A 69,189-nucleotide genomic window follows, 5' to 3' on the forward strand; every position below is an offset into this window, starting at 1 on the left:
GTATAAATGCTTGCCTACATGTTTGTAAGTGCATCATATGTATCCATGGAGACCAGAAAAGAGCTTCAGATCCCCTGCAACTACAACTACAGACTGTTGCGAGCCACCATGTGGGTGCTGGGAATCGAACCTGGGTCCTCTGCAGTAGCAAGAAGTGCTCTTAACTGCTGGCCCATTTCTCAAGCCCCAAGGAATCACTCTTAAAAGGTAAAACAGAGGCCAGGGGTGGTGGAGTATGCCTTTAATCCCAGCACTCATGAGGGTCTCTCCCTCACCAGCCCCGCCCTGCTCTACAAGAAAACAAACGCCACCCCCAGTCCCCCCAGCCTCCACCCCCCCATCCCACCCCCACCCCCTCCTCATAAGCGTCTCCTCCAGGAGACCACAGCTACTATGATGCAAGGTGGTTAAAGCCATGGCCTTGTAGGTTTCTAGGACCCTCCGGATCCTTCTGTTTCCCCATTCTCCCACATTTCTCTCACCTAGAGTCCCAATAGGAGGTCCCCGAATCTACCCCAATCTCCTGGTAAGTGAAGACTTTCATGGGGCATCCCTGTTGGGCTAGTGTCCAATTATAAGTGAGTATATACCATGTGAGTCTTTCTGGGTCTGGGTTACCTCACTCAGGATGATCATTTCTAGTTCCATCCATTTGTCCACAAATTTCAGCATTTCCTTGTTTTTAATAGCTGAGTAGCATTCCATAGTGTAAATGTACCACGGTTTCTTTATCCATTCTTCAACTGAGGGACACTTAGGTTGTTTCCAGGTTCTGGCTATTATAAATAAGGTGCTATGAACATAGTTGAGCATATGTCCTTGTGTGGTGAAGCATCTTCTGGGTATATTCCTAGGAGTGGAATAGCTGGGTCTTGAGGAAGCCCTATTCCCAGTTTTCTGAGAAAGTTCCCGATTGATTTCCAAAGTGGTTGTACAAGTTTGCACTCCCACCAGCAACGAAGGAGTGTTTCCTTTTCTCCACATCCTCACCAGCATGTGCTGTCACTTGAGTTTTTGATCTTAGCCATTCTGATAGGTGTAAGATGGAATCTCAGAGTCATTTTGATTCTCCTTCAAGTCATTCTGACCTAGGATCTGCTCTTGGCTCTGTCACAGCCTTGGACAAGTAATTTCTCTGCTCTGAGCCTCAGTTTACCAAAAGAGGGAATAAAGTATGTGACCTAAAAATTATCTTCAGTTAAGGAGCTCTTAGTTTTACAGTGACTTACCCTGCACAGCCTTACTGCGGGGTTCTAAGTCCAGTTTTGGAGCATATTTGAACTGTGCCAGAAAGTGTTTGTGTAACAAAGCCAAGGCATGCCCACAGTGACCCAGGAACCCCTAACAGAGTGACTCTGGGACAGAGGCATCCTAATGGTCCAGTAATCCACCAATCGACTAGCCCACTCCCCCTTTCTCTAAGCTGTCCATATTGCTGTTTCCTTTTCCTCCTCGTTTTAAGTGTGTGTGTTGCTGGCGTGGCGGCGCACGCCTTTAACCCCAGCACTCGGGAGGCCTGCCTGGTCTACAAAGTGAGTCCAAGAGAGGCAAGGCTACACAGAGAGACCCTGTCTTGAAAAACCAAAAGACAACAAGTGTGTGTGTGTGTGTGTGTGTGTGTGTGTGTGTGTTACACATGTGAGTACAAGCATCCTCAGAGGTCTGAAGCACCAGGTCCCTGGAGCTGGAGTTACTTGTGAGCCACTTAGCTCAGGTGCTGGGAACTGAACTCAGGTCCTCTGAAAGAAGAGTGCCTGCCCTAAAGCCCTGAGCCGTCTCGCCAGCCCTTGGCATGTCTTCTTGCTGACAATGCTCTGCCACCACAGGACGTCCTGCATAACCTGCCCCGCCCTCTCCTTGTTAGCTTATCTGTTCCCTTCACTGCAGTTCTGCCCTGGCTTGTATTGTCTTATGCATCAGTTCACAGTGCTGGGGGTTTTTTGTTTGTTTTTGGTTTTTGGTTTTTTGGGAGGGGTTTTTTGTTTTGTTTTGGCAGTTTCTTGGGCTTCTGTGACAATTACCACAAACTTAGTGACAAAAACAAAAACAAACAAACAAACAAAACCACCTCAGGTTTATCCTCTTCCAGTTCTGGAGGGATGAGATTAGAGTGTCTGCGGGGCCGCACTGCCTCTGCGGGGCCGCACTGCCTCTGCGGGGGGCCGCACTGCCTCTGCGGGGCTGCACTGCCTCTGCGGGGCCGCACTGCCTCTGCGGGGGGCCGCACTGCCTCTGCGGGGCTGCACTGCCTCTGCGGGGCCGCACTGCCTCTGCGGGGCTGCACTGCCTCTGCGGGGCCGCACTGCCTCTGCGGGGCTGCACTGCCTCTGCGGGGCCGCACTGCCTCTGCGGGGCTGCACTGCCTCTGCGGGGCCGCACTGCCTCTGCGGGGCTGCACTGCCTCTGCGGGGCCGCACTGCCTCTGCGGGGGGCCGCACTGCCTCTGCGGGGCCGCACTGCCTCTGCGGGGCCGCACTGCCTCTGCGGGGGGGGGGGGGCCGCACTGCCTCTGCGGGGGGCCGCACTGCCTCTGCGGGGGGCCGCACTGCCTCTGCGGGGCCGCACTGCCTCTGCGGGGCCGCACTGCCTCTGCGGGGGGCAGCACTTCCTCTGCGGGGCCACACTGCCTCTGTGGGGGGCCGCACTGCCTCTGCGGGGGGCTGCACTGCCTCTGCGGGGGGGCCGCACTGCCTCTGCGGGGCCGCACTGCCTCTGTGGGGGGCCGCACTGCCTCTGCGGGGGGCTGCACTGCCTCTGTGGGGGGCTGCACTTCCTCTGCGGGGCCACACTGCCTCTGCGGGGCCGCACTGTCTCTGCGGAGCCACACTGCCTCTTTGGGGCCACACTGTCTCTGCGGCCCGCACCGCCTCTGCAGGGCCACACTGCCTCTGCTGGTAGCTTTCCCTGCCTCTTCCAGCTCTGGTGCTCCCAGGCAGCCTCACTCCAGCCTGCTTCCATCTTGCCATCTTCTCTCACCCATTCTCAGTCTCTCCGTCTTTTCTGTCTCTCATAAGAGACGCAGGGCCACACTCGGCTCACACCTCAATCCTTAGTTATATACCTGTTTTTCCAGCCCTGTTTCCAAGTGTCCTGGTCAATCTTGACTGTCCACTCCATATGATTTCGAATCGATATGGAAACACATGCCCGGGCACATCTGTGAAGAATCACTTACACTAGGTTAAATGGAGGTGGAAAGAAGATCCCACCCTACATGTGGGCAGAACCAGTCCGTGGGCTACGGTCCTGGACCAAGCGCAAGGAAGGTGCGCTGAGCACTGGAGTTCATCTCTCGGCTTCCTGCAGACAACGGGGCCCAGCAGCCTGGACTCCCATGGCCCCCAGCTTGTCTGTCACAGTGGACTGCATCTCCTTGAACTGTGAGCTGAAATAAATCGTTCCTCCCTTAAGCTGCTTCCTGGGTTATTTTTATCACCGTATTGAGAAAAGTTAACTAAATCATCAACCGTGATCTCATTCAGGACCCTGGGGGTACCATCGACTCACTACAAGTGGGGTACCATCTACCCACTACAAGTGGCAAACTGGACAACAGGACCCGTCCTCTGTAAACTCTGGACACCACCATGGGGTGTTGAAGACGGGTGGATGGACACTCCTATGTCAGGGAGCACAGCTGTCACTTACACAGCCACCCAACACAGCTGGCCTAAGGCTCCCTGTTGGACCCAGACCAAGACTAGCATAGCCAAGCCTGGCTTTCCTCCTTGTTGCTGGCAAGGGTACTCTGCTGAAATGTACACTGTAAATAAAGCCATTTCAACCTGAGGTCTGGTGGCAGGAGAAGAATTGAACGAATAAAGGCGAAAATCTTTACCACCCACAGAACAACACGCAAAACCCAGGACATTCAATACGGACCATCAATAAATAACCCAGACCACAAAAATAATGCATGAGACAGCTTGTGTAATGGTAGCGTGTGAAAGACTGGGGAACTTTCTAGAATTAATTTTCTTCATTTTGGTTTATTAAAATTGCACTCATCTATCTCCCCTGTTAAATATTTTATTTTTTCCGTATTAATGGCTGCAATTTCAGCCTGTGCCTGTTTCTGTCATTAACACTGTACAAACTTAATATCATTAGTAGTTTTTCCCTTAATTATGTGACTAGAAAAGAAAAACATCAAAGTTTCCGTGAAATTGGAATAGTATATCTAAATTGTCTCATGTTTATTTTAACATTAACAGTAAATGAAGCTAATGGGCTTTTATATTATTAAAAGCACTCATTTGTGTCTTGCCTGTTCCAATACATAACAAAGCTTTAAAAGATGTTAAATAATTAGTTATTTAATAGGGACGGCTAGACTAGATCAGACAGAAGGGAAAGTTGAGGGCAGCTAACGCAAGCTGTCTGTCGAAGGGTCTGTCCTTGTCATAGCTGGCAGGCGGGATTCCCTCTCCCCACGCCGGCCAGCCGCTGTTACAATGATAGCTCTAATTTATAATGACCCTGCAGTGTTAAAGCAACACACTCTATCGCCGAGCCCTGAGGAGGACACACATGTGGACTGGGGTGGGGGAGGGGGGGCAATAACATTTGCAGTTATTTTCTGAGCAATATCCATTCATAATTCAATACCTGTGTATGGAGTGTGGCTGCGGCTGCGGCTCAGGTCCTGCTGGGCTGGGATTCCAGAGGCCCCAGGCAGGAGGGGAGGCCTGTGCCCTGCTGGGCTGGCCCACCTCTGCCTACCTCCCACCTCCCTGCCTCCTTGGGGGGTGGGGTGGGGGGTGGGGTCTCCTGGCTTTGGAGGCCCCTTGAGTAGAGAGGCATTTTGTCTTAGGAGCCCAGGGATACCTAAAAAGACTGGCTGGCAAATCCACTGTAGCCGTGCTGCTCATAATGGGGGCTGGGACTGTAGTTCAGTTTGCAGAGCTTTGCCTCGTACGCGTGAAGCCCTTGGTTCCACCCCCACCACCTCATAAAGAAGGATTGGTGGGGCACACCTGTAACCCCAGCTTTCAGAAGGTGGAGGCAGAAGGATCAAGAGTTCAAAGTCATCTGTGGCTACCTAGGGAGTTTGAGGGCAGCCTGGGTTACGTGAGACCATGCCTAAAAACATAAACACAAAGTCTGAACGTCTCCTAAGGAGTCCCTGAGGCCTGCTGTGTCTCCTGATGCTAAAAGCCTCGCCTGCAAGACCCCAGCTCCTGCTCTTCCCACGGAGGTTCACCCCAGGTTTCTTCTCCGCACCAAACACAAGCCCCCACCCTGCCTTCCCTCCTGCTTTCACTCTCCCTTCATCCCTCTCTGTTCTATCTCTCCCAACCTCAGCTCTTCCTGCAAGCCTGTGTGTCCCTCCATGGTGCAGCACGCTCTCTGCACCAAAGTCCCCGAGAAGACTGGACACAGCATCCCAGAGGCGCTGACTGCCAGACCTTCGATGACCAAAGAGCACACGCCTCTGACAAGTTACCGTGCAATGCGGACGCTGCCACTCTTGGTCACATGCTTTGAGAGCCTCTCAGCACACCCCATGAGCCCCTGTCTTTAAATGGCACCATGCCTATACTGGCCTGTCCTCTGCTAGAAGCATGTGGCCAAGACCTGTCTCCTCAAACAGATGGCAAATTCATTGAAGGTTACGTCTCTGTGATCTTCAAAATGCCACCAGCTCGGGGACGGGTGTAGAAGCTGAGAGTTTGCAGGGACCCTAGTGGCTGACACTGCAGCATTTTGGTCGGTCCTTGGAGAGGTGAGGAAGCCAAGGCTTAGGGAGATGAGGCAAACTGTGATGGGAGGTCTTGAAGCTGATGATGGCCCAGGCCACATCTTGGCTAATGCTCCACAGTCTTGGCTAATGCTTCTTCTTCTCCTTCTTCTTCTTCTTCTTCTTCTTCTTCTTCTTCTTCTTCTTCTTCTTCTTCTTCTTCTTTATATGTGTTTGTTTCTGTTTTTTAAAGATTTATTTTTTCTTATGTGTATAAATGCCAAAAGAGGGTGTTAGATCCCCTAGAACTGGAGCAACAGATGGTCGTGAGCCACCATGTGGGTGCTAAGAGTTGAACCTAGGTTCTCTGCAAAAAAAAAAAAAAAAAAAAGCAAATGTTTTTAACTACTGCACCATCAATCCTAGTCACTGTACTGGGTGGTTTTATGTCAACTTGACACAAGCTAAAGTCATCAGAGAGGAGGAGCTGAGAAAAATGCCCCCATAAGCTCCAGGTATAGGACGTTTTCTTAATTAGTGATCAGTGGAGGAGGGCCCAACCCATTGTGGGGGATGCTGTGCCTGGGCTGGTGGTCCTGGGTCCTATAAGAAAGCACTGAGCAAAGTCACGGAGAGCAATCCAGTGAGCAGCACCCCTCCATGGCCTCTGCGTCAGCTCCTGCCTCCCGGTTCCTGCCCTGCATCAGTTCCTGCCCTCACTGCTGCTGCTGCTGGACTGTATGGTGGTTTGAATGAAAACAGCACCCATAGGCACATGAAGAGTGGCATTATTTGAAAGCACTAGGACATGTGACTTTGTTAGAGGAAGTGTGTCACAGGGATAGGCTTCAGAAACGCAAGCCAGAGCCTGTCTGTCTGTCTGTCTGCCTGCCTGCCTGCCTGTCTGTCTGTCTGTCTGTCTCTCTCTCTCTCTCTCTCTCTCTCTCTCTCTCTCTCTCTCTCTCTCTCTCTCTCTCTCCTGCCTGCGGACCCAGATGTAGAACTCTCAGCTACCTCTCCAGCACTGTGTCTGCCTGCATGGCACCATGCTTCCCACCGTGATGGCAGAGGACTAAACCTCTGAGCTATAAGGCAGCCCCAGTTAGATATTTTCCTTCTTAAGAGTTGCTGTGGCTACCAAGAAGAGACTTGATACCCTATGAGCATTTATAGGTGGAGTTACAGACATAGAAGAGAGGAGTAGGGGGAAAGCGGGAGGGAGGGAGGAATGGGAGGATACAAGGGATGGGATAACAATTGAGATGTAATATGAATAAATTAATAAAAAATAAAAAAAAAAGAGTTGCTGTGGTCATGGCGTCTCTTCACAGCAACAGAAACCCTAGCTAAGTCAAACAGATACGTGGAGCTATGAGTGGCACAAACCCTTTCTTCCCTGACTGTTTTTAGTCGTAGTGTCCCATCACAGCAATAGAGACCTTAGCCACGACAGTTACTGAAGACACACCATGACCAAGGCAGCCCTTACAAAAGAGAGCATGTCTGTGCTCCCACTGACTGAAGAGCGAGGGGGCTCCTCCTGCTGTGGTATTGATGATGGCAGATGCACAACTGGGAGGGACAGGGAAGGCTCCTGTGTCAGCCCTTACCCTCAACCTCCCCCGCCTCAACACAAAAAAATAACAAAAACAAAAAAGTAACAGTCTAGACAGGAAGACATCAAAGAGAACTCTTAAAAACAAGTGTTATAGGGCCTGGCATGGTGGCACACACCTTTAGTCCCAACACTCAGGGAGACTGAGGCAGGCGGATCTCTGTGAGCTTGAGACCAGCCTGGTCTACAAAGTGAGTCTAGGACAGCCAAGGCTACACAGAGAAATCCTGTCTCAAAATAAATAAATAAATAAAATGCATTATGGGATGCCAGAGGAGTAGCTCTCCACAGTTGATGGTTTCTGGAGGAGGTGTGGGGTGGAAGGGCAAGCCACTGAGAGTTTGGCCATGCTCCAGTGCACATGTAGAGAACACAAAGTGGACTTGGCTTTTTGTTTTGTTTGTTTTTTCTTTCTTTCTTTTTCTGTTTACTTCTTTTGGGGGGAAGAAGGTCCCAAAGGAGGTTGGACTTGGAAGGGATGGGGTGCATGTAGCAAATATAAACATGTTTTTGTTTTGATCCCAAGTATGGGACAGGGAACAGACTTGTGCGAGAACAGGTGATGTTTATCCAGTTGGAGATCAAACCACCTCCTGTGGGGGCTTGGTTTTTGCCAGGTGAAAAGCATCCTAGTACAGATTCATATATATATATCCCAAAACAGGAGGAGGGGGCTTTTAGGGTTCCAGCAGCAACTTTGGTGGAATTGCTGGTCTACTGAAACCCTGCTGGCTACACCAGGGGAATTGCTCCCAGGAACTGAATCCAACAAGGTCTACTTCCCCTGTTCCCATAAACCTCCTTTTTCTCCTATCTAGGGTAAGTGGGTTGGAAGGGAGGTATAAGTATTTAAAGAAGCACAAATAAAGTAGGTTTGGAAAAGTTGGAGCCTACAGCTCCATGATATGAAATCCCCAGAGTATCGATAAATATGTTATATGGAAAAAAGGAGAGAAAAGAAAGCATTTAACTGGGGTCTTCCTTACAGTTTCAGAAGGTTAGTGCATTATTATCATGGTGGGGAGTATGGTAGCATGCAGGCAGGCATGGCCTTGGAGAAAGAGAGAGAGAGAGAGAGAGAGAGCTCAAAACTAGCTCTCAGTGACACACCTCCTCCAACAAGGCCCCACCTCCTAATCCTTCCAAATAGTTCTTCAAACAGGGACCAAGTATGCAAACACATGAGCCTATGAGGGCCATTCTAATTCAAACCAACACATTCCACTCCCTGGCCCCCAAAAGCCTGTAGCCATATCATAATACAAAATGCATTCAGTACAACTTCAAAATTCCCCATAGTCTATCACAGTCTCAGGACTGTTTAAAAATCCAAAGTCTCAGGGGCTGGAGAGATGGCTCAGCGGTTAAAAACACTGGCTGCTCTTCCAGAGGTCATGAGTTCAATTCCCAGCAACCACATGGTGGCTCATAGCCACCTATAATGTGATCTGATGCCCTCTTCTGGCATGCAGGTGTACATGCAGGTAGAGCACTGCATACATTATAAATCAATCAATAAATAATTTTTTAAAAATTCAAAGTCTCTCCTGAGACTTGTAGCAATCTCTTAGCTGTCACCTCCTGTAAAATCAAAATCAAGGAGCCGACCACATATTTCTGGCATACAATTGCATGGACTCAGCATTACTGTTTCAAAAGGGAGGAAGAACCACAGAGAGGAAATGTTGGGCCAAAGCAAGACTGAAAACCATCAGGGCAAACTCCAAATTCCACGTCTGACGTATAAGTGCTCTTTAGAACTCCAACTCCTTTTAGCCCTGTTGACTGAAACACACTTCTCTCTCTTGAGCTGACTGCACACCCTGTCAGTGGCTCTCCTTGGCAGGTATCCCACGGCCCTGGCATCTTCAACATCTTGGGCTCTCTGGCACAATCCAGGCTTCTCCTTCACACGCTCACGTAATGGCCTCTCCTTTATGCAGAGCTCCTCTTCCATGCACCTGGCCTCAGAAAGTCTCCTTAGCTGTGGGGGCAGATTCTATGACCTCCTTTTATATTGTTGACTCTAAAGTCCAAGCCATGTGGGTGAAGGTGCCAAGCTCTGCTCGCTAGGATTGGAACCTGGCCTTCAATTACAATTGTTGGCATTTACTCTGATACTTAAGCTTCCTTTAAACATATTTTCTGGCGTATAAGATGACCCCCCCCCAATTTTTCCAGTTAAAATATAGCTACATAAGATCCATCACTAATAACCTTACAACACAGTCAGTACTAAACTTTCTTGAAATCTCTTCCGCCAAAGCCATTAACCCAAAACTCTTCAATTTAGTCTCAGGCAGATTTTTATAACAAGTGCAAAAAAGTATATATATATATATATATATATATATATATATATATATATATATATATATATTTTTTTTTTTTTTTTTTTTTTGGCCAAAGTATCACAAGCATGCTGTCCAGGCCACTTACTAATATCCTTCCCTCAGAAACGTATTGTGCTATAACCCCACAGTTCAAATTACCCTCAGCTCCCATGTCCATGTGTTAATCCCACTGGGTGAGAATAAGACCACTACCACAATGTTTGAGCCAAATCTGAAGCAAGCTTTATTAAATACTGGCCAAGACACTGGGAACTGGCCAAGTCCGTACCTGGGATTCTCAGAGTATGGTACTGAATTACATTAGCCAGGGTCTTATAAAGGCAAAACTCACAAGGCGACATACTTCCTCCTTCATCCAATCAGGGACAAGCATACATCCTGACATACTCTCTGCCTACAGATCTCTCACCTACTTTCCTAGTCCAAAGTCCATTGTCCACATTCTGCTAACAAGCAGCATGATCCGGCTGGTCACAGCAATACCCCCAGGGTAATAACTATTGTCTTAGTTACTGTTCTATTGCTATGAAGAGACACCATGACCGAGGCAACACTTACAAGAGAAAGCATTTTATTAGGGGCTTGCTCACCGTTTCAGAAGGTTAGTCCATTATCATCACGCCTGGAGGCATGCAGGAAGGCATGCTGCTAGAGCTGAAAGCCTTACATACTGATCCATTGGCAAGAAAGAGAGACAGAGACAGAGACAGAGAAGACAGACAGAGACAGACAGACAGAAGACAGACAGACAGACAGTCTTAGCTTGGTGTGGGGCTTTGGAAACCTCAAGGCCCACTCCACTCCAGTGGCACACCTCCTCCAACAATGCCACACCTCTTCACCCAACTGGGGACCAATCATGCAAATATATGAGTCTAGGGGGGTCATTCTCATTCAAACCACCGTATCATCTCTCTACCCCCCCACCCCTATTAAGTAGGTTTTATTTATTCTGTTATTTGTTCTTTGACATTTTCATACGTGTAATCAACGTGTCTTGACCACATCCATCTCCAACTTCTACTCTCCTCCAGGAACCCCCAACACACCCCCATACGCACATCATATCCTCTCCTTTTTTAACTGATAAACCACTGCATCCAATCATGGCTGCTGCTGCAATGTTGACTGATCTCTAGGACTTGATTTTGTGCTGCAGTGAGTTCATGGGTTCAAGGCTATGCTTTATCCCCAAAATAGCATTTTACAGCACTCCTCCTCCCCATCCTTTAACTCTTATGTTCTTTGTGCCTCTCCTCCTCAATGTTTCTTGAGGCTTAGGGTGAGGAAGTAGATATAGATGTCCCATTTAGGGCCAAGAACCCAATAGACACTTATTCTCAGCACTTTGACCAGTTATAATATGCGTTAACAACTGATTGCCTCTTTAGGCTGGTAGTTCCTATTGAATGGTTTTAAACATAAAGGCTACAAGGACCAGGCATTCATGATATTACTGTTCTGGTCACTGCTAAGCACCTACCTCAGGTGTCCATGGGAATTCTGTATACGTGGTGGTTTGAAAGAAAATGGCCCCCTATAAGCCCATAGGGAGTAGCACTATTAGAAGCCTTGTTGGAGTGGGCGTGGCCTTTTGGAGGCAATGTGTCACTGTAGGGGCGGGCTTTGAGGTCTCAAATGCTCAAGCTGTGAGCAGTGTGACTCACAGTCTCCTTCTGCAGCTTACAGGTCAAGATGTAAAACTCTCAGTTCCCTCTCCAGCACCATGTCTGTCTTCATGTCGCCATGTTTCCTACCATGATGACTGACAGTGGTGAACTGAGCCTCCAAAACTATGTTTTCCTTTATACCAGTTGCCACGGCCATGGTGTCTCTTCACAGCATTCAAACCTTAACTATGGCGGTCTAGTAAAGGAAGAAATGGAGATGGCCTCTTCTCTGTGTGTTTGGGGATCTTTCATCCCGGGGCAGTACCCACAGCCTGAGTGTGTACCGAAGTGGGTTCCTCCAGAACAAAATATTCAAAATAAGATGAGAGAGGGAGACGCCGCACCCTCTACACCACCCCCACCTCCCCACTCCCCCCCTCCCACCCCCCCACCCCACCCTCCCACCCATCCCACCCCCCCACCCCCCCCACCCCCCCCACCCCCGTCTCCAAGGTCAACCATCACCACTTCCACTTTATTCTGCTCATGAGTAACAAGTCCCCAGAGCAGGTCCCCACCCAGGGAGCAGTTAGGTTGTACTCAATGAAGGGAGGTGTATCAGAGACCTGCAGGGCTCCTCCACATTGTGGAACAGGCTCTGGAACGTCCTGTTGGGATGAGCCGCACAAACACAGCCAGCCCTTCGTTTCCACATTTCCACACCCAGTCATTCAATCAGGAGAAGAATGAAAAAAATTTTACATACATGTACATAAATAAAAACAAAATGAATCTTTAATACAATGTAGTGTCACACACCTGTAACCTCAGTGCCTGAAGGCTGAGGTAGGAGGCTCATGAGTTTGAGGCCAGCCTGGGCTACACAACATGACTCTATACAACAACAACAGCAACCACAAATATCTAAAAGCTATATTCTGGGCTAAAGAGATGGCTCAGCGGTTAAGAGCACTGGCTGCTTTTCTAGAGGGCCAGGGTTCAACTCCCAGCACCTACACGGCAGCTCACACCTGTTTGTAGCTTCAGTTCCAGAGGATCTGACACCCTCGCATAGACATATAGGCAAGCAAAACACCAATGCACATGAAATAAAAATAAATAACAATTTTTTATTTTTTAAAAAAAAGCTATATTCTATCATTTTTCTCTTTTGATAGTTGACCTATAAATTAGAAAACATGTATTCTGGGCTAGTGCGCAGCTGTCAACAAATATCTTTCTTTCTGGACTGTGTAAGAGACCAACAACATTTCAGATCCTATTGCTCCCTGATTCATGTTTGGCCTTTTCTGATTCTAAAGTCTGTCTCTGCTTTTTATCCAACATAACATGACTAGTGTAGCTTAAAGATATTTTCTTAGTCTCCTATACAGCCAGTTGGGTCTTCTCCGTGGGTTCTCTACTCTTGTCCCTCAGCCTGAGGTCAGGCTCTGTTCCCTTTCTTCCAGCAGCTGGTTTTGCCTCTATCGAGGTACTTCTAATAGCAATTTATTCTATAGTTCTATCTAAAATATTTCCTTTTTAAATTCTTGTTTTGTTTTGTTTTTTTTCAAGACAGAGTTTCTCTGTGTAGCCTTGGCAGTCCTGGACTTACTTTGTAGACCAGGCTGGCCTAGAACTCACAGAGATCCACCTGCCTCTGTCTCCCAAGTGCTAGGATTAAAGGTGTACACCACCACACCTGGCAAATATTTCATTTTTTTTAATATTTCATTTTTTTACTACAGCTTTGAAAAATGGCTACAGAGGGGCTAGAGAGATGGCTCAGTGGTTAAGGGCACTCTTAACCACTCTTCCAAAAGACCCAGGTTCAAATCCTAGCACCCACATGGCAGCTCACAACTGTCTGTAACTCCAAGATCTGACACTCTCATATAAACATGCATGCAAGCAAAACACCAATGCACATAAAATAAAGGTAAATAAAAATTTTAAATATTTTTTAAAAATGATTACAGAATTCTCCATTGAAATTTGCTTTTGCCCAATATATGCACAAATATTCTAGTGTGTTCTTTTTTTTAATATTTATTTTTACTTTTAATTATATGCATATATGTTTGTGCAGATATCCTTGAAGGCCACTCAGACACCCACTTGTTGCTGTGCAAACCAGCTGCTAACCTAGCTTTGTTTTCTTCTGAATACACTGTCATCTGCTTTTTAATTTTTTTCCCCCACTCTGGCAATTTTAAAAACCTTCAACTTTAGTTTTGTCCAGTTTCACTCTGATGAACCTACAGATGAATTTCATTTATTTAATCTATGTAAGACTCATTGGCCTTGTCTTAAAACTGGCTCTGTCTCTTTTCAGTTCTAGACATCGTTGGCCATTACGCACTAAACGATTGCTACCACCTCACTCTTCTCCTTCTAGAGTTCTTATTTTGTTTTTGTTGTTTGGTTGTTGGTTTCCTCTGTGTAGCCCTGGCTGTCCTGGACTCCCTTTGTAGACCAGGCTGGCCTCAAAGTCACAGAGATCTGCCTCCCAAGTGCTCGGATTATAGGCGTGTGCCACCACGCCTGGCTCTAGAATTTTTTTTTTCCTTCAAGACAGGGTTTCTCTGCATAGCCTTGGCTGTCCTGGACTCGATTTGTAGACCAGGCTGGCCTCGAACTCACAGTGATCCGCCTGCCTCTGCCTCCCAAGTGCCTGGCTCTAGAACACTAACTTGACGTATATATTTGGTCTTTTCTCTCCCAGATCTCTTAGCTTTTCTTTTGTAGCCCACACCTCCTCTTCTCTGTTTGATATATTCCTTCAGTTCATAGATTCTCTCTTCAATTGTGTCTAATCTGCTGTTTTACACATAAGCTGTGAGTTTTCGCTAATGATCTTTTTTTAGAATCTATCAAGTTCTTGCCGTCAAAACAAACAAACAAACAAACAAACAAATAAATAAAACCAATACCACCACCAAAACCTTTTTCCTGTTCATGGAGTCTCATGTCTTAAATCCGAACTCTCAGGAGGACACAGCAGGTGGATCTCTGTGAGTTTGAGGCCCATGTTCTCCAGGAAGGATGGTCTGGTTTCCCTCTAGTTTGTCCCTTGCTACAATAGCCTTTCGGTTCACGGTTCTCCATCTCAGCTCTGTCTCCTCTGAGATCAGCTTGCCTGGCCTTGGATCTCCAGCTTCGGCTAGATTTCTTGTGCTGTGTACCTTACCCTGAACCCCTGGGATGTTGAAATTCCCACAAGGCTCCCACTTCCCAGCCGTCGAGACAGCCCTTGTCTTTTCTCTTGCCCCAGAAGGCTATAGAGAGTGGGGTGTGTCTCTCCCTAGCACTTGAGGACTAGCTCTTAAGGCATGGCTGAGGTCTACTACTTGCAGATCTCAGCTTTGAGCAGAGTGGCCGTGAGTGTTTGTTGCATACCCTATGTGCAGTCTGGCAGCGGGCACAGAGAGCTCATGTAGACACAGCAGGAGCTATCATTATAAAGGATCAAAAGAGAGGCGGAAAAGGCCAGGTATGGTGGCGCACACCTTTAATCCCAATACTGGGAGGCAGAGGCCCTGTGAGTTCGAGGCCAGCCTGGTCTACAAAGTGAGTCCAGAACAGCCAAGGCTACACAGAAAAACTCTGTCTCGGAAAAGGAAAGAAAGAAAAGGTTGAGTGTCATGGCACAGGCTTGCAATCCAGCTGCTCAGGAGTCAGCACCTGGAGGGTCACAGGTTCAAAGATTGTCTGAGCAATATGGTGGATTCAAATCAGCCTGGGCAAAGAGGTCTTGAATTATATCTTAATGTTATAGTACCTAACGAGCTTAAGGTCTTCAGTCCCCAACACACACACACATACACACACACACACACACACACACACACACGGCAGGGGTAGGTGGGGGGGAGAGGAGAGAGCATATAAGGTAAAAACAATTTTCAAAATAGAAATTTTAATAACAAATTCAAGAGTTGAAAATAGCTGTGAAAAAATAAGATCAATTGAACCTGATAAAATCAATTAAAATGCTAAAACTTGTCAGGCACGGTGGCACACGCCTTTAATCCCAGCCCTTGGGATGCAGAGGCAGGCAGATTTCTGTGAGTTTGAGGCCAGTCCTGCCTACAAAGCAGATTCCAGGACATCCAGAGCTGTTATACAGAGATACCCTGTATCAAAAAAGCCAAATAAAACAAAACAAAAAACAAAACTAGAACTTATTAAATTAAAAGCTAAATTGATGATATTAATATGTGAGAGGGTATTTTTATTTAAATAATTTAATTCAGCTTACATCTCAATTGTTATTTCCTCCCTTGTATCTTCCCATTCCCCCCTCTGTCCCTCTTTCACCCTACTCCCCTCCCCTAGGCCTGTGACAGAAGGAGACTTCCTCCCCCACCATATGATCACAGCCTATCAGGTCTCATCCTGGTAGCCTGCTTACCCTTCCTCTGAGTGCCACCAGGCCTCCCCACCAAGGGGAAGTGGTCAAACAGAGGCACCATAGTTCCTGTCAGAGTCAGTCCCTGCTCTCCACACAACTGTGGTGAATGTGCTGTCCATTGGGTCTAGATTTACTGTATGCATTGTCCTTGGTTGGTACAGTAGCTTGAGCAGACCCCTCTGGGTCCAGATCCGCCAGCCTTGATGGTCTTCTTGTAGGGTTCCAGGACCCTGTGGGTCCTTCCACCTCCCCATTCTCCCATACCTCTCTCACCTGGACTCCCAATATGAAGTTCCAGCATCTGTCCCAATCCCTGCTGAATGAAGACTCTCAGAGGACATCCATATTGGGCTAGTGTCCAGTTATAAGTGAGTATATACCATGTGTATCTTTCTGGGTCTGTGTTAACTCACTCAGGATGATCATTTCTAATTCCACCCATTTGCCTGCAAATTTCAAGATTTCCTTGTTTTTAGTAGCTGAGCAGGACCTTGAACTCAAGACAACTTCCTGAACAGAACACCAACAACCCAGGCTCTAAGGTCAACAATTAATAAATGGGACCTAGGGGCCTGGAGAGATGGCTCAGAGGTTAAGAGCACTGCTTGTCCTTCCAAAGGTCCTGAGTTCAATTCCCAGCAACTACATGGTGGTTCACAACCATCTATAATGAGATCTAGTGCCCTCTTCTGGCCTGTTGGCTCACATTCAGGCAGAGTACTATATAAACAAACAAACAAATCTTTAAGATAAATATATATATATATGTGTGTGTGTGTGTGTGTGTGTGTGTGTGTGTGTGTGTGTGTGACCTCATGAGGCTGAGAAGCTTCTGTAAGGCAGAAGACACTGTCAACAGAACAAAGTGACAGCCTATGGACTGAGAAAAGATCTTCACCAACCCTACATCTGACAAAGGACTAATATCCAAAATATATAAAGATATCAAGAAATTAAACACCACCAAACCAAATAACCCAATAAGAAATGGGACTCAGAACTAAACAGAATTCTCAACAGAGGAATATTGAATGGCTGAGAAACACTTAAAGAAATGTTCAACATTTTTAGTCATCAGAGAAATGCAAATCAAAAGGACTTTGAGATTCCATCTTAGACCCATCAGAATGGCTAAGATCAAAAACTCAAGTGATAGCACATGCTGGCAAGGATGTAGAGAAAGGGGAACACTCCTTCATTGCTAGTAGGAAAGCAAACTTGTACAACCACTTTGAAAATCAATCTGGCACTTTCTCAGAAAACTGGAAATAGGGCTACCTCAAGACCCAGCTATTGTACTCCTTGGAATATACCCAAAAGATGCTCCACCACACAACAAGGACATTTGCTCATAACAGCCTTATTCGTAATAGCCAGAATCTGGAAACAACCTAGATGCCCCTCAGTTGAAGAATGGATAAAGAAACTGTGGTACATTTACACTATGGAATACTACTCAACTATTAAAAACAAGAGGGTATGTTTTAAAGCAACTCAAAGAATTATTCTCAGTTAAAATGTTAAAATGGCCCGGCATGGTGCATGCCTGTAATCCCAGCACTTGAAAGGCAGAGGCAGGCAGATCTCTTTGAATTCAAGATGTACATCGTAAGTTCCAGGCCAGCCAGAGTTACGTAGTGAGACCCTGTCTCAAAACAAACAAACAAACAAACAAACAAAAAACAATAGGGCTGGAGAGATGGCTCAGAGGTTAAGAGCACTGACTGCTCTTCCAGAGGTCCTGAGTTCAATTCCCAGCAACCACATGGTGGCTCACAACCATCTATGATGAGATCTGGTGCCCTCTTCCGGTGTGCAGGTGTACAAGCAGGCAGAAGGCTATATACATAATAAATAAATCTTTAAAGAAATAAACTGTAGGGCCGGGCGTGGTGGCGCACGCCTTTAATCCCAGCACTTGGGAGGCAGAGGCAGGAGGATCGACCTGAGTTCAAGGCCAGCCTAGTCTACAAAGGAGTCCAGGACAGACAAGGCTACACAGAAAAACCTGTCTAAAAAAAAAAACACACAAGAATAAAGAAAGAAACTGTAAAAAAGATAATATGTTTTCTTAAATTAAAATTAAAAACAAGAAGTTTGACTAGAATGGTCCAAACAGGAGTGTGAGATAAGGAGGAGTTAAGTAAATGATGAAGCCAGAAGATGGGCCTGGAGAGATGGTTCAGGGGGCAAGAACACTTGCTGTTGTTGCAGAGGACCCAGATTTCCTCCTAGCTCCCACACTGGCCGCTCACAGCCACCTGTAACTCCAGGAGCTCTGCCGCCCTCTTCTGGCTCCCACAGGTAACTGCACTCATATACATATATGTATACATATACATATTGGGATTTTAAAAGTAAAATAAGTCTTTCTTTATTTTAAAAAATAAATCTTTTACTTTACTTTTAAAAAAGTAAAAAAGTCTTTCATTTTTATTTCAAGACAAAATCAGAATACAAAAAGTGTGCTAAACATGGTGAAGCACCCTTTTAATCCCAGGACTAGGCAGATCTCTGCGAATTCCAGGGCGCCCTGGTCTACATGGTGAGTTCTAGAACAGCTAGGACTATGTAGAGAGACTCTGTCAAAGGAGGAGGAGGAGGAAAAAGAGGAGGAGAAGAAAAAGAGAGGGAGGAGGAAGAGAAGAAAAAGAGGAAGAGGAGAAGAGGAAGGGGAGGAAGAAGAAGGAAAGGAAAGGAAGAAGAACGAAGGAAGGAAAGGAAGGAAGAAGGAAAAAGGAGAGAAGTTGGGCAGACAGGCAGACATGAATCCCAGGATCCCTTTGGTAAATTGAGCACCTGTTCAAGGACACATAGTCTCTTTCCTCTTCAGACCACAGCAACCCAACTGTTTGATTTTATAGACAGGTAATCTGAGGCGGTCATTGAGACATGGAGGACCTAGCCTGGCTAGGATCTGGGCTGCTAAATATTGAGGTTCATCATTCTGCCATGGGGTGAGTGGGAGAGGAACCCCCCACACTGAAGCACCATGAAGGCGCTTTCTGAGGCAGGGGTTACCCTGAGGCCTGCAAAGTGAGGTCCCCACAGTGCTGTAAGAGCAGTGAGGAGGTGGCCTTACCCTATTGCTGGTATGGTCCCTTTGTGCTCTCTGCGTTGTGATGGGACCAATTGGCTCTTCCACAGCAGGACCAAGCCGTCCCTTCAGGGATAAAGCCAAGGAAGAAGCAGGCAAGGGACTGGTCCCTGGCAAAGGGAGGTGGAAATTTCCATGTGGGGAAAGAACCTTGGAGAGAGGACTAGAGCCCTGCCTGTGACAAGTACAAGGAGGCCACCTGAAGAAGAGGAGACACCAGAGAGAACAAAGGAGAGCTGTGAAGACTGAGCAGTATTCACACCGGCCCGTCATTCCTTCAATAAACAGCTCCTGGTGGCCACTCCATGCCAGGCACTTGAAGGGGGAAAAAACAGTCTCCTGTTTCCGGTAAGGGAGCTTACAGTATGGGTAGGGGAGACGCTGAGCCCTTACTCACTCAGTGGCCAGTGTCTGCACGGAAAACCCAGGGGGATGCAAGCATCACTCTGCCCTGACTCTCAGCTCCCGACATGCAAATCAGACACACTGCTGCCCACATCCAGAAGCAAGTAGTGGCCAATGAGATAAGACAAGGTTTAGGCATGGGCAATACCTTGCAAGCTGAGGGCTGAGTGATAAGAATGGATCATAACTTGATTTCTTTTCTTTTCTCTCTCTCTCTCTCTCTCTCTCTCTCTCTCTCTCTCTCTCTTTTGGTTTTTTCGAGACAGGGTTTCTCTGTGTAGCATTGGCTGTCCTGGACTCACTTTGTAGACCAGGCTGGCCTCAGACTCACAGCGATCCACCTGCCTCTGCCTCCTGAGTGCTGGGATTAAAGGCATGCACCACCACTACCCGGCTATAACTTGATTTCTTTAAAAAAAAAAAAACAATAAAATAAAGATATAATAAGGATACTATAAGATGCTATTGGTGCAGTTTCTCCCTTAGTAATAAGGTGTGTGTGTGTGTGTGTGTGTGTGTGTGTGTGTGTGTGTGTGTGTGTCTAGGTATCTGGGTGTGTTGGGTGTGGTGTGTTTGAGGTCCATCTGTGTGTGTCTGTGTGTGTGGTGTGTGTATGAGTGTCTTGGGTGTGGTGTGTGTGTGTGTGTGTGTGTGTGTGTGTGTGTGTGTGTGCTGACAATGGAGATTACCCATCACACCAAACACCCTACACATGGCTGTGAGGAACTATCTGAGACTCAAACTGCACCATCAAGGAAGGGTAAATTGCCTCTAACTTACACCATGAGAAGCTGGGAGCCAGAGAAGTAGCTCTACAGTTAAGATCATGGCATGTAACCCAGCTCCAGAGACCTCAGGCACTGCACACACATGTGCACACTCACACTGATGTACGTGCGCACATATACGTAAAATAACATGAACAGCGGAAGGCAAGGTGTGTCACAGTTCTTTGCATATTGATGACGACCAATCCTAGGCTTGTGTACACCTGGCACTCACACCATTTGCGTGAGGTAAAAACCTATCATTGCTCCCATTTTACAGCTAGGGAGACTGAGGTCATAGGGGCTTGAGACTTAAAGTGGGTCTCACACACTTGCCCTTTCTGTGGGGCCTCTTCTTACTCAGGACACACAGTGGCTTTGGCATTGAGCCTCTGTGAAATCTTCACTGTGGAGCCAGGCCTCTGCCGGCTCAGGTCAGGCTTTCTACTCCGACCCTTCTCCTTTAAGACACAGCCTTTCTCTTGCTTCCATGTGCCACTGGCTTCTTTCTTCATGTCCTGTGCCTCTGGGGTCACAGAGATGCCTTAACCAAGGTTTTGGAAAGGCTGGTGTAAAGATACGGGTCTCCGGAGAACCGTGGCCCCTTTGGCCCATGGCACAGCCCATGTGGCCAGGAGAACCAGGTGTCAAGGTCATCAGGGCTGTGAAAAGGACCGCCTCCTGCAGCTTCTCCTCGGGAGGCCACCCTAACTCAGAAGCTGAGCCACAGCGCCAGGCCCTGCGGGTGTGCTGGGTGCTGAAGTCACTTGGGCTAGCCGCCCAGGGAAGCCTCGCGGCGCAATGTCAGCCGCAGGCTCTTAGCCTATCCATCATCCAGTCCTTAAGACATATTAAAATGGATTTAAAAAGGCATTTCACATTTTCTCTCCTTAACATCCACATTATTACCACACATCGGCTTTTGTTTTAATTAAAATCGGTTTTGAAATCCTCCATGAAACTTCAGTGGGATTGTTAAAGGCGGCAATTTCCTTATCGGCTTCGCCTCCCCACAACATACTGTAATAGTTAGCTCGCAACAAAGCGCAAGTCTTATTAATTTAGCTCAATCAAATCAGCACCACGTTAATTTACAGAGCTGTAAAAATCTGCCAGTGCCGCTCTAGATCAGAGAACTTAGGGGCAGGCGGGACACCAAGTGGGATGTTTATTTTGTACAATGGTCCCTAACTGCATCTGCGTGATTTAAGAGCTTTCCGAGGCGGTGCGGATAATATCACATGCATACAGCATTGTGTGTCTATGCCTCATTACTCCCTACAGAGACCCAAAATCATTTGGCATTCAACTCCTGCCTAAAATATTTCCTTTTACATACAAATATTTTTCCTGCTTTAAATGGCTTCCCCATGTTAATTTTTTCCCTCCCTTTTTGGCTTGGCACTGTGAAAGAAGATTCTTTCCTGTATGGGCTTCTATTTTGGTCCTGCACTGAATCTACTGGTAGTCGTGAAGTGGGTAGTGGGCTTTCCCTTTCCCCCTGCCCGCCTTCTTCTTTTCATCCAAACAGGAAGCTCCTGAAGCTCCCAAGGATAGATTGTGGATTTTCTGCAGCCTGGCTTCCCTTTTGCCAACGTCTCCTCCAGTAACTAGACATATTCACTTCTCTGGTTCTCAGTAACAAAGCCGCAGAAGGTTGTAAAGATTCGCCAGGAGGTGCGGGTTGAGTTGCGCTTGCGCGGATCGAAAGGCACTAATGGGCCTGGCAAGGTGGCTCACGCCTTTAATCCCAGCACTCGGGAGGCACGGGCAGGCGGATCTATGTGAGTTCGAGGCCAGCCTGGTCTACAAAGTGAGTCCAGGACAGCCAAGGCTACACAGAGAAATCCTGTCTCGGAAAAAAAAAAAGAAAGAAAAGAAAAAAGAAAGGCATTGTGGGCAGGGAGCTGCAGCAGGTGACAGGGTCTGAAGTAGACAAATTAATCCATGGCTGAGGATAACTTTGAACTTCTGATCCTCCTGCCTCTGCCTCCAAATGCTGAGGTTACGGGTGTGCACCCCCATGCCTGGTTTCCATAGTGCTGGAGATCAAAGCCAGAGGTGCTTCATGGGTGCTAGGCGAACACTCTACCAACTGGGCTGCATCCCAGCCCAACCCTGATCTTCTGAGCCCTTCAGCTGGTGGAAGCCTTCAAGATTAGCTGTAGTGGGTATGGGAGCCTACCGCAGAAGAGGTTTAGCTCCACAGTGTGGTGTGACAGTGGTGAGTGTGACAGTCCCCTTCCCTTACCCTCCTCCCCCCGCAAGGCCACACCCACATTTTCAACATCTAACTCCAAATGCAGAACTAGACGGTGTTAGAAGACACAAGGAGAGAAACTGTCACCTTGAACCTGGGGGCGGGAGTGCTCTTCTATCTGCAGATGGCTTTCATCTGCTCCAGGACTGTGCACACCTGCTCCGGGGAGACACAAGGACACAGAACCCCTTGCATCATGGGTAGCTGCCAGCCTCATGACAAGCTCCCACAGGAGGAGAGTCTCACCTAGGGTTTTTAGCTTCTGAGGTCAGTGGACTTGCAGCACAGTGGCCGCTTCTGGTAGGTACCCTGGCCTGTCCATAGGAAGCCAGGGTCTGTGCAAAAGGTACACTGTTGATGTGGGGTTATTTGCAGTGTTCTTCCAACTCACTGTGGCTATCCTTGCCTTCCCCCAAGAGGCTCTGCGTCTATTGTAAGTCTGTGCTCTGCAGGGTCCTGTACAGAAGAGTGAGCTTCTGGCTGACCTGACCAGCAGGGGGCTCCTGGTGCCTGGAAGGGAGCTCTGTGTGTCAGTGTGGATGTCTGTCTCCCAAATGCCATCACACTTTTTTAAAATTTACACTTTCATTTGGTTTGTGCTTCTGTGTGTTTGAACATGCATATGCGCAGTGCACCTGTGGAGATCAAAGGACAACTTGTGGGAGCAGGGCCTTTTCTTTTCTAACGTGAGGTCCAGGAGTTGAATTCAGGTCTTCACCTCCTGAACCATCTTGTCAGCCATTTTGTTGTTGTTGTTGGGTTTGTTTGTTTGTTTGCTTTTGAAATAAGGTTTTACTACTATAAAGTTCAGGCTGGCCTTGAACTCACAATCCTCCTGCTTCCATCTCTTGAGTGCCGGGGTTTTCAGGCTTGCCTAGCTGCTAGTGCATCTTAAGTAATCACAGCACAGGAAGCCCATTTAGGGGCTCACCACTCCTTATGGGAACCCATGGCAGTCTCTTCTGGAGAGCGATGCCAGTTCATTACCTATGGCCACCCATCCTGTCCCATCTGCTCAAGACCACAAGGTCCCAGACAGCCTAGGGTCAGAGGGCCTGATGTTTGTACCAGGGCTCCAACTCCAATTGGTTGGCAGAGCAGGGGACATGGCAGTTTCCCTGGGTGGAATGGCCTCCCCTCACCTAGGCATGGAGAAGCAGAGATGAGGTTAAAAAGGCGGTTGTGGGGGAACTGAGACCGAGGCCTGCACAGGGCGCTGAGTGCTGCCCTCCAGACCTCTGTGAGGAATAGAGCGTGGAACATTCCAGCATTGGGTGCATTTCTAGGCAAATTTCAACCTTGTGCTGGGATTGACCACCTCCCTTGGGAGGCAGGCATTGAGAATCTACAGGGGAAAGGCTCAGAAAGATTCCACGGCTGCCGGTAGAGTCCTGCCAAGAGCCTCATCAAAGATTTAACAATAGTTGGGGGGCCATATACAGTGAGCTAGTATTGGGCTAAGCTCTGAAAAGGAGCCTCTTTTGTTTTGATGTTTATGTAGGGGGGTGGTATTTGTTTGTTTTAGAGAGAGAAGGAGAAAGAGAGAGGCAGAGAGAGAGAGAGAGGCAGAGAAAGAGTGTGTTTCACGTGGCCTCAAACTCACTATGTAACTGAGGCTGTCCTCAAAATCCCAATCCTCCTGCCTCAGGCTTCTGAGTGCTGGAGTTGCTGGTGTGTGCTGCTATGCTCAGCTCTGAAAGCATTCTGGACGGACTCGCACTCCTCAGGAGCCTGCAGCCTGTGGCATCTTCAGCCTCTAGCCACACCCTTTGTTCTGATGAGTAAGTGCCTCATGGAGACTGGCTTTTCAGGATGGGCCCAGGAGGTGGCCTGGAGGACAGGCTGATGAAGAGCCCTAGGTACCTCAGGGCCAGGCATGGGGAAGAACCAGTCTGGAGATTTTAACAGCCAGAGAGATACAAGGTCCTTGCTTAGCAGCTTTTAAAATGGTTTCCCTTGCCCAAGGCCTCCTGCCAGGTCATACATAGGGTGCCTCTGTGGAAGGTGGAAGGTGGTGCCCTCTTGGGGAAGACCAGACCACAGGATGGCAGAGCACTGAGTGGATCACAGACAGGCCATGTGTGACAGCGCACGGAGCCTCTGGCTAACACGCTTGTACAGTGAAAACCTACACAGCATAGTTAGTGGTTCTGCCACATGGCCAAACTTCCTGGACACATTTTAGTTCTTTTGTGAGACGACTCAGGCCTCGGCTTCCCTTTAACCATTTAGATCAGCCCCATAGCTAAGCCAAGACTTCCCCCCCACCCCCAGAGATGAAGAAAGCTGTATTCTAACTCAGCTTTTCACACCACGCCCACCTCCCCCTCTCCTCAGAGGGGACAGGAGATGGCAGGGCAGGAGAGAGGACCCCAGCTTCCTTTGGCAGGCGTCTCCAAGCCTCCCTTCCTCATATAGCTCTGTATTTGTTTGTTTGGGGGCGTGTTTTGTTTTGAAAGAGAGAAAGAAAGCCCATGAACTTGGTTGGGTAGGGAAGTGAAGAAGATCTGGGAAGACTTGAAACATGATCCAAATACATTGTATAATTTTTTTTTAAAGTTTAAATTTGAGAGAGAGAGAGAGAGAGAGAGAGAGAGAGAGAGAGAGAGAGAGAGAGAGAGAGGAGGCTTCCTAAAGAAGTAGAACCTTCCATCCAGTGGCAGATGGCGGATAAGTACGAATGGTAAATAGTTTTAATTACTGCATAATGTAAGTGAGACCATAAAGGAGAGACAGTGCGGGCAAGCTGCCGACGCTGAGGCCCCGAAACTGTTGTGGGGCCCAATTTGTCTGGCATGTGCTGTTCTCAGTCTTGGGAGGGCTTTAAAGAGAACGCTGGAAATATTAATTGCCCGCCTTGCTGGCCCATCCGTCTTCACAACCGAGCAACACGCTTTTTTAATTTCAGGGGAATCGTTTTCAAATGGGAATCATGCAAATGAGTATTTTAGCTATTCATTTGTTTTACTGCGAGCGCTTTGTGAGCAAATGGCCTACAGCTTGCAATGAATTAAAAGACATGGGCACCGGAGACCGATTTTTAATACAAAGTCTTGACTGGGAGACGACCCCGACCAGCGGCACAGAAAATGTTGGCATAGCAACTTTGGGCATTTTCATGCAAATTGGCTTCTATATAGATGATACGAATGCAATGTTTTCCTTCAACTAATCATCATAAAATTAGTTTCACTATATTTAAATGCCTCCACTTAATGCATTATATCCATATGCATGAAATTGCCTCCGCTAATGTAGTACATAAAATGCCAGAGATACAATGAATAGCCAAATTGCACGCGGCTATGTTATCTCCCATTAAAGTAGCTCCCCTCCCCCATCTTCTTTTTCTTTTTTTTCCTTTTTCTCTCTCTTTTTTTTTCCTTCTCTTTTTCCGTGGGTGTGGGTGTTCCTGAGTGTGCGGGTGCCAAAGGCATGTATCACAAATTGCTATTAACACACGCAAAGTCCTCTGCAGTTAAGTAACAGATTGTACCTCAGTCTTAACAGAAGCCAATCAGGGGAGGGATGGGTCTGGGCGTGGCCTCCTAGGCTGTCTGACCTTCCATAGGAAGGGTCTAGAATCCCAAGAGAGCACAGAGCAAAGAGTCTCGACCCCCACCTCACCCCCCACCCTGATTCCACCCTCACCCCGCGTGCGCGCGCGCGCGCGCGCACACACACACACACACACACACACACACACACACACACACACGTTTTAATGGGGAAGCCTGGGAAGGGTGTGTCTGAGTGAAACTTGCAGACCCAGGATCCTATCAGAGATGGTAAAATGTGGAGCCTCTCTCCCAAAAGTCTACCTTGTGCCTCCAGAAGCAAGAACTCTGAGGGACATGACCCGAGCCAGTCTCTGAGAAAAGGCTATAGAGGAAGAAAGGAGTGCCCACGAGGAGGAGGAGTATCCGGAAGTCTAGCCTTCATGCCTTGTGGTCCCCGAAGCTAAGAAACACATCCCAGCTCCCAGTGACCCGAAAGATAATGGACTTATAACCTTTGCCCTCTAGTTCCCAAGCTGCACGTTGCTCTGTACCAGAACGCCCCCTGCAGGTTGTATGCAGGAATGGCAGGGACGGGTGTCTTTTAGTTGGAACATGAGACAGGCTGCTTGAGTCCTCATCCATGTCTGACACCCTTTGCTATGGCTTCCAAACTCCTCCCCACCCCACCCCCTAGGTCAAGAGGGCTTCATATGAGCAGAGGATAGCTTCCCAACTTGCTATCCGTGCCCCTATTCCCTTTGTTCCACAGAGGAAATATAGCCAGGCTCCTGCCTTGGAGGGTTTGGCCTCTGACTTAATACAGACTTAATTACAATCAGAAGCAAAAGGTTAGCCGGGGCGGTGGTGGCTCATGCCTTTAATCCCAGCACTCGGGAGGCAGAGGCAGGCGGATCGCTGTGAGTTCGAGGCCAGCCTGGTCTACAAAGCGAGTCCAGGATGGCCTAGGCTAACACAGAGAGACCCTGTCTGTCTCGGAGGAAAAAAAACAAAAACAAAAACAAAACAAAAAACAAAAGCAAACAAACAAAAAAAACCAAACCAGAAGCAGAAGATTATACTAGACAAATGCAAGCGTCTTTCCCAGCTAGAGATGGGGCTGCGCCTCAGCATATCCTGCTCCTGCTCCTTAGGGCACTTGGGTTTTGCCTACAAAGGGGTGGCATCTTTATAAAATGCATTAGAAGGTGGGTATGGTGGTGCACACCTTTGAACCCAGCACTCAGGAGGCAGAGGTGGGTGGGTCACTGTGAGTTTGAGGCCAACCTGGTCTACACAGTGAGTTCAGACCAGCCAGGCCTACAGAGATACCCTGTCTAAAAGAAAAGAGAATGCATTTAGGTCCTGTATTTGATGACACTGTTTGGGGAGGTTGTGGAATCTTTAGGAGGTGGGCCCTCCCTGGAGGAAGCAATTCACTAGGGGCTGTCTTTGATGGTTTACAGCCTTGCACTACTTCAAGTTGGCTCTCTGCCTCCTGTGTGTGGTTAAGATGTGATCAGCTGTTTTCCTGCTCCCACCACTATGCCTGCCTGCTGCCATGCCTCCCTGCCATTAAACCCTCTCCTTCTGGAACCCTGGGGGCAAATTGCTCATCACAGCAACAGAAAAGTAACTAATACCTACAGCAACAATTCCACGCCTGGGTGTACAACCAGAACAGTTGAAAGCAGGGTCCTGAAGACACTTACACACCTGTGTTCATGGCAGCACAGCTCACAGGAGACAGTAGTGGGGGCCGCTCAGATGTTTATTAATAGATCCAGAAATGAACAGGTGAGCAATGTGGGATGGGAGACTGACAGACAGACAGACAGACACACTATGGAATGGTACCAGGCCTTAAAAATGACGAAAACTTGGTCAGGCACACGCCTGTAATCCCAGCACTCAGGGAGACAGAGGCAGGTGGATCTCTGTGAGTTTGAGGTCAACCTGGTCTACAAAGAGAGTTACAGGACAGCCAAGGCTACACAGAGAAACCCTGTCTCAAAAAGAAGAAGGAGGAGGAGAAGGAGGAAGGAGGAGGAGAAGGAGGAAGGAGGAGGAGAAGGAGAAGAAATTTTGACATATGCTACCATGTGGATGAGCACACTGAGAACATCACGCTATGTAAAATAAGACAGTCGCAGAAAAGCAAGGCTGTGTGACTCCACCTCTACGCAGCACCTAGAATTAATCAACTAGTGAGAGACTGGAAATATGATGTGAATTTTAGGGGAGAGGGGAGGAGTTAGTGTTTAATGGATTCAGTTTCAATCTGGAAATCATGTGAAAGTTCTAGAGACGCTGGTTTCACAGCCATGTAAATGACTTAGTCTAACGAAGATGAACACTCTGAAGAGGTTTCCATGGTGAGTTTTGTTATGTATGTACCATCTACTGCTATTAAAAACTTTGAAAAGTGCTGGGCAGTGGTGGCGCACGCCTTTAATCCCAGCACTCGGGAGGCAGAGACAGGTGGATCTCTGTGAGTTCAAGGCCAACCTGGGCTACAGATCTACAAAGTAAGTTCCAGGATAACCATGGCTACACAGAGAAAGCCCTGTCTCAAACAAACAAACAAACAAACAAAAAACCTTTGAAAAGAAAGCTTGGCAAGATGGCTCAGCAGGTAAGGTGGCTTGCTGCCACAGCTGAGAAACTGGTTCAATACCCAGAACCCACGAGGTGGGAGAAGAGAGCTGAGCTGACGCCGATAAATTTTTCTGCCTTATATCTTGCTCCAGATGCCAAGTGCTCCTCCGAATCTAGGGACAAAACTGTCTGGGAACCTTCATGGACAACAGCTTCGCTTTGCCAACACACGAGTTCTTTCCTCCTTTCCTTTCCTCTCCATACATGTTCTTGTCCACCTGGAACTGCTTATGACCACTGTGACGCTACCAACACTGAGCTAAGCTGACACACTCTTGCAAATGAGTTATGCTGAGCCTTAACCAACCACAGTTGTTCTAACCAAACCTTACCCCATAAAGTTCTCACAGCAGCCACCAGGGGTCAGGGGCTAGAGACCCGGATCTAGGTGGATTATGTCAAGTACTGTCCCCTAGTGGCCATGATGAGATATGCAGGCACAGCTTGTTGCAATCAACCAGGACTCAATGCACATCCCTATTGAAAGTCAGCGGAGGCAGCATTGGCGCCTCCCAGCACTTGGGAGACAGAGGAAGGCGGATTTCTGTGAGTTCAAGGCCAGCCTGGTCTACAAAGCAAGCCCAGGACAGGCAAGGCTACAGAAAAACTCGAAAACAAAACAAAAATGAAAAGCCGCCTCTTTAATAAGGGTCTGCAAGAGTAATGGCTCCAATGCTCCCCTTGGGCTTTGTTTTAAGTATAATCATCCTCCAGCCCTGGGCTATGGGTTCTAGTCCTGAGCTGGATCAACCGCTCTCCAACCACTGACAGATCAAGGTGGGACCAAAGATTCCAGTTAATCTTGCCTGCGCCATTTTTCCCCCCAAATCCAGCTTTTAAATAGCTTGTTGCTGGCACACCCTCCCCCCACTACAATTCGTTTGCTGGCTTCTTCCACACCTGAGCCTCCTTGTGCCATGACACAATTCCATCCTAGACCAGCAAAGGCTCTGCCTACCTGGGTGGGAATCCTTTTGCAGTTCACAGTGGCCTTCACTTATGAGTGGTTAGGAAAAGGAAGAAGAGGAAGGAAGAAGGAAGGAAGCATGGAAGGAAGAAAGGGAAGAACAGAGGGAGGAAGGGAGGGAGGGAAGGAGGGAGGGAAGGAGGGAGGAAAAGCTGAGAAGTAAGACTTAGAGGGATTCCCGAAGAAAGCTACACCAGCCTGGAAACTCTTCTGAAAGGTTGCCTTGCCTTGCCTTGCCTTGCCTTGCCTTGCGCGCGCTGTCTTGATGTCTGCCAAGCATTTGCTTAAGCCTTTCTTGTTAGCTTGTGAGCAGAGTGGGGAGACGGGGCACAGTGAGTTCACACATGCAGACTCACAGCTGGCTAATCAACCACACGTGGTCTGTGGAGCCGTGACTGGAGGGGGGTTTCTGGTGAGATGGCACAGGCTCATCTTCGTGTCTCTCTGTGCTGCTCTTAATGTCTTTCTGCACTTCCAGGCATCGACAGACGCACTTGAGTGACAGAAATCCCAACTGCAAGAGCGTTTAATGGGCTACAAAAAGATAGGCTGAGTGCAATAAGGTGACATTTAACAGACAAATGATGCCAAGTTCCCCATTTAGGTTCAAACAGCCAACTGCCTGCACATAGGATGAGGGACATTGACTTGACAGAGGGTTCTTATTTTAAAGCCCTGTGGCTGACTCCTAGCAGTGGGTGTGCAGTCACTAAGAGAGCAAGTGTCAGCTCAGACTGTGTGATTTTAGGGTGAGGGTGGCAGTGTTCACAGACCGCTGCCAGGTGCCTACCAACCCCCTTTGGGGTAACGGCCTGCAGCCTGCAGGAATGGCTTCCATCTGGTGTGCTTCTGTGTGCCTGGACCCACGGTTGCACCTGACATGGAGGTCCTGGATGCCTGAGGAGAAAATGGATGTAGGAACCATTGGGCGGTGCAGGAGGTTTTCTTTCAAAATCAGAGTGATTTTCATGTGTAGAAGAGACCCAGGGCCTAAGAATAGTGGCATCTTGACCACCTTTAGGATGGGACCTTATAGAATTTGTCATAAGAGCCATTTCCTGAGGACTCTGTATTCTGTCACAGCAAAAGACAATCATGCCTGGATTTGTCTCTCCCTACCACGTCCTGTGTTACTTGGAACAACTTCTTTATCTGGACTGGGAAAGAGAAAACAAAGCAACGGCCTAGAGAGATCATTCAGTCAGTAAGACATCTGCTGAGCAAGCATGAAAACCCATCTGAGCTACCAAAGCTCTCGTGAGACTTTACGAAGATTCCACAGATACTTCCTTTCAGTCTCACCCCACTGCTGTGTCAGCCGCTGCAAGGTGAGACCAGCTCCTTAGCCTGGGTGGGACACCTGTGTGGTGGTCATTTCACCTTCTAAGGAACAACTGGGCACTGGGAGGGCAGCCACCCTTCCCCTCCTCTCGGGACTGTCCTAGCAGTCCCTGAGCTGAGAAGCCTTGAGGCGTCAGCCTCCCCCCCAGGGCACCAGGATCCATCCTGAGGCCTCTCTATGGCCTCCTCAGAAGCAGCCCAGGCTCAACATCTAACTCTTTGGGTCCTTCAGCAACTCCTTTCTTTCCACCTCACTTTCTCTTCTATGCAATGAAAGGGTTAAGGCGTGTGGGCTCTGACGTCCTGAGGAGATGGCTCAGTGGGTAAAGAGCTTGCCATGTAAGCATTAGGACCTGAGTTTTTTCAGCACCCAGGTGAAAAACCAAGGGCAGCCCACACCTGGAATCCCAGTGCTGGGTGCGGTGGGGGTGGGGGGTCTGAAGGATCCCTGAGGGTCACTGGCCAAACAGGCTATTGAATCAGCCGGCTCCACAGTCAGTGAGAGACCCTGCCTCCAAAAACAATGAGAAAAGCTATAAAAGAAGACATTCACTGACTTCAGGCCTCCACATGCATGTGTACACATGTGTACACGCATCCTCCACATCCATAATCATATATGAACACGTGCACACCTATACCACACACACACACACACACACACACACACACACACACACACACACACACGCACACAAATTTAAGAGCACATTTTAAGGGTAGCCGCACCCTCCATAATTGAGGCAGAGATATAAGAGCAGAATCTGGGGTGGGTAAACAATGCTTATAAAATGGAACCCTCAAATAATTATTCTTCCGCTCTCCGTCAAGAAACTCAGATAATCTGGATTCTCAATTTGCTCCAGCAATTTCTCTGGACTCCCGCTGTTGATCAGTTCGGGTAGCGGTTAATGGAGTTTGGCAAGCCAAGCCCACTCATTTTGTGTTCTTAGAAGCAGGGCCCCATTTTGGAAATTGCAACCAGGAGGTGACAGCTTTTTGAAGCACTGTGGGTACAGGACCAGGGAAGTCCTCACAAGATGTCATCGTCACCCAAAGTCTTGCAAGGACAAGAACCCCAAGGATGGGATTTGAATCTGAACTCTTCGCCTAATTTTGAATAATTGGTTATAGTGGCCACAAGACACTTGGAAGGTAGAGGAAGGAGGATCAGAGGTTCAAGGTCATCCTCGGCTACATAGTAAGTTTGGGGCTAGCCTGAGCTACAAGAAAGCCTGAATTACACAAGATCTTTTCTTAAATAAATAAATAAATAAAAATTTAAATAGTGGTCAGGTAAAGTTCAAAGGATATTATCTTGGGCTGTCTCAATCGCTTCTGCCCATGATTTCTACTCATGTCTGCAGATGTATGTGTGTGCCACAGTGTTATGCATGGAGCTCAAAGGACAACGTCATGAATTATTCTCCCTTTCTGCCTTGTTTGAGGCAGAGGTTCTTGTTCACAGCTATATGCACAAGGCTAGCTAGCCCACAAGCTTATGAGGATCCTCAGGTTTCCACGCCCCATCTCGTGGTAGGGATGCTGGGAATACAGACACACGTGCCACTTCGGGATTTGCACGGCTTCTGGGGACCTGAACCCAAGTCCCCACGCTCGCACAGCGAGCACTGTACCAACTGAGCCATCTCCATAGTCCATGATTTCATGACCAGAGCGGAGCCATTTGTCCACCTGGAAAGAAAAAGGGGGCCTTTCAAGGTGAAGGACAATAAACAATCACAAAGTGCTCTCCGCTTAAAGGGTTTGAGGGTCTATATGCTACCCAAATAGCCATCAACACAACATTGGTCATGTATAGTCCCAGGAAGATACTTAGGTCCTGGAGGGGCATCCAGGTTGTTCCTATCAGAGGACACACTGACTGTGGAAGGGGACTAGCTGGCAGGCTATGGGTTAGGGTAAGAAGAGTGAGCCTTACCTATGGGGACACCAAACCCTCAGTCACAAGGAGACAGTTTTTTAACATGTGTGTGTACATGTGTGTGCAGATATGGGTGCACATGCATGTCAGTGGGACGGTGTGTAGAGGCCAGAAGTCAATATCAAGTGCTTTTCTCATCAACTTCTCTATTTTCTGGATGCCCCCAACAACTGAACCAGCAAGCCGCAGTCATCCTTCCTCCTGTCTTCTCAGCACTGGGGTGACGTACATCACCATACCTGGCTTCCACCTAGATGCAAGGGATCTGAGCTCAAGTCTTCATGCCTGAGCAGCAAGCTCCTCACTGACTGTACTGTCTCCCAAGACCGCCTAATGCAGGCTTTTAAAAAATCAAAATGAATGCCAAAAACATCTAATAGAAATATCAAAAGTTTACAACTAGGTGCATACCTATGACCCAGAACTTGGAAGATAAAACCAGGAGAATCAGGGTCCATCCTTGGCTACAGTAAATTGAAAGCCAGCCTAGGCTCCATGAGAACCTGTCTCAAAAATCCCAAACCAAAATCTAACAAAAACGTCTTCTTGGTTGGTTTGTTTGTTTACTTAATTACTTATTTATTTATTTTGTTGTCTATTCACTTATTGTGTGTGCACATGTATACCACAGCATAAGTATGGCGATCAGAAGACACTTTCAAGGCCCACTATGTAAGTCCCAGGAATCAAACTCTGGTTGTCAAACTTGGATGTAATAAAAGTTTTGGTTTCCTTAAAAACTCAGTTTTGCAGGGGCTGGAGAGATGGCTCATCGGTTAAGAGCACTGACTACTCTTCCAGAGGTCATGAGTTCAATTCCCAGCAACCACATGGTCTCTCACAACCATCTATAATGTGATCTGATGCCCTCCTCTGGCCTGCAGGTGTACATGCAGGAAGAGCTCTGTATACATAATAATAAATAAATAAGTCTTTGAAAAAAACAAACTCAGTTTTGCTATGTAAACATGTTTTTGCTTTAATCCCAAGTGTAGGATTTTAGTTTGAGCTTTAGTTTGCCCAACAGCTGGTAACTGCCTCCTGTGGGGCGTGGTCTTTGCCAGCCACAATTAGTTTAATTCAGAGGACTCTGAGGGATATAAATAAGAAAGCTCAGAAAGAAAGTGTGGCAGTTTGGAGGAGACAGACTGAGAGAGGGTTAGGAGGAGGACTGCACTCCCAGAGAAACACACACACACACACACACACACACACACACACACACACACACACACACACTTTATTTGACCTTAAATAGATGGGAAAAGTAAAGAAGTCTACACCCCCTCTTTTCACTAACCTTCTTTCTTTCATAGCTAGTGTTGGGGTATTGGAAGAGATTGCGGTAAAGAAGGGACACAGAGGCAGTAAATACCCCAAATAAAGTAGTTTAAAAACTAGTGTCAACACTTGGTGGCAGAGCCCTTATCTGTTGAACCACCTCACCAACTCTCTCTCTCCCCTCCCCCCTATGTGTGTGTGTGTGTGTGTGTGTGTGTGTGTGTGTGTGTGTGTATACACACAATGAGTGTGTGTGTAGATAGATGGATAGATATACACACATTATTTTCATTGTTTTCTTTTTCTCTATGTAAGACTGTCCTGGAACTCTCTTTGTAGAACAGGTTGGCCTTGAACTCACAGTGATCCGCCTGCCTCTGCCTCCCCAAGTGCTGGAACTACAGGCGTGCACCACCACACCCAGCCTCAAAATATAATTTTAAATAAGTACAAGCTTGATGCTGCCAAGTTCTCCTTTTGCTTCAGATGCTAATACGATGTGGCATTTTGCTAGCAAGATGGCAAAGGCACTTACTGCCCAGCACGACGACCCGAGTTTGATCACTGGGACTCCCGTGGCAGCAGGAGAGAAACAACACCTTCAAATTGTCCTCTGACCTCTACCTGTGCACTGTGGCACATGTGTGCATACTAAATAAATACACGTGACCCACACTGCCTCACAGAGATCTGCCTGCCCCTGCCTCCTGAGTTCTGGGATTAATGGTGTACGCCACCACACCCAGCAGAAGCATAAAGTTACAAAGCTAGCAGAAGACAAAAAAAAAAAAAACGTTTAGTGAAATTCTCTCACTTATTTGAGTCATGGAATTTGAAAATACTTGAAATGAAATATTACCTACTAGCTAGCCTCTGTTCCTTGCTCGGGGGACTCTTAGCCCTCTGGAGTGACTCCTGCTGGACAAAAAAAAAAAAAAAACCCAACCTGCTCAGGCCAGACATTGGCCACATCTGGGGGACTGGGGGGGGGGGGGGCTGGATGCACAGTGGCCATGTGTGATTTCTAGCCCTTGGCTGTGAGGTGCTTGGATTAAAGGCCCTGGGATTCTTTTAATAAGAGAACAAGCTGCAGCCATTAAAAATTTAGCCGTGCAAATTAGTAACTCCTCTCGGCGGTGCTGTATTTATTTAATCATAGTACATTTGGGCCAAGCTCTCTCCTGGGCTCTGGGTACCTGGCTCCATGTCCCTGAGGGGGCTTGGGCTCCAGGGCCGCACTTCTCATGCACTTCCCCCTGTCTCCCCCCACCCCCACCCCCACCCCAACCCCCACCCCAGCTCACAGGGAGCTAAAGCACCTTAGCTTCATTACTCAGATGGCTAATTGCGAACTGATTTAATTAAAGTATTCAGATATTTCCCCAAGTTAGTTACATTTCATATCGCTCCGTGAGGAGTAATTGGCTGGAATGAGGAGTTGAGGGGAGGGAGGGAGAGAGGGAGGCTGGCCAGGTGGGCGGGGCCTGCTGTCCCCTGCTTGGTTGAGGCTTGCTCAGTATTTGAAGCAGTATTTGCCTGAGCTTGTCCAAGAGAGCAACCCACCTGCACTCAGAAGCACACTGAGGTCATATGTGTGTGTGTGTGTATGTGTGTGTGTGTGTGAGTGTGTGTATGTGTGTGTGTGAGTGTGTGTGTGTGTGTGTGTGTGTGTGTGTAAGAGAGAGAAAGAGAGAGGAATGTATGTATGAGTGTATATGGTGTGTGAAAATGTATGTGTAAGTGTGTGTATATGAGTATTTGTGGGAATGTTTGTGTGTGAGTATGTATATGTATATGGTTTTATTGTTGTTGTTTTTCAAGACAGGGTTTCCCTGTGTAGCCTTGACTGTCCTTGACTTGCTTTGTAGACCAGGCTGGCCTCAAACTCACAGCGATCCGCCTGCCTCTGCCTCCCGAGTGCTGGGAGTAAAGGCGTGCGCCACCACTGTCCAGCCTTGGGTTTTTTTGTTGAGTGTGCATATGTATATGAATGTATGCATATGAGAGTATGTGGGATTGTGTGAGAGTGAAAAAGAGAAAGTGTGTATATACATGTGTATGGTGTGTGTGTGAGTGTGTGTGCCTATGAGTGTATGTGTATGTGTGTACGAGTGTGTGCGTGCTCGCTGGCTGCTCAGCCAGCCCATGGGGTCCTTCTGCCTCCCCAGCACTGGGGCCATTACACACACCACCACACCTGACTTTCTAAAAATGAGAATTCTGGGGATCGAACTCAGGTCTTCCTGCTTACAAAGGAATCATTTTACCAATGGATCTGTCACCCAGCCCTCACAAGAACTGCTTTAATCAAGAAACCACAAATGGCATGGATGGGCTGAGAACCTGAGACTGGGGCCTAGTCCCACTGCTCAGAAACCACAGCGCTCCCTAACAGACGGCCTCAGCACTCCTCTCTCAGGGACAACCTCAGCATCCCTCAGGGACAGCCTCAGCATCCCTAAGGGACAGCCTCAGCATCCCTCAGGGACAGCCTCAGCATCCCTAAGGGACAGCCTCAGCACTCCTCCCTCAAGGACAGCCTCAGCATCCCTAAGGGACAGCCTCCGTTTCTTTGAATGGGATGGAAGGATGGAATGGAGCCAGCGGAGAACACGTTATCACAGCCCTTTGCACCAGGCTAAGGCTAAGGACTACATAGCAACACTGTTACAGGGGGCCAGGCCTGGCTCTACACTGAAGCTACGACCTCTCTCTTTAGGCTGTGGTCACACGCAGGAATTCCCTTCACTTCCTGTGCAGTCTCCAGCAAATTCTTCCTTCCCTGTGACTCCAGCAGGGAGAAGCAGATTGCCACCATCGCCCGCCCGCCTCCTCCAGAGCCTTCCTCCTGCCCCAACCACACCTGGATTTCACAGTACCTGAGAGCTTGCTTGCTAGGGCTCTTTCCTTTTTTTCTTTTTTTTTTTTTTTTAATAATCATGGATTAAATACAGTGTTAGGCTTCTTGGCTGACTGCTGCCAAATGTTATCCCTAATGATGGGGCTTTTCCTGCCTGGTCAGAGATTTAAAACTTGTTCTCTGGGTTCTGTACCCCCTTTTGCATCAGAAGGTACCCTCAGCTTGAAGCAATCTGCCCCACCCCCTCCCCCGACCCACTCACTTAGCTCAGGGCCTGGACTACATGTCCAAGTTGCCATGTACCTGGCTCTCCCCATGATCTACTGACTTCCCAAGAGAGTCACCTCAGGTATAACTGCTCTAGGAGAGAGGAGATGTTAAGAATTTACTAGAAAACACCTGGCTTAGTCTCGCATCTGTCCTATCTGTCATCTTGGGAGGATCTCTAAATCTCTGAGCTTGCTTGTCTCACTTAGAATAAAAAGACATGCTTATAGCTTGTTATTTGTAAAAGCATCTGCTGGTGGGGCTGGAGAGATGGCTCAGCGAGTAAGAGCACTGGCTGCTCTTCTGGAGGACCCGTGTTCAATTCCCAGCACCCACAGAGCAGCTCACCACTGTCTAAAACTCCAGTTCCAGGGGATCTGACACCCTCACACAGACACACGTGCAGGCAAAAACACCAGTGCCCATGAAATAAGAATAAACAAATTATTAAAAATTAAAAACTGAAAGCATCTGTGGACCAGACACAGAGCCTAAGCTTTTCAAGGTTTCTGATGCAGCATAGTGGAAGACCGGCCCCTGCCTCTTCTCCTAAGGCAGTTCTCGGGAGTAAAACAGACAGGAGGACAGGAGAGGGTTTTGGGAGACAAGGTTCTGTTTTGTCCCTGTGTCTAAGACGTGGCCAAATGTCTCCATTTCTCTGAACCTCAGTCTTTTCCTCTGAGGGATTTGGCTTAGAGAGCTGGCGAGGAAAGCTTGGATTTCTACAGATCCAGAGGGTAGGAAGGAGGCAGGTCCTCTGTGGTCCATTAGCCATCTCACTCACCTTGCCCAAACATCACCCCTCCCCACCCTTCATCAGTTCCCTAGACCATCCTCCTTATTCTCACATCAAGAACACCCAGGAGAATCCCCCGGAAAATGGCTCACGAGCGTCAGCCCTCTCTCATTCTTTCTCTCCTCCAGCAATCAGAGGCTAGCCCCATTCAGACAGTGCCAGGCACAGCCCCCAAGCCACAGACAGCATGGGCCTGGGAGCTTCCACAGGCCCCGCCCTTCCTCCAGTCTCCACCTCCTCCTCAGTTCCAGGAGGTCCACCTCCATCCACACCCAACCCCCCTGGGGCGCTTCCCAGACCCTCCAGTGCATTTACTTAAAGCTGAATTCTATATCTGGAAGTTCATTAATTTCTTTGTGTGTGTGGGTGCCAGGATGCGATCATTTGTGCTTATCCTCAACTAAATAAGTCAGGTCATAAGAGGTAATGCCATGGGTAGTGGAATGTAAACAAACACATTCTACCTCAATAAACATGCTAATTTCTAGCTATAATATTCACAAGTAAAAGATCCATCGTGCCGACCCTATTTGGCAAAGGCAGCGGGCCTCATCCGTCAACGAGGGAGGCCCCCGCCAGTTCTCTGCGGGAGGGAAATAGTCCAACTTTACTTGCTTGATGACGCCCTCAGGGGGAAAACATGAGCCTCATAAATGAGTCTGGAAATGTGATAAAAGGATAATCTTGCATAAATGAGCCGATGTCATCATTACCTGTGCTGTCCGAGGCTGGGCGCTAGGCATTGAGTGATGGATCACATTGTATATAAATTAAGGCACACCAGGCCAGCAGGAGCCCCTGGTCCTGCCATGTCCCACTGGTCACCCTAGTCCCAGGGTGTCACTCTAGATTCCTGGGGCCTAAGAGGGCTTTGCCCCTGGCTAGGGTTGAGGGTGTTGGAGTGGAAAAGCAAATTATGAAATGATTGCAGCCTGTGACATGGGGGACATTAGAGAAGGTGTTGGCACTCTGTCTTACTTCATAGGAGCATCACATATCCGTCAGTTCACTTACTTGATAATATATATTGGATGCCTAGTCAGTGCCTGTATGTCGAAAATTGGTCTTAGGGACCGGAAAGATGGCTCAGTCTGTAGCATGCTTGAGGCAACAGATTCATCTTCAGAGCCTATGTAAAATAAATAGACAAAATATTTAAAAAAAAAAAAGTTTAAATCCAGACATGGTGGCATGTAGCTGTAATCCCTGTGCTGGGAGGCAGACACAGGAGGGTGCCTGGGCTTCAGTGCCAGCTAGCCTGGCCCACCTGGAGAACTCCAGGCCGGTCAGAGACCCGGGCTCAAAACACGAACAACAACCACAATAGAGATAATGAGGAGGAATGACAGTTAAGGCTGACCCCCTGCCTCTACACACTCACATGTGGACACACACCCATAAATTCACATCCAGGCACACACACAAACACCACATGGAAACTGGCCTAAAATGAGCCATTGCTTTGAAGAACTTGCAGACAGCTCCAGGAAGCTGTGGGTTCCCTGAGCTGCCGCAGAGAACACTGAAAATGCGGAAACTGACCGTCTGCATGCCCATCTCTATGCCCAGATCCCCACCCCATTAGGGTGACAGTGACAGGACACTGTCTGGAGGGAGGGAGCCCACACCAGGCACTGAGTGCCTCCAGACACATGCAACCCTTAGCATGTGGACCGCTGTATCCTAGGATGGCTATGGTGGATTCAACACAAAGTCACAAGCTTGAAATATTTTGAAGTTTTAGGCAAAGTTGTTCTGAGTATGTCCAATTCTGTTTGCTTTTTTTGTTTGTTTGAGACAGGGTTTCTCTGTGTAGACTTGACTGTCCTGGACTCACTTTGTAGACCAGGCTGGCCTTGAACTCATAGCGATCCACCAGCCTCTGCCTCCCAAGTGGTGGGAGTAAAGGTGTGCGCCACCACCGCCTGGCTTGTGTGTCCAGTTCTTAAGCATGAACTTTGTAGGTGACAGCTTTATGCTTGAAATGTCACAAGGTTGGACACACCTGGCAGGTGTCCTCAATCTTCAGAACTGCCTGTGGGAAAAGCCTGCCACTTCCCAGCTGCTGGTCTGTGTCACTGCGACTTCCTGAGCTGAGATGGAGGGAAAGGTGGCCTGGGCGGAGTGGCCCCCGTCAAGTCACCAGGCAGATAAAGGACAAATGCACTCAGGGCGCTGAGTGGGAAGTGCTGCCCTCTTCTCCTGTTGCACCCCACCCCCCTCATGGCCTACATAAGACGACATAGGGCTCACTCACTCCTCAGTCAGTACTGCCAGTGAAGACAGAAGGACAGACAGAGTCACAGACATTGCGCCGTGCAGCAAGTCTTTCCGCCCCTCCCTGGTCTTCCCTCGTCTGTCTCCATATCATCACAGATGCTGGGAGGGTCCCACTGAAACTCCCCTGAGTACGTGCTGGTTTACTAAAGCTCAAAGATGCACGCCTTCAACAACAAAGCTGCCCTTTAGCCCTGAGGTCAAAAAGACCTCATCTGGAAACATCACTGTCTGTGGTGGGGGGGGGGGGTCAGAGGTGGGATCTGAGTGGGCCTTGGAGGTGGAGCAGGCAGGAGTCTGAGAGGGGTGGGGCTGGAGAAGAGGGCGGGGCTTGCTCCTTAGCACAGATCACATGGAGGGGGGGGAGGGCTTCTTTGTGTGTACAGGGTGGAGTAGGTGTTTGTGTTGGGGTGTGGGTGTGCACATATGTGAAGGCCAGACGTCATCCAGGACCATCACTCCCCTTGGGCACCCTGTTTCATTCTGGAGACAGGTTCCCTCACAGGCTTGAGACTCATCAAGCAGGCTAGACTGGTACGGCCAATGAGGCCCAGGACCCCTTTGTCTCTACCTCCTCAGTGCTAGGACTAGGAGCATTTTGTGGGTGCTGGGACTGAACTCAGGCCTTTATCTTCACATCTTCCTCACTGATCCACCTCCCCAGCCCTTCACAGGGGCCCTTTCACTAGTCACTGCTCCGTTCAGGACATCTAGACCCCTGATGGGCCTGTGAGCAGTTTACTGTGCAGCAGCCACCGCCAGGCTAGGGACTTGGTGACTCCTAGCAGGGAAAAGGCACTGTGCCCCCAGCCTCCACAAGGGGAGCGTGTGATCCAAGAGCTGCAACAGGGTTGACTCCTACAGGAGGAAAGGTTGAGCTCCTGGCAAGGACTGAGCCAGCGTCCACTGGAAACCTCAGCCCTGGCACAAGCCTCTACCAAGAGAGTAGAGTGGGCTGAGAAATGGCTGGACCCTGCCAAGCCCTCCATGGAAGCCTGTGCATTCCCAGGCAGCATGTTTCAAATACTTTCCATGGTTTCACCCCTGGAGGGTTAGAGAGAAGACTCTGCAGCTACGATTCTGGTCTGCAAAAACAGTTTGGCTGGCGGGCGGGCAGCAGCAGCAGCAGCAGACATGGCAGGGGGTGGAAAGTCTGAGTCATGAGCCCCAGGAATGTGCAGGAGGGGTGGGGCGCAGTGGCCAGTACCTTCCCCCTGTGGCATCAGCCTGGGCAGCTTCCCAAATGTTCCTAATTGGTGAAGACACTGGCTGAGTACCTACTAAGTGCTACTCTGTGCCTACTGAAGACCTAGTATGGTGATCTGAGCCAGGTGGCACAACAGGCATTTTAAAGTGTGTGTGTGTATGTGTGTGTGTGTGTGTGTGTGTGTGTGTGTGTGTGTGTGTGTAGGCCAGTCTGCATAGCACATGTATGCCTTGTTAGCAAGCATATAGGCAGCCCTAGCTAGCCTGCCTCTAGGTTGCTTAGCAACCTCTGACGTCATCACCTGCCACCACCAGGTATGTGCCAGACTTCAGCTGTGCATCAGATATAAAGGACCCACCTGTCACTGCTCCCTCTCTCTCTTACTCACTCGACCCTTCCCCCACTATCTCTCTGTCTCTGATTCTCTCTACCTCCATAGCCGACTCAGGCCCTAGCTCCTCTCCATTTTCCCTCCCCCCAAATACATCTCTTCATGTCAGATCTGTTGCGTGCCACCTCTACATTTTTAAATGTAACATGCCTGGTACCTGAGGGGCATCAGATCCATGAGCCACCGTGTGAATCCTGGGAATTGATCTCAGGTTCTCTGCAAAAGCGAGTGCTCTTAACTGCTTAGCCGTCTGTCTCTCACTGTCACAGAAGCCAGGCTCTCAGCTGGGGCTCTTGCTACTCCCCTCCCATCATGCGTGCGCGTGTGTACACACACACACACACACACACACACACACACACACACACACACACAGTGGAGCGGCTCAAATCCCTGAAACTCCTGGCTGTTCTTGAACAGGCACCAGGGTCCTAATTCCAATCCCTGGCACACAGGAGGTGTTCCACATTTGTGCTGGGCCTGTGTGGCAAGGAACAATACCTGCCGTTTGCTTTGCGCTGTACGATTTCTCAGTGCAGGAATTTTAAATTCCTCATTTAAAATGCCCATTGAGGGGCTGGAGCGACGGCTCCGCAGTTAAAGGGTGCAGCCTGTGCTTGCCAAGGACCAGAGTCCACCTCCCACCACCCACACTGTCCAGCTCATGAGCAACCTCCTGGAATCCCAGCTCCTGGGAATCTGTTGCCTTCTGGGCTTATCAAGTGCTAGACTCCTGTGCATATGCCCATACAGAAACACGTGCAAACACACAAGAAATGAAAGAGTAAATGGATTTTTTTTTTAAAGCCTATTGTGGGCTCAGCCACTAAAGTATTTGCCTTAGAATCACAGGGACCTGAGTTTGATACCAGGACCACGTAAGAATGTTGGATTAACTTTTCCTGGAGAAACACAAGAATAAATGGATAAATACATGAATATAGACAAAGCTGTTTGTGGCGACGCATGCTTGTGATCCTAGCACAAGGGCAAAGGAAGCGGTGGGCTGGGGGGCTCCCTGACCAGCCACTCTTGTCTCCTTGCTGAGAGCCACAGAGAAACGCTCAAATCTCGAAACGATATTCCTTACTACATGAGACCTTATTAATGGCTTCATCTTCTCCCTCATTCTGAGACGTTACGGTAGCTGACCTCCAGCATGCAATAAATGAAGTTTGCTAAAAATACAAAAACAAACAAACAAACAAAAAATTGTTGTCAATACCTAAAACCTGATAAAAATCTCAATTGTTAAAATTTAATTTGATGACTTGCTAGGCACTCTGACTAAAAGTTTTCATACCACAGCATGAGTTTCCCCTCCTTTAAGTTGATGTTTTCACCCAAATGCATCTTAAAGACGGTACCACATCACGAGGTCCTGCTGCATCCTGTCCCCACACAGGTGTGTCACAGGTGCATCGCAGGTGCGTTACAGGTTAGCCATGGACTGTGATTGACATTTTCTGCCTTGTAGGCTGTGGCTGCTAAGTTGCTGAATCTTGAAACTAAACTAAAGTAAAATAAAATAAAATACTATGTATGAGCCTTTGCCTGCATGCATGTGTGCACCATATGCGTGCCTGGTGCCCATGGAGGTCAGAGGAAATCCCCTGGAACTGGAGTTTCCAGGTGTTTGTGAGTCCCTGTAGAAGGTTTGGATCAAACCTGGATCGTCTGCGAGAGCAGCCAGTGCTCTTGATGGTCCAGACCTTGATACCCTAATGTTGCATGACAGGGACTGTGCGTAGTGTTACATGTTTCCACTTACATGAAACATCCCAGGTGGGCACAGCCAGGGAGAGAGCAGTCCCATGGCTGCCAGGAGGGAGTGGAGGCAGGAGAGCTGAGGGAATGCCTCACAGACAGAGCTTCCCAAAGAGCCTGTGTGACACTTGAACAACACTGTGAATGCACTTACGCCACTAGTTTGTACTCTTTCAAATGTAAAAATGGTAAACTTAAAAACAAAAATGTAGTGGGGCCGCTGAGGTGGCTCAGTGGGTTAGGGCACCTGTTGTAAACCCTAATGGCCTGAGTTCTGTCCCTAGGATCATCGTGATGGAAAGAGAGCACTAACTTTTCTAGGCTGCCCTTTGACTTCCCCATGGAATCAGCAGCACATGAGCACCCCCACACAACCAACAAACAATAATAATAATTTTTAAAAGAGCATAGCATTTCTAGGAGAAATTACTACATCTTGACAGGGTCACAGAGAATTAGTCTACATGCTAGGAAAAAAAGGTTCCTTTTTTAAAGATTAAAATAAATGCATGTGAGCCAGACAGTGGTGGCGCACGCCTTTAATCCCAGCACTCAAGGAGGCAGAGGCAGGTGGATCACTGTGAGTTTGAGGCCAGCCTGGTCTACAAAGCATGTCCAGGACAGCCAAGTCTACACAAAGAAACCCTGTCTCGAAAAAACAAAAAACAAAAAAACAAAACAAAAAGACAAGTGTGCCAGTTGCGGGACAGTCTGATGTATTTTGATGCTAATTACTGCTTGCTGTCTCTGTGACCCACCTTTTGATTAATAAAAAGCCATCCCACCTGGGCAGGGCAGAGGAGATAGAGGTGTGGCTAAGGGTCCCAAGAAGGAGAGAGAGGAATTCTGGGAAGAAGAGAGACCGCCACAAAGAAGGAGAAAGACCCGAGGAGGAGAGGACGGCCACCATGGGTTAGATGGAAGAGAAACACGTGGCCGGCGTGGATGGAGATTTGGCCCAGATGAAGAACATTAGAAGTATTTGAGATTATGAATGGGAGGTAGATTAATAGAAATTATTGGAAACAGATGGCATGGGATTGAGGCAGGGATCCCATGCCTAACCCACTATGTGAGGTAGGTTAGAGGATTGATGTCTGCCCTGCCCCGGGGTAACTAAGGCTATTTTAAAATATAACAAGAGTCTGTGTCTTAATTGATCGATAGCCTGGGCATACTGATAATACTAATATTACAGATAATTTTAAAACAATATGTGTGCATGTGTGTGTGTGTGTGTGTGTGTGTGTGTGTTTTGGGATGTGCATATGAGTACAAGTGCCAGCACAGGCCAGAGACATCAGGTTCTCTAGAGCTGGAGTTACAGGTGGCTGTGAGCCCCTAAGTGGCTGCTGGGATCTGAACTTATGTCCTCTGCAAGAGCTGTCCATGCTCTTAACCACTGAGCCGTCGCTCCAGCCCCCTCGTTACTTGTCTTGATGTTTCTTTCTTCACTCAGAAGGTTTCTTGAGGTCAGTGGCCCTGTTACCTGTCACCATATTGAGAAACCAATTACTTCATAATTATTAAAGATTTTAGGGCTGGAGAGATGGCTCACAGGTTAAGAGCACTGACTATTCTTACTGGAGTTCCTGAGTTCAATTCCCAGCAACCACATGGTGGCTCACAACCATCTATAATGAGATCTGGTGCCCTCTTCTGGCCTGCAGGTATACATGCAGGCAGAGCACTATGTACATAATAAATAAATAAAACTTTTAAAAAATAAAAAATAGTTTAGACCACTATAAAAGTAATAATGAGGGCTGGAGAGATGGCTCAGATGTTAAGAGTACTGGTTGCTCTTCCAGAGGACCCGAGTTCAATTCCCAGCACCCACATGGCCGCCCACAGCTGTCTGTAATTCTTGCTCCAGGGGATCCAACACCCTCACAGAGATATATACAAGCAAAACACCAATGCACATAAAATAAAAATGAATTAATTTTTAAAAAATGAAAAATAAATAAATAAAAGTAATAATGAAATGATGATGTTGTTTATCCTAGTGAGTGTTTCTATTGCTGTGATGAAATGACAGGACCAGAAGCAACTCGGAGAGGAAAGGTTTATTCTGCTTACACTTAGAAATCACTGTTCATCATCAAAGAAAGTCAGGACAGGAACTCAAGCAAGGCAGGAACCTGGAGACAGGAGCTGACGTAGAGCCCATGGAGGGGTGCTGTTCACTGGTTCTCTCCCTGGCTTGTTTACTGGGTTTTCTTATAGCCCCCAAGGAGCACCAGCCTAGGGGAGGCTCCACCCGGCATGGGCTAGGCCTTCCCCCTTCATCCATCACTAAGAAAATGTATAGGCTTGCCTACAGCCTGATTTTATGGAGACGTTTTCTTAATTGAGGCTACTTCCTCTCTAATGACTCTCAACTTGTGTCAAGTTGACATGAAACTGGCCAGCACATTGTTCATCAAGGATTTTTACATTAATTTGTTTTCGTTTTGTTTTTTCTTTTTTCTAGACAGGGTTTCTCTGTATAGTTCTGGCTGTCCTGGAACTCTCTTTGTAGACTAGGCTGGCCTCGAACTCACAGGGATTCGCCTGCCTCTGCCTCCCAAGTGTGTGCCACCACTGCTCGGCTTTTAATTTGTATTTTTAAAATACTACTTTAAATATTATTGTAGTCTTGACTACTAGAGAGAGAGAGACAGACAGACTGAGAAAGAGACTTTAAAAGTTACACCTAAAGGCAAGTGCAACTGGTTCTGCTGCACAGTTAGTCTGTTTTTTAAATTTTTATTTGTTGCAGGGGCAGGGGTGGGGGGGATCCATGGAGGCCAGAGGATATTGGATCCCCTGGATCTGCAGTTACAAGTAATCTTGAACTGCCCAACATAGGTGCTGGAAAACAACAGACTTGGGCCCTTTGCAGGAGCAGCAAGTGGTCTTAAGCGCTGAGCCATCTCTCCAGGCCTGGTTGTTCTGTGTTGTAGTTGTTACCATGTCTGTCACCAGACCGTGGTGTAGTTACTCTTTACAAGTTCATTTCCATGCGTATATTAACTATAGGGTGTTTTGTTTGTTTGTTTGTTTCCTTTTCTTTTTGAAAGAGAGTGCCATGCAGCTGGCTGGCTCCAAGCTCTCTATGCAATCCAGGATGACTCTGAACTTCTGAACTTCTTATGATCGCCTGTGGAGTGCTGAGATTACAGATGTGCAACACCCAGTTTGTGCAGTGCTGGGGACCCAAGCCGGGGATCCATACAAGTCCTCTTCCAACTGGCCTCCACCCAAGCCCCTACAGCTTCCGGTTCAATTGTTGTGCCAGTAAACTTCTCTTGCTCCCATTTTCAATTATATGCATGACTACCGCCAGCCCCAGATTCATTTCTGCTCCACGGATTCCTTAGCTGGACACGAGCACTGCTCTGCTGACAACTATATCCATATTTGCAAACATAAACGTTGTCTTTGCCGTACAACTTCTTAACTATATTTGCAGAAACGTTGACAACGTTTTCCTGTGGTTCACCCTTAGCAGAATGAACTTCAGTGAGCTCAAACTTCTGGTTTTCCAGGTGAAGGGCCTCTTAGCCCTACTGAATGCTCCTCAGGGCCAGCAGGTTGTGTGTGTGTGTGTGTGTGTGTGTGTGTGTGTGTGTGTGTGTGTGTGTGTGTTGGACACTGAGTACTTCCTTAGTCCTTTAGTCACTCTGCAACCTTATACTATTGGGACAATGTCTCTCACTGAACATGAAGCTTGCTGGTTACAGGCATGCACCACATGCCTGATTTTTTTTTTCTGAGTGCTAGAGATGGCATCTAGGTCCTCGTGTGTGGGCAGCAAGCATTTTACCGGCTAAGCCGGCTCCTCAGCCCATCCTGCGAGGTCTTTCTGTCTTTCTAGTTCAGATTCTTGAGCCTGACAGGCTGAATGGCACACAGGTGCTTGCGGTAGGGGCTGTCCAGCCTACAGACTGGATGCTCGTGGGTCGGGTACCACGTTTTCTCTAATCAGCTGAAACTGAGGGGTAAAGGCTATAATGGGAGCAAATGCGAGCAAACGTGGCCACCTGAAGCACATGGCCCTTTGGCTTAGGAAAGGCTGTGGTGATGGCCTCAGTGGGCACTCACTGGCTGGTGACCCTGGCACGTACCATCCCTCAGTCACCCCTCCCTCAGGCAGCTGTTTCTACTGCCATCTGACATGGCTATCCTCTGATCGGCTACTGGAACTTGTTTGCCACATACTCTTACCCAAACATTCCAGAAGATAAAATGTGTCCTCCACAGGGGACAGCCACTCCCCACCCTGAGTTGACATTCCCAAGGTTACACGGGGGAAGCCCCCACCCTCTGCCATGCTGCTCTTGCCCCTCCTCAGGACCATAACAACCAGAATTTGTAGAGCATTGCAAATATTTCCTAGCCTCCCTGGCAAGCCGCCTGCTGTTGGCAACGAGACGTGAGGAGGAGTGACGGATGAGCTTCCTTCCAGTGAGGTCCCTCAAAAGCAAGCAGGCTGATGGGGGTCAGGGGTCCAGATGGGAAAGCAAGGACCTGAGTTCAATCCCTAGCACCCACAGAAGAGTCGGGGAGAGTGGTGGCCCACGCTTGTAATCCCTGTACCAGCGAGGCAGAAACAGAGGGATCGCTGGGGCTGAGTGGCCAGCCAGTCTATCCATTGTTTCTGAAAACGACACACAAGGTTGTATACTTGGACTTGACATGTGCAACTGCACCCGGTTTAATTTGTGTTTCTAAAATACTACTTTAACTATTATTTGTCTTGACTACTTCTGTGCGTGTGTGAGAGAGAGAGACAGAGACAGAGAGAGAGAGACAGACAGAGAAAGACAGAGATTGCTTTCTTTTTTAATTTAAAATTTAAAATTATATTTATGTGTGAGTGGGTAAGTGGGGTTTGTGCATATGACTGCAGTGCCCAGGCCAGAGGAGAGAATCAGAGCTCTTGGACATGGAGTTACAGGCAGTTGTGAGCCACCTAACGTAGGTGCTGGGAGTTGAACATGGATCCTTTGTGTGCCCAGTACACTCTTTTTTTTTTTTTAAAGACTTATTTATTTATTATGTATACAATGTCCTGTGTGCATGTGTGCTTGCACACCAGAAGAGGGCACCAGATCTCATCACAGATGGTTGGGAGCCACCATGTCGTCACCGGGAATTGAACTCAGGACCTCTGGATGAGCAGCCAGTGCTCTTAACCTCTGAGCCATCTCTCCAACCCGCCCAGTACACACTCTTAGCTGCTGAGCCATCTCTCCAGCTCCCTAGTTTACTTTCCATTGCTGTAATAAACACAAAATGACAAAAAGCAACAAAAGGAGCAAAGGGTTTACTTCAGCTTCCAGTCCTAGGTTCCAGCGCATCACAGGATCCTGAGGAGAAGCCCTGGGATGAAACCTCCATATTTCTTTTACTCAAAGAAGGAATTAGCCCAAATTCTCGTTGTTTTGGAGGGCTTGTCTGCACTATTATCCCACACAAATTCAGCATTTGAGAGTCCTTACCCAGCAAAGCCAGAGCAGGTGGCCCACACAGAACACGGACAGACAGAGCATGTGGCCCACACAGGAGAACACAGACAGACAAAGCAGGTGGCCCACACAGAACAGGGACAGACAGAGCAGGCGGCCCACACAGCAGTACACAGACAGGGCAGTGGCCCACATGGTGTGCTGGCTGCCCTCTTTCCATAGCATTTCCCAGGCCGTGGAGAGGAGGGACAGCGCAGAACATGGATCTAAGGACCATGAAGTCGGGAGACTCACATCTCAACCACGCAGGAGTGAGCTGGCATCCCTTTCCTCTATGACACCTGGATCCTCACGCCCTCCACATGGCACCTCCCATCCCAAGTGTGGCTTTTCACACCACAACCCAGGTAACATCCAAGGGCTAGAAAGATGGCTGCTCTTACAGAGGACATGGATTCAGTCCACAACACCCACATGGCAGCTCACAACCAACTGCAACTCCAGTTCCGGGTGATCTGATGCCCTCTTCTTGTCTCTGTACGCACTGCACACATGTGGGGCACATACACACATGTAGGCCAACACACTCAAAGTTAAAATAAATGAACTTTTTTTAAAAAAAAGTTTTTTCAAGACAGGGTTTCTCTGTGTAGACTTGGCTGTCCTGGACTTGCTTTGTAGGCCAGGCTGGCCCCGAACTCACAGTGATCCACCTGCCTCTGCCTCTCGAGTGCTGGATAAATTAAACGGATAAATGAAAAGGTTACATTCGATTCCTACCAGTGGGGAGGAGCTGGGGGAGGGATCCCAGCAGATGAGGAATGAAAAGATGGTACCCACAAACTGTTTTCATCTCACTGAAGACAAGAGCAAAAGGGAGCCACGGTGACTGACATGTCACAGCCGATCTCATTGCATCCTCACAGCTTCGAGTTAGTATTATTTGTCCTGAACCCCCAACACACAGGCAAGGGGGTTCAGGGAAGCTGAGTGACATATCAAAGGCCACAAGGTAAATGCGGGAGTCACCCCCTTACCTGAGGAGCATGCATCTCATGATCGCCTGGAATTTCACATAGGACCAAACCCCACAACATAGTAAGGCTGGTCTATAGTCCAATAGTGCAATATTTAACACACTAAAGGCCTGGGTTTGATCCCAGCACCATAGGGAAACATAAGTATTGCTTACAAGGCCATATTTTGAGGCAAGGAGAGGGTTCCATGAGTAAAAGCACTCACCTCATGAGCCTGACAGCCTGGGTTCAGTTCCCTGGAATCCACAATGGCAGGAGAGGACTGACCTCCATATATGGGCCACCACCTGTGCACGCTTGTACACACACAGTATTTGTCCACACACAACAGTAAATACGTAAAAACACAATACATTATTTTTATCCATACATACCAGTGATAATGCGTAATTTACAAGTAACAAGAGATTACAAATAATTAATAGCACTAGTAAGTGGGGCTGGAGAGATGGGTCAGTGTAAAAGGACTTACCGCTCTTCCCTAGGACCTGGGCTCTGCTCCCATTACCTATGTGGGGGCTCACAACCCTCTGTTAACTCAAATCCTAGATGATCTGACACACTCTTCCGGCCTCTATGGGTACTACACACAATCCCCATGTGTGGGCAAATCCATCCACACACATACAAATAAATATTTTCTTAAATGATGATGGTAATTGTGGTGGTTTGAATGAGAACGGCCCCCACAGGCTCAGATATTTGAATGTTTGGTCCTCTGTTGGTGGAACTGTTTGGGAAGGATTAGGAAGTGTGGCCTTGTTGGAGGGGGCGTGGCCTTGTTGGAGGAGGCGTGGCCTTGTTGGAGGAGGTGTGTCTCTTGAGGACGGGCTTTCAGGTCTCAAAAAATCATGTCATTCCCAGTTAGCTTGCTCTCTGCCTCCTGTTTGTAGGTCAGTGTAAACTCTCAGCTCTTTCTCTACTCCCAGGACTATTGATGAAATGAGTAACTGACAACTATTTCATATTTTTCCACAGTCTCTGGGACTCTGTTCATCTTTTTTGGTCATTATTCTCTGTGTTGTTCAGACTGGATAATTCTTCTAGATCCCTACAGACCTTTATGTTAATAGACACCATTGGCTCATCTCTGTTCTGCTAATAAAACGGTCCTGTCATTTTGTTGTATTTTTCACTTCTATAATATCATTTTAGTAGTTATTTCTTGAGACTGTCATCTTGTGTTTCATTCCAAGAGTGTTCGTGATTATTTCTTTGAGTGTGGTCATAATAGCTGCTTTTAAAACGTTGATCAACACCTGCGTTATATCGGAGTTAGTATCTACCTATCTATGTCTGTCTGTCTGTCTGTCTGTCTACTGTCTTTTCATTGTGAATTGAGTGTTTTTAGTATTCTTCATTCTGCTCTTCACATCCTAAGGTTAGATTGTATCCTACATGTTTAAATTATTTTTTGTATGTCCTAGTTTTTAAATCTATTGATGAGATAAACACTCTGGCAAAAACAAAACAAACAACAACAACAACAAAACCTTAGTGAGAAAAAAGGCTTATTTCATCTTTTTTTTTTTTTGGCTTATTTCATCTTAACAGCTTATCATTCATCATCAAGAGAACTTCAGGCAGGAAGCCGGAAGCAGAAGCTGAAGCTGAGGCCATGGAGCCCCCTGCCCAGGGTGGCACCACCCGCAGTGGGCTGGGCCCTGCCACATCGATCATTAATCAAGAAAATGCCCCCAGACAGCGGCATTCCTCAGCTGAGGCCCCTTCTTCTTAAGTGACTCTAGTTAACATTGGCTAAAACTTACCAGCTCGTGGGTCTTGTTTACATGCAAAGAAACCGCAGACATACTGAGGGGGAGTGTGATTCCGACAGTTGACCTCCGCCAGGGCTTGGCTACAGGTTCCAACCAGTTTTCTGCAAAAGTCGGGTTCAAGTTTTCAAAGCCCTTTGCTCTGCTATTTAAATAGATTGCAAACGCACAACACAAGCCAACGGTCACACCTACAGGATGGCCCACAATCCAGACCTCAGACTAGAAAACCAACTCGCATAAACAACACAACCGCCCTCCCCCACCCCCCCACCCCCGCACCCCCTACCCTCACCTGCACCACATTGCCCTTGGAGGCTTGTCTCACCTGGGCCGGAAGCTCCTGAGCATGGCCAGGGTAGTCCTTGAGGGGAGAGGGTTGGGAGCTGGCGGTGCCAAGGTGGGTAGAGGAGTGCACCAGGAAGATCTGCTCCTTGTCATCTGCTATCTGGATGTGGGCTGTTCGTAGCTTGTGCTAGCCGTGGCCTCCTGCAGCCCCACTCAAGCCCCTCCTTATAATCTGTGTCACGGTTAGGTGTGGAAGAAACGCAATGTCAAGCTCACCCAGTCCAGGTTGTGAGAAATTCTGACACAAAGATATATGCTCTGAAGTTCAGACAGCTCCCCTGGCAGGGACACAGCCTCATCCTCCCCGGAAGATGTCCTCTTTTCACCCTAGGGCTTCCGGTCTGAGACCAGCCATAGCCCAGGGCGGCCCAGGCTCCTCCCACTGCCTTGGCTGAAACAGGAGGGGGGGTGCCCTCTACAGGTGCAGCGCCTTCCTTGACAGCCTCCTCCTCGCTCACTCTTAAAAGCTCAATTGAGGTCTAAGTGGTAGTAAGAAGTAAGCCCCGGGGTTGAAATCCAGATGTCTAGCCGTCCAAGCTAAACTCCTCCCAAAGGAGTGACATTCTGCAACATGGCCAGAGCTCCACAGTACCGATGCAGCTGTGCCCTAAAAGATCCCTGTCCCCAGGCACCCAGCCCAGCGCAGGCTTTGCAGGATGTGCCACTAATGCTTGAGACCGTGCAGCTAGGTCTGCAGCGCCCTCCGCCTCTCCCGCATGGCTGGGTCCTGAATACGGACTGACCGCACCCAGGTCGCTGCTTGGCTCCTTAGTCGGGGAAATGTGAGGAGTGGGGCCTGGGTGGAAGCGAACCCCCACCTTTACCATCTCAGGGAAGGAAGATTCTCTCTTGCCCCCTCTTCATTGGTCAGGAAACCGGAAAATCTGGATTTAGACCACTCGGAGACAGACCCCCGAATCCTCCACACCACGGTCCTCTTGCCTCTTTTTCCCTCAACACAGACAGGGAAGCTACAGTCTGAACACATACGGGTTTTGCTCAGCAGGACAGCTGGTCCCAGCACAGGACTACAGCTGTGTTTAACCTCAGTGGTCTTTCCCTCCCATGGCTTCGAGAACAGTGAAACCGGATCCCCAGATTGCTTGCTGTCCAAAGGTGGCGGCCACTGGTGAGGCATAGGGCGGGCACTTGCCTGCAGAGGTCAGCCTTTTCGGGTTGTACTGCATTAAGGGAGGCCCATTCTGACACCCCACAGCAAATGATGTGCCCACCCTAGCACTAGAAGAAATAAAGGTCCCCCTCAGGGAGCCACTGTTTGTCACAGTGAGGGACTTGGCTTCAGGGGGCCCTGGGTCCTGCTGGGATGACAGCTGGACAAGTGGGTCTAGCCTTCAGCCTTATCCGCTAGACACAGGAGCTGGACACACAGAGGCTCCAACCACCTTCCCAGCAACCGTAGGTGCTAGTCGGAGCTGACACTGCCCCAAGCCAGGCTTGTGAGAGCAGGCTGAACCAAGGAGGCTGTGAAAAGTCCCGGCTCAGGGCTGGGGAAGATAGGACAGCTGGCAAGGAAGGGGCTTGCTGCCAAGCATGATGTCCTGAGTTCAAAGCCTTAGGCCTGACTTAAAAGCCAGACGTGGTGAGGCACACCCCAGGGCTGCTGAGGCCCGGGACTTAGGCCAGCCAGTCTGGCACAACTGGTAAGTTTCCTGCTTAGTGAGAGATCCTGTCTCAAAAAATAAGGTGAAGGGGCTGGAGACGTGCCTCACCTTGCTGCTCTTGCAGTGGACCTGGGTCAGTTCCAGCACCCACGTGGCAGCTGACAACTGTCTGTCACTCCAGTTCCTGAAGGTCTGATGCCTTCTGCCTGCTGTGGCTGCTACAGACATGTGTCAGACATGCATGCAGGCAAAACACCCAAACACTTAACAACAAAGATAACTAAATTATTGTTCGCTTTGTTTTGAAACAGGATTTCTCTGTGTGGTTTTGGCTGTCCTGGACTCACTTTATAGACCAGGCTGGCCTCGAACTCACAGCAATCTGCCTGCCTCTGCCTCCCAGAGTGCTGGAATTACAGGTGAGCACCACCACACCCAGCTAAACTAGTTTTTTCAAAAAGCGAATGTGCTGGCAAGATGGCTCAGAGGGTAAAGATGCTTGATGCCAGACAGTCTAAGTTTAATCCCTGGTATCCACTTGGTGGAGGGAGGGAACAGCTCTCACAAGCTTTCTTCTGATGTCCACACATCTGAGCCCAGAGAGAAGGGGAAGAGGAGGAGGAGGCTGGGGGAGGGGCAGGCAAGAGGAGGAAGAGACAATGCCCAGCTGGCTACGAGGAACATAACCGACCAACAACTGTCACCTGCGCACCGTGGTAGAGTCCCCCAGCTTGCTGCAGCCAGTCAGTGTCGGCCCTTTAAGGTCGGGTGGGTCCTCCCAGCCTCCCCCACACCCCCCACGCATGTGTTCCCCGAGAAATCTCTGTTACCTGACTTGGCATCTGCTCCTCAGAGAACTAGGACTCAACACAGGTCCTTGCCCTGAAGGCTGCCCTGTCACGAGACATGCCTGGGCTTCTGAGGTTGCGGGACGCTCATTGCCACAAAGTCACCGAGCTGACACACTGAGCAGCGGGCGCGCCCACTTCATCACATCCAGGAGCTACTGCTGCCAGGAACTGGGTGCAGGTTCTGTTTTCTTCAGCCCCTGGAGCTCCCCCTACCCCCACCCCCAACCCCATTCCAGAAACCATGGGGCAGCCCCTCTTCCTCAGGCCGAGGTGGGCTGCAGCTGAGCTGAGGCAGCCGGAAGTCAAATAGAGAGCTACAGTCATCTCTTCATTGAATTCTGAATTTCACTGTCCAAGAATTCACCTAGCACCTCCTATGTGAGAGGCACCGTGACAGCGTGTGTTCTATAAATGACACAGGCTTCTGAGACTATTGGGAAGTAGAGACTCCGTTTGAGTATTCACTCTCAAGGCTGTGTGATCTTGAACAAGTTACTAAGCCTCTCTGAGCCCATGTTTCCCCTCTGTAGTCTGTCCTTGATGCAGATACTTGGGTTCAGCCCTTCATTCCCGGCAGCTAAATACCAGCTTGCCCCAGGCTGCTCAGTAGGCGGAGTTTGCTGGCCCCAGGTATCTGCCTGCTGAGGGGGAGACTAGTGATGGTCTAGCCTAGGTTCCTGAGGGCTGCGCCCCTTCCGCGTCAGCAGTTCAGAAGAGTTGCTGGAGTCAGCCTGTTAGGGGGCAGCCTGGGGACTAGTGGGAAGTGCTGCGTTCTTGAAGGACCTAGGTTTGGAGCTGCGTCTAATACAAAGGGGCATAGGCAGGGCATCTTCAGGCCAGGTTCCCCAGGCCAGGGAGGGGGCAGGGAAGCGGGGGGGGGGGGGGGTAGGTCAGAGGACCGGTCAGCTCAGACCTAGGTGGGAAAGCCCAGGAAGCCTTTCCAGAGGAGGCGCTGCGGGGATTGACGCAGGAAACAGAGGATGCTGGAAGACAAAATGAACAGTGGCAGAGGTAGGAAGAAAGGCGAGCAACTTAAGTAAGAAAGAAGGAGCGAGAACCAACACAGACATTTAAGCATGTCAGGTCAGAATTCAGCAGAGGCACCGTGTCTAGATTTTGAGCAGGACAGTGCTATACAAGTGTATTCTCGAGGCAGACAACTCTGGCGGCCAGGTAAAGGGGGCTGAGGGGTGGAGGGAGCAGTTTTTTTGGGTTTGGTTGGTTTTTTTCTTTTTTTCTTTTTTTGTTTTTTGTTTTTTAAACCTGGATGACCCAGGCCAGACCCTCATAGGCTTTACCAGGTTTGCTTTTGTTTTAAATATCTCTCACCTATCTGTCCATGTTTACAGAAGTAACAGAGAGTTGGGGAAACTGTGTACTTCTTGTGTCTGTCACATACCACCCCCCCACCCCGCAGTGCACGGACACACCCACACACAGGTGGAACAAGGAAGGAGCAACACCTTGGATGCATGCCCAATGTTGACCACCAGAGGGCGCCGCCACCATCCACCAATGAGCTCTTAAAGAACCCGCCCAAGTAAATACGGCCAAGCAACTTAGAAAAACCTACCTGCCTTGTTTGACGTGGTAGGAAATTGAGACTCAGAAGGAGAGAGATGAGCAAAGCGAGAACGGAAGGAGTGGCCACTTCAACAGTTGGATACAAGCGGTGCCGTTTGAAAATAGATACATCAGTTGGATACAAGCGGTGTCGTTTGAAAATAGATACATCAAGTCCAATAAGGAGGCACCTGCCCCCAGGCAGGCACACACTTGTGTGTTGAGACTATCTGTTCTTGTTTACTGTTGCCATGGCCCAACACTAATCAAAAGCAACTTGCAGGGAGAAAGGGATTTATTGGGCTTACAGGTTACAGTTCATCACTGAAGGAAGTCAGGGCAGGAACTCAAGCCAGGAACGTGGAGGCAAGTGCTGAAGCAGAGACCATGAGGGACACTGCTTACTAGCGTTCTACAGCAGGCTGGGCCCACCCGCCTAGGGATGCTACCACCCATAGTGGGCCTGGCCCTCCTACATCAATTATCAAGCAAGAAAATGCCCCACAGACATGCCCACAAGCCAATCTGGGTTTTTTGGGGGGTTTGGTTTGGGTTTTTGTTTTTTTCGAGACAGGGTTTCTCTGTGTAGCCTTGGCTGTCCTGGACTCACTATGTAGACCAGGCTGGCCTCGAACTCACAGAGATCCACCTGCCTCTGCCTCCCAAGTGCTGGGATTAAAGGCGTGCATACCACGCCTGACCCACACAAGCCAACCTAATGGTGGCCATTATGGAATTTAGGATCCTTCTCAGGCGTGTCAAGAGGATGACCAGTGTGGGCCATCACACCCCTGCCTAGGCAAGGATCATCCTGTCACCTGTCAGGTCCCTGCATTCCCACTAGAGGAATGCTCTTAGTTCGTGCCACATCCCATCAGCCTCTCTGTAAACAGACATACCAAATAGGTTATAAGGCCTTGGTTGGTCCTGGGCTCCAGGTGTTCTGACCCCAACACCACAGGAACCCACTGCTGACTTGGGCATGGTTCACCTCCTCCCTAGAGCCCTGTGTTCCTGGGAAGGCTAGTGCCACCCTGACTCAGCTTCCGAACTCCGACTCTCTCACTCGCTCGCCACCATCCGTTAGACCCACTGGCCAACCTTGCACTTTTTTTGTGTGATTCAGGCGAGTTCCTATCCCAGTGTCTTTCAGGGCAGCCACCTTCTCGTTGCCCACGCCTTCACCGGTGCCCAACATTCTTAGCGCCAGAGCCAGGGCCAGAACAGGGAGCTCTGAAGACTAACCCTGGTCAGGCACCAGCTCTTGTGGTGGGGGGAGGGGTGTCCCTCTACTCCCTACTCTGTCCCTTGAGACTAATGGCCTGGCCATGCGCACATCTTGAGTCTGCGGAGCTATTCCTAATGGGCCTTTGGGAAGAGCTCTTCCTACTGTCTTTGTGAGGTGCTTCCAGGGCCAGAAATGAAGACCTGCAGCTGCTGTGAGTTGCCCAGAAGGCTGGTCTCGCCCCCGAGAGGGATAATTTGCATTTTCTTTGGGGCTTGGAAAGCCTTTCAGATGGGCCGAGGAGATGGCTGACCTTCCCATAAGTGATATGGCTTGCACACGGACACACATGTACAAGATAAATAAATAAAATGTGGCTTTTTTTTTTTAAGAAAAACTCTAGGGTCAGGCCTGGTGGCATATGCCTTTAATGCCAGCACTCAGAAGACAGGCTGGCAGGTCTCGGAGTTTGAGTCCAGCCTGGTCTACATAGTAAGTACCATTGAGAACCAAAAAGGTGGGAAAAAGAAAAATTTCAAAAGAAAGAAAGCCTTTCAGATACCATAGACTGGCCTAACTGTTTTCTGTTTTATTTTTGTTTTCTTGTTTGTTTGTTTTTAAGGCAGAGTGTCACTGTGCAGCCCTGGCTATCCTGGAAGCCGCCTGGCTCAGGGAATGTTAATTAGCAGCAGGTACAAAGAAGAAGCTGGGGTCCCCTGACTCAGGCTAGCCCAGCAGCTCTTTCTCTCTGAAGAAGCACAAATCATGGTGCCTCATAAGTTGGGGGGGGGGCCTTTCTAAAAAGCCCCCTGAACTCAGCTGCTGGCTTTCCAGTCAGTCCCTTTGCAAAGCCATGGAGAAGAGGCTACAGCATCTGAATTTGAGAAACTTGGAGGTGAACAGAGCTGAGACTGGTCTACTCAAAGGTCCAGGAGGCCATCTTGCTGGTCAGCTGGGCCTTGCATGGGCAGGGGCTACCTTCCTGAAGGAGTGTCCTCACTTCTGGACCCGTGGTTCCCCAACCTTCCTGATGCTACAACCCTTTAATACAGTCCCTCATGCTGTGGTGACCCCCCCAACCATAAAATTATATTTCATTGCTACTTCATAACTGTGATTTCCCTACTGTTATGAATTATAATGTAAATATCTGTGTTTTAGGATGGTGTTAGGCGACCCTGTGAAGGGGTCAGTCAACCCACAAATGGGGGTCACAACCCACAAGTTGAGAGCCGCTGTCCGGGCACCTCTTCTTCATCCTTTTTCCTTTGGCCAAGCACGCAGACTTTTGGGAGAGCACATGGGTGGTTAACAGAGCCCTGAACAGGAGTCCAGAGCCTCAGACCTGGTTGCCACCTATGCTGTCAAGTGCCTTTCCAGGCCTTGGTGACTCATAGACAGGGGGAAAATAATTGCTGCCACAGTAGCCACATGCAAACCACACCCAACATTCGCTGTCACAGAGAATATAGCCAGACCCCTCTCCATACTTGCCCTTACAAGGAACCTATAAAGGGCACGCTATCTGTTGTGGCCCCTAATTTAGGGGAGGAAGCAGGCACGGAGGAGCTGCGTGGGAGAGCGAAGACATGACAGTCATTTCATTTCTCAAGTATTAACTTCATGGTGCTCGACGCATGGAGCTTTCGAGGGATGGCTCAGAGGGAAAGAGTGCTTACTGCACAAGCAGGAGGACCCAAGTTCAAATCCCCAGCATATTAAAAACCTAGGTGTGGCCTCGCGGCCACCTGTGACCCCAGTGTCCAAGGGGGCAGAGACCCACAGATCCCTGGGGGCTTGCTGGTTCCAGGCTCAGTAAGAGGTAATGTCTCAAGGCAGAGAATGACAAGGCAGGACAGCTAGTGTTCTCCTCCGGACTCCACAAGTGCACTTGGATGTACAAGCATACACACACACACACACATAGACACAGACACAACAGACACACACAGACAGACATAGACACACACAGACACACACACACACAAATCTAGGTGTGGCCATGCAGAGCTGTAATCTCAGCACTTAGGAGGCCGAGGCGAAGCATGGAAAGTTTAGGTCAGGTTGAGGTACACAGCAAGACTCTGCCTCAAAGAAGAGGGATCTGCAAAAAAGACCCTAAATACATTAACGGACAACTCACAGAAAAAGACATGCAAATGGCCCTCAGCCCTCTGAAAAGCTCCCTAACAAGGCACAAATAAAAGAAATGCAAATTCAAACTGTTCCAAGATACCATTTCTCTCCTATCAGATTGGCATAAATCCAAAAGTTTGGCAACTCTCCCTGCTGGGAAGGTTTCGGAGAAGCGGGCACTCTCACAGGGGCTGATGGGAATGCAGAAATGGTTCTACCCCGGGGGGTGGGGCACTGGGGGCTTGGGGGATAGGGCAAGGGGGTGGTCAGAGCTGCTTTTTTCCTTGCCATGCTGGAGACTGAACACATGACCTCAGGCGTGCTACCCAAGCCCTCTACCGTGGACCCTGTCCCTAGCTGAATGCCTGGGGAGTCTCATGGGTAGGAACCCATGACTAGGGATGACCAGGGCTACACAGAGAAACCTTGTCTTGGAAAAAAAAAATTAAAACTCGTAAATAAAGTCATAGAAGTCTAAAGCAAACTGCTACTAGCCGGTCTATGCATTGAGTCAGCTAACCACTGTGGGAGGAGCCACTCCAGACTTGAATTCACAGAACAAGCTATAATGTCCTCTCGTTGCCTTTTTTTTTAGAATATGGTGTGGCTGGGGAGATGGCTCAATGGATAAGCATTTGCCTTGAAAGGGCGAGGACCTGAGATTGGATACCTGGGACCCACATAAAAAGCCAGGCGTGGCTTGCTTCTATAATCACAGCTCTGGGGAGATGGGAGGCAGAGCTAGAACGGTCTCTGGAAGGTCATTGGTCAGTCATCCTGAAGTACTTGGCAACTAGGCCAATGAGAGACTCTGTCTCAAACAATAGGTGGAAGATACTGAGGACTAACCAGCAAGGTTGCCCTCTGACCTCCACACGTGTGTGCTTTTCGTGTGCATGCGTGCACGTGCCCCCCCCCCCACACACACACAGAGGCACCCTTGAGACAATCAGGAAACTATGGACACTGCTTAGGTATTTAAAGCTATTATTAAAATGTGATCATGGTGTCATGGTGTAACTTTAATTAAATAACAAAGGTATTGTGGCTTTTAAATTTTATGTACACTGATATTTTAACTGCATTGTATGTCGGTGTGAGGGTGTCATATCCCACAGAACAGCAGTTAAAGACAGTTGTGAACTGCCGTGTGGGTGCTGGGAATTGAACTTGGGTCCTCTGGAAGAGCAGCTAGTATTCTTAACATCAGAGAAGCACCCAGGTGCCAAAGCTGAGCGATTGACCTGCACTCAAATCCTGCCCATGCCCACTACTTGCTGGGGGAGCTCAGTCGGCTTTCTTTCCGTCTCTGTGCTTCTGTTTCTCCACATCTGATCCCTGGAGGTCCACGTGAGTGATGGGGTAAGAGGCTGGTGTGACCCTGCTCGGCTGTGCCCCTCAGCTCCTCCCAGGGTGAGTCTGAGAGGGGGGCAGGTAGGAAGGTCACCAGACTAGTCTGGCTCCCTCCTCCTGTGACAGTAGTTCTGGGAGCCACAGCCATTTCCTAGGGGATTTCCCCAAGGAGTTCACAGACTGCACTTGAGGAGCCTGGGGCAGTGGGAGACAGGAAATGCTGGCTCGGGGAAACTTGTCCAAGGCGAGGAAAGGCCAAGATGGCTCTAAGGGAAAATCTCAGAAGACCTGGGCCTCCTGGTGCCAAGCCCCTCCTCTTAGGAGTGGTGAATTCCTGGTGGCTCCAGCTTTGAGGTATCCTCGGGCCTTATCTTCCAGTGATATATGCTGACATGTTTATGGATGGAATAATATGCCTGGCATTTGCTTCATAACCATCTATAGTTGCCAGGAGAGGCAGAAGGTTTGCAAAGGAACAAAACTGCCCATGACCTGAAGGACAGTAGGTGACTGAAGTGAGGGCGCCCCCTGAACTGGTCTTTCTGCTTTCCATAAGAAAATGCTCTCTCAGAGCCGGAGCTCAGAACTCAGAACTCGGCAGTACCACGCTTTTAAAAACCTGGGCATGGTGTTGGTGCCATGGCACAGCAGGTAAAGCCCACACCTGATCTGACTCATACAACTTGTCCTCTGACTTCCACGCAGGCTCCGCAGTACAGGGGTGTGTGTACACACACAAGCTAATTAATTGAAAACCAAGCCTGGAGAAATGGCTCATTGGTTAAGAGCACTGGCTGATCCTTTTAGAGGACTTGGGGTCAATTCCCAGAACCCACACGGCAGCTCACAACCACCTGTAACCCCAGTTCCAGGGGATCGCGTGCCTTCTTCTGACCTCTGTGGGCACTGCATGCACAAAGTGCACAGATATACACATAAAATAAAAATAACCCTTTTTATTTTTATGGTGCATGCCTGTAACAGCAGCACTCAAGCTGTGGACCAGAGCCACGCATGGTGGCGCACACCTTTAATCCCAGCATTCGCTGGGCAGTGGCAGCGGCAGGATCTCTGAGTTCAAGGCCAGGCTGCTCTACAGAGTAGTTCCAGGACAACCAGGGCTCCACAGAGAAACCCTGTCTAAAAAATAAAAATTAAATTAAATAAGAAAAAAGTTTAAAAAGCTCTGCACATGTGTGGATCAGAAGTTCAAGGCCATCCTGAGCTACAAAGAAACTTCAGCCTGGGCTCCCTGGAACTGTGTCTCAAAAAGAGTTCATATGTCTGCACCCCAGTCCCATGCTCCAGGACCCCCCAACTCTTCCCACCTTCAGAGACTAGCACAGGGACAGAAGTCCTACCGGCGGCCACCCTGCTCTCAACATGGCCACTAGGGGGAGCCATGGACAATGTCAGGCCCTCCAGCTTGGCCCAGCCTTGCCCTGGACCAGTACTCCACAGGACAGGTCTGTGAAGGAACTTCATCTGGCTTCTGTGCTCCAGCCTGCCTGCTCCGTGGCCACAGCCTTCCTCACGGCCTGGTCCTTGACACTTCAAGCACTGCAGTGCTGTGAGGGACACAGTTACCTTACATAATACGCTTCTCTTGTGATGGAACAATCCCTATTACATTAGGGACGATGACCTCTAAGAAACCCTGTGCTCTTACCAAAAGGGACACGCCATCTCAGTGTCCCCAGGGCCCAGTATACAGTGGTGCCCCTTCCTAGCAGAGAAGCGACCTCTGAGCTGAGTCATCCCCCCCGGTGGCTACCCACAAGGATTTCAAGCTCGCTTTAGAGGACAGAAGGCATTTTGTAGTATGCGCCCTGCCAGATATCCATTGCAGTTCTGCAGGAGGCCAGACAAGCAGGTACTTCCTGAACGAGGAGTCAGCTCTTGTTTCTCCCTACCAGTGTGCTGGGGTGGGCAAGGACTGCCCGGGTACGGCCATATCCAGGCCTTAGCTGGCAGCCTGCTCTGGGTGCTTTTGAACTTGAGCCCTATCTACCATGTGTCCCCAGGGTAGTAGGGAGGAGGGACCCTGTGCCAGGCGCCAGCTGCCCCATGGCCTGAGGGTGTCCACTGCAATTAGTACAAGTAATCAGTTGACCAGCCCAGCTCCAGCCCTCAGCCCACGCCAACACTTGGCCCTTGTTCCTGGACAGGCTCTTCTGTGTCCCCTCCTTTGTGGCTGACATTTCATTAGGGTCAGGCAGCACTGGGGTAACTCCGTGCCTCAAGCCCATTCTAGGGAGAGGGGGCTGGTCCTGGCCAAGCAGATACTTGGCGTGGGGAGTCCAGGCAGACTGGCTGTCGCCAGCCAGGCAGCCACCCCCTCCCACCCCCGAATATCCACAGCCTGATGTGGAGCCACAGGGACGCCAGCTGACGCGGATGCTTTTGTCCTGGGCCTGGAGTGGTCTGAGCATGGTGGCTCCTTCGCTGAGGAGACACCGATAATAGGCAGCAAGGCCTGATAAGGTATCTGCCAGTGGTCCTCTCCCAGACAGCCCCCACTGCTCCCTCAGGCCCAGGAGGCTTTGCGCCCACACCTGCCACCAGAGGACAGCCCTTCTCCTGGGGTCTCAGCCTTCCCACAGAGGCCAAAATAGCGGGCAGAGGAGGTTTTGTATAGAGAGGTTAGCCTAGCATCCAGAGGTTCCAGGCCCAGAGCAGGTTCAGGACCCTCCCCGTGAAGAGGAAGTCAGGGAGGGCATAACCCCTGGGAATTATATAATACACATATAATACTCTGGGGGTCCTGGAGCTGGGGGTGAGGGGGGTCCCTGATTTTTCCTAGATCCCCTCAAATGACATCAGAGTCACCTTGAATACACACAGAGCCCTCCATGTCAGGCTCTGTGATGGGTACCAGGCCTTGGAAAGAGATAAGACAAGGCTCAGGACTACATGGGGTTTCCAAGAGGAAGTAGCTGGAAGATCTACCCTTGCTCACCAACATAACCCAGACCAGGTCCCCACCCCAGGCTCACAGAATGGGGGAGGGGGAGCTGGGGGGCAAAAGTCAGTACGAAAAGACCACCGCGCTGAGAGCTGAGGTGCCCAGGGGCAAGGGGTCTCTAGTCTGATGGAGGAGGCCCCACTCTGCCCTCCCCTGAGGAAGATCTTGCTTCTTGGGAAGTGTGTTGGTTTACTCATCGCTACTACCTGACAAAAAGCAACTTAGGAGAGGAAGGGCTGGGGCTCGGGCTGGAGCTGGGGCTGGGGCTGGGGCTGGGGAGACAGCTCAGTGGTTAACAGCGCTGGCTGCTCTTCCAGAGGACCCGGGTTCAATTCCCAGCACCCACATGGCAGCTCACAACTGTCTGCAGCTCCAGTTCCAGAGGATATTGTATAGCCACAACAATACACATAAAATAAAATTAAATAAAAAGTTATTTTAAAAAAAGAGAGAGAGGAAGACGTGGCAGCAGATACGTGAGGCAACTGGTCAACCCTGCCTGTGCAGTCAGGAAACATGAATGCTGGGACTTGCCTCACTTCTCTCTCTCTCTCTCTCTCTCTCTCTCTCTCTCTCTCTCTCTCTCTCTCTCTCTCTCTCTTCAGTTTGGATTGATGCAGCCCATATTTAGGATGAGTCTTCTTGCCTCAGTTACCCCAATCTAAAAGTTTCTTTGCAGACGTACCCAGAAAGTCTCCTAGGTGGTTCCAGATTATGCAAGCTGTTGATCAATATTAATCATCCTATGGATTCGGGGCACCCTTAGAGAGCATAAGAAAACAGGTCCTTCTGAAGCAGGCCCCTCAGTACCCTAAAGGCAGCTGGGGTGATCAGATGGCCTCAGGAATTACTGAGGAAGGCCGTAATGAGGGTGTTCTCCTCAGGCCTGCATCAGAACCTTGAACTCCAAACTTACCCACAGTAAGTAGAGGTCAGGGCCAGCCAACTGCCCTGTGGCAGCCGGCATGAGCTAGGTCTTCCCATGAGGTGGGTGGTGGGAACTAGGCTAGGCAGCAAAGAGGCCTAGCTCTCCCTCACCCTCTATGTGTGGCCTGGGGCACACTGATGACTCTCTCTGGCCTCTTAGGAATTAAAGCCTCAGGAGAGAGCCACAGATCAGTGACCTGTCTGCTGAGAGAGAGAGAGAGAGAGAGAGAGAGAGAGAGAGAGAGAGAGAGAGAGAGAGAGAGAAAGACCTGGGCTTCTTCCTGTCAGAAGCCCTGGGGAGAATGGAGCATGATCACCAAAGACCCTGCACCTGTAACTCCTACAAGGCACCTGACAGGCCCACAGCCAGGCCCTACACACCCTTCTCCAGCTCAGGAAGGAAGGCCTGGTGTTGCTCTGCGTCCCCAGGAAGCTCCTGGGGCCTTCTGCTCTGACCTTCACACTCACCTGACAGCTCCCTGAGGCCTCCCCAAGCAAGGCCCAGACCAGGATCCTGCATCATGTACCCCACACACCACCACACCTCCTCCTTCATAACCAAACACCATTTTGTCCCTGGCATCACCACAGCCCTCCAAGAGCAGTTCTTACCATGCATCTATCAGCCACCACCATACACCAAGCACCGCAAGCAAGGACGGCAGTGACAAAGGCAGCTTCTGTCCCAGACCCGTACAGCTCTGGGAGAGGCAGAGACAGCCATAGAGCCACAGGAACAAAGGAGGGAGATCAGTTCTTGGGCTGGACCACTGCCACCTCTGGTCCTTGCCTTGGGTCACCTCCTTACTCCTATCAGAACACGAGGCTACTCATACCAAGATGATGCTAGGATACAGGGACAGGGTGAAGAGGCCTAAAAGAGGAGGTGGGCCTGGACCATGAGCCTGAGAGAAGGGCTGGGACGACAGGGTTTACCCTGTACAGCTCCTGGTAGAGAAGTCACTGTGTGCTGATTAATCATGAAAGTGCTCCCTCACCCCCTCATTAACCCAGTGGGTGTCCCCTTCAGAGCAGGGAGTGCAAACAGACCCCAGTCTGTGCTCAGGAAGGGCCTGACTTGACCTCTCACCCTCCCAGCCACCCAGAGCTTGGCCTAGATCTGCTGCAGACTTCTGGGACCTTGGGCAAGTCACTCCCCAACTCTGGGCTTGGAACATTAACAGGGAAGGGCGGCCGGGGATACGGAAGGTGCAGGTTCTTACGCAGATGGCCTTGCAGGCACCTGGGTTGGGGTGCCGCGCCTCAGCTTCTTGCTTGGCCAGCCTGAGACCCTTCAGCCTACCTTTGAGGAACTCTGCCCTCTTTACAGCATACCGGGCCTGGGGACGTGAATGCGAGTGGGTGCAGACATTACATCATCATCCATCCATCCATCCATGGTCTAACTCACTCCGCACGAAACTAAACGACAGAAGAAAATAAGACCAAAACAAAGAAACCCGAAGGCCAACAGCACAGTATCTATGATGTAAAACCCGGAGCCACTCAGCTGCCAGAGGCCATGGCGGTGACAGTAGCTGATGGGATAGTGGACAAGGCGAGGGCCAGCCTTCTGAGGGAGTGATGCCAGGAGGCAGGAACCCTCAGAAAGGCATGGCTGCAGCCTCCCTCACTCTTACCCACCCACACCGGCTTTCTGTGTTTTCCTCTTGTTCCGCCTTTGTAATGAACTCCACTGTGTAGACAGCAGGCATGCAAAGATGTATGTGCATATACATTAAGCCATAGCTGGTGTCAAATCAAGATAAAGCCCTTCCAAGGTGCCAGAAGCTTCTCTCAAGTCTCCTTCCAAGCAGCTCCCTTGAGGAATAAGCACAGCCTGGCCAGCTTGCCGTGGACTGCCCTGTCTGCTCATGAACACAGTGATGGGCCACATTACCTATTCCTGTGCATCCGGGTCCTTCTCTCAGAAAAAAAATGTCAGGCCGGCTCATCTGCTGAGTCTGCTGGCAGTTTTATTTTACTATTTTATTTTGAGACAGTCTCTCTACATAGCATAGCCGTGGCTGGCTACTGGTACGGTGCTTCAGAAATAACTTCTGAATGCAAGAGTGAAGGAACGGTGCTGGCACACACCTCTAATCCCAGCACTAGAAAGGTAGAGGTAGGAAGATCAGGAGTTCAAGGTCACGCCCAGCTACAGAGCAAGTTCCAAGCCAGCCTGGGCTACTTAAGACTGGCATGGAGGGGGTGGGCAGGGAGTCTGGGTGGCAAGAATCACCAGTCAGGAGAGTGTACAGGAGGCTACTGTTGGCTGCTGACATCCAAGGCTCAAGTGAAGACCTAGGTGGAGTGATGCAGTATCCAGCTGGGCCATGTGGCCTCTAAGTGCTGTCACAGCTCTGCCATCCCAGCCAACTCTCAGGAGACCCAGGCCAGCAAGGGCACCACACACACCTGGCCCTCATGAGCTGACACTTCGTGATGGGGTCTTCAGGATCCCTAGGTAAGAAGATGAGCAGATGGCCTTACGCCTCACAAATGACTTTCACTTGTAGGGAAATGGGCTTTAAAAAAAAATATCTGAGTGAGTCCAGGACAGCCAAGGCTACACAGAGAAACCCTGTCTCGAAAAACAAAACAAACAAACAAAATATCTGAGCTCTTGAGGTTCCCACCTGCCCCCGCCTGACATGCGTTCCTCATTTCCCCACTGATCACCACTGTCCTAGGAAGCCTCCGCTAGCTCCTGTAATGTTCTAGACCTCTGTTTCCCTCATTTATGAAATGAGTGGAACTAAGCCATGTAATACACAGAGAAACAGTCTCAGATCAAACACCTCACAGCCCAGGACTGCTGTGTGGTGTCTGGTTTTCAGAGTCCTCAGGTGTCAAGAGTTCATCATCCAAGGATTGAAGGACTGCTATCTGTCAGGTCAAGTCACCAGTCCCCTGTCTCTTCAGTGGTCTCTGCCTGCTGGATTGTCTGGTTTTGTGTTTGGTATTCTGAGACAGTGTCCGCACTCTGGAGCCTAGGTTGTCCTTGAACTTATGACCCCCTCGTCTCTACTTCCTGAATGCTGGGTTTACAGGTACACCCTCCATATCCAGCCTTCTGTCATTTTCAAGAAAAGACGTATTTCCTGCATGGGATAGGGAGAGTTTGCCAAGGGAGGGGGGTGAGAGCATGGCACATGAGCTTGGCCAGCGTGACAGGGTCCAGCCGGCACAGGTTTACTGGAGATCCCCTCTGGACCACATGGGATGCTGAGGGAGACACAGAAGCCTGCTTGGGCAGGTGAGGGAGCTGGCAGTCCAGCTGTGGCATACTCCTCTTACAGACTTGGCTCTCAGTGCCAAACGGTGACCAGAGACTAGCCTCAGCTGGGCCTGCCTCCCAGAATTTGTCCAACTAGCTCTGATTCCCATCAGCCAAGTCCCTATCACCTCAGAATAAGGAAAGGTGACCCCACTCCTCACTAGTCAGGGAGACACTGAACCCTCAGACACAGAAGCTGGGGTCCCTGTAGCGCATTCTTTCCTCCCCCCTCTTGTGTCTGTTTGCTGTTTTGTGGTGGGGTGGTTTGGTTTGGTGTTTTGTTTTGTTTTGTTTTTTTCAAGACAGGGTTTCTCCACGTAGTCCTAGCTCTCCTGAACTCCCTCTGTAGACCAGGCTAACCTTGACCTCACAGAGATCCACCTGCCTCTGCTTTCTGAGTGCTGGGACCAAAGGCATGCGCCACCACTGCCTGACCTCCAAAGATTTTTTTAAAAAAATTAATTAATTAATCAAGTAATTTTTGGTGTCTTCGAGACAGGGTTTCCCTGTATAGCCTTGGCTCTCCTGTATGTACTTTGTAGATCAGGCTGGCCCGGAACTCTGCCTCCCAGAGCCCTGAAACTACAGGCTTGTGCCACTGTGCCCTGCTCACAGTACATTCCTAAGTGCACTAAGCCTGAGTCCCAGACTTCAACAGAGCCAGAATCTAAAGCCAAGTCTGGGGCTGGAAGTACAGCGAAGCATTGTGTTCAATCTCCCAACCTAAAATAAAATAAATAATAAGCAAACTGGGATGCTCTGAAGCTAAGGGTGACACTGATCCCACTCCATACCTCCCAAGTGCCAGGATCACAAACATGCCACCACAGCCTGCTTTCTGCACTGTTGGGGCCAAAACCCGGAGCTTTGTGCATGTCAGGCAAGCACTTACCAACTGAGCTACATCCCCAGCCCCTTCTGGCTCGTCACCATTCTAACCTCAAAGCTGGACTCAGAGCCTGGCCTGTGTTCCTACCGGGTCCCATGGTCAGAGTGTGAATAAGCAATCGCCATTGACCTTGACAGGTCAAAAAGCGGAGCATCAGCTCCCTGCGCACTGGTCCGCGAGGTCGGGGGCGGCCTGGCTCTCAGCCTGGCAGGAACCGCGGGTTGCCCTGACCCCCGCCCCGGGCCCCCAGACTCGGGGCGCCGCAGGCCCCGCGGGCCAGGGGAACCGGCAATTTCCAGGGCCGCT

At 49.2% G+C, this 69,189-nt stretch overlaps 1 long non-coding RNA gene across 3 annotated transcripts; it reads right to left on the reverse strand.

The window, feature by feature from the left end:
• Nucleotides 1-5,520: 5,520 nt before the first annotated feature.
• Nucleotides 5,521-52,240, reverse strand: LOC311598657. Of its 3 annotated transcripts, XR_014779618.1 has the most exons (4): nt 52,053-52,240; nt 51,719-51,828; nt 38,829-38,943; nt 32,343-32,360 (listed from the first exon to the last, which is right to left on the reverse strand). It is a non-coding gene; the product is annotated as an uncharacterized lncRNA (long non-coding RNA). The 3 variants fall into 3 exon arrangements; XR_014779617.1 differs by lacking the exons at nt 32,343-32,360; nt 38,829-38,943 and adding an exon at nt 5,521-6,047; XR_014779619.1 differs by lacking the exons at nt 32,343-32,360; nt 38,829-38,943 and adding an exon at nt 50,183-50,245.
• Between the last annotated feature and the right edge of the window lie 16,949 nt (nt 52,241-69,189).

This window comes from Acomys minous (genome assembly GCF_964271855.1).
Source record: "Acomys minous genome assembly, chromosome: 5".
Taxonomy (NCBI): Eukaryota; Metazoa; Chordata; class Mammalia; order Rodentia; family Muridae; genus Acomys; species Acomys minous.